Raw genomic sequence first — 72,089 nt, forward strand, 5'->3', positions numbered from 1 at the left:
TCAACAACACTCCTGCTTGGGGAACAACCCCACCAACAACTCGGCTTGCAATTATGCTGGCAGATCACTTGGGGAGAAATACGGGATACGGGGATATCAACCCACTAACCACAAATTTTCTGAACACCTGAGCAATCAAGCCGGAGAGAGACTACTGCTGGAGAACAGACTGAGTCTTCAATACACCACTCTGCTTCGGGGAGTCAAAATCCACAGAAGCTCTGCTTAAGGAACAACCCCAACAACCAAATCTCTGCTTGGGGGACAACCCCAACAATCAAATCTGGAGAAGAAGGATACAAACCAAACCAGGAGTATGAACAAATGTCTTTCCTGTTGGAAACCATGCCACCTTTGGGAGAGCACTGAGAAATTCTTTGAGTATCCTTTTATCATTGTGAATGTTCACTTTGTTTAAAACAATAATCTTTGAAAAATTCTGTTTTTTAAAACAATGATATTTTTATCAATTAAAACACGCAAAACATTTGTTGAATTGAAACAAATAAGAGCGCAAATAATTGGATAAAAGTTCAAATTTATTTGATGGAATGGTAGTCTGCAAATGGCAAGACTCCATAGATCTGTACAAATTTGAAATCAGTGATATATATTGGAAGAGGGCTACATTGAACATAATGATCCTTTCTCTACCAATTTGAATCTCGATGTATTCGAAGCTTCAGTTGACGACGAATCGAGAATCCCCTGACGAAAATGACAGCTGGTGAAACAGAAAGTCTTGTCAGGATGCAGTTACTTGCCAAATCCCTAATTTTTGCTTGGATTGCCCCAGGGTGAGGTACTCAATCTAGCGGGATGCAAATATACCTTTTTTTTCAAGTCTCTAACTTTTTTTCTGGATTTCCCTTGCGGGTTTTCCATTGAGACACTCATTTTTGCCTAAGCCGCCCTTTCGGGTTTTCAACTTAGCGAGCAATTCTTGTTTTTTCATTTGCATATACTTTTTTTTCTTAGGCAAAGTATTTCTTGACTACATCTGAATTCACAGGACGAGTGAAATCCTCCCCATCCATTGTTGTAAGCATCAAAGCTCCGCCTGAAAAGGCTCTCTTAACAACATATGGACCCTCGTAGTTTGGAGTCCACTTGCCCCTGGAATCGGGCACGAAAGACAAGACTTTCTTGAGTACGAGGTCACCTTCTCGGAACACGCGAGGCTTGACCTTCTTATCGAATGCTTTCTTCATTCTCTGCTGATATAACTGACCACGACACATGGCAGTTAATCTCTTCTCTTCAATCAAATTCAATTGGTCGTAACGACTCTGAATCCATTCAGCATCAGTCAACTTGGCTTCCATCAAGACTCTCATTGACGGGATCTCCACCTCTACTGGGAGAACAGCCTCCATACCATAAACAAGAGAGAAAGGGGTTGCCCCTGTTGAAGTGCGTACGGACGTACGATATCCATGCAAAGCAAATGGCAGCATCTCATGCCAATCTTTGTACGTGACAGTCATCTTCTGGATAATCTTCTTGATATTCTTATTAGCAGCTTCAACAGCCCCATTCATCTTAGGTCTGTAGGGAGAGGAATTATGGTGTGCAATCTTGAATTCAGCGCACAATTCATCCATCATCTTGTTATTCAGATTAGATCCATTATCAGTAATGATCCTCTCTGGCACACCATAACGGCAAATCAGCTGATTCTTGAGAAACTTCACAACCACCTGTCTGGTCACATTCGCGTACGAAGCGGCTTCAACCCATTTGGTGAAGTAATCAATTGCTAGTCCGTTGGACGCTTTCGGCTCAATCTTGCCAATCATGTCGATTCCCCACATGGAGAAAGGCCATGGTGATGAAATCACATTCAGAAGTGTCGGAGGAATATGAATCTTATCCGCATAAATTTGACACTTGTGGCATTTCTTCACATATTTGCAGCAGTCAGACTCCATTGTCAGCCAATAGTAGCCTGCTCTTAACATCTTCTTAGCCATGGCGTGTCCATTGGAATGAGTACCAAACGAACCCTCATGGACCTCAGTCATCAATAGGTTTGCTTCGTGTCTATCCACGCATCTGAGCAAAACCATATCGAAATTTCTTTTATACAGCACTTCACCACTGAGGTAGAAACTGCCTGACAACCTTCTCAGGGTTTTCCTATCTTTCACAGATGCCCCAGGCGGGTATACCTGGTTCTGGAGGAAATTCTTGATATCAAAATACCAAGGCTTGTCATCATTGACTTCTTCAATTGCAAATATGTGGGCTGGTCTATCCAAGCGCATCACAGTAATATTGGGGACATCATTCCACCATCTGACCACAATCATGGAAGCGAGCGTTGCAAGAGCATCTGCCATCCGATTATCCTCTCGAGGAATATGGTGAAAGTCAACTTCGGTAAAGAAAGTTGAAATCCTTCTTGCATAATCTCTGTATGGTATGAGACTTGGCTGATTCGTCTCCCATTCACCCTTGATCTGATTAACAACTAGGGCCGAATCACCATACACATCAAGATGTTTGATTCTCAAATCAATACATTCTTCAAGTCCCATAATACAGGCTTCATACTCTGCCATATTATTCGTGCATTTGAAAGTTAGCCTTGCTGTAAACGGAATATGGGTGCCTTGAGGATTAACAATTACAGCCCCGATACCATTTCCATACTGATTAACAGCGCCATCGAACACCATCGTCCATCTGGAACCAGGTTCTGGACCTTCATCAAGTGTAGGCTCATCGCAATCTTTCATCTTCAAATACAGAATTTCCTCATCAGGGAAATCATACTGAACTGACTGATGATCTTCAATCGGCTGGTGCGCTAAATGGTCAGCCAAGATACTACCTTTGATAGCCTTCTGAGCTCGATACTCAATATCATACTCAGACAACAACATCTGCCAACGGGCAATCCTCCCAGTTAAAGTAGGTTTCTCGAAGATATACTTAATTGGATCCATTCTGGATATCAACCAAGTTGTATGATTTATCATGTACTGGCGCAAACGCTTAGCAGCCCAAGCCAAAGCATAGCACGTCTTCTCAAGCATAGAGTACCGAGACTCGTAATCCGTAAACTTCTTACTGAGGTAGTAGATAGCAAATTCCTTCTTCCCTGATTCATCTTGTTGACCGAGTACACAACCCATTGAGTCTTCAAGAACTGTTAAGTACATAATCAGAGGTCTTCCTTCCACAGGCGGAGACAAAATCGGAGGTTCAGACAGATATTCTTTGATACTGTCGAAAGCTTTCTGGCAATCCTCGGTCCAATCATGAGACTGATCTTTCCGGAGGAGCTTGAATATAGGCGCACATGTGGCAGTCATGTGGGATATAAATCTGGAAATGTAATTCAAGCGGCCAAGAAAACCTCGGACTTGCTTTTCAGTTTTGGGTGCAGGCATCTCTTGTATTGCTTTGACCTTTGCAGGATCAACCTCAATACCTCTTTCACTTACTACAAAACCCAACAACTTTCCGGAACGGACTCCAAATGTACATTTGTTCGGATTCAGGCGAAGTCTGAACTTCCTCAGACGCTGAAAAAGCTTCAACAAATGCTCAACGTGCTCAACTTCCGTTCGGGACTTAGCAATCATATCATCAACATAGACTTCTATCTCCTTGTGCATCATATCATGAAACAAGGTAGTCATAGCTCGTTGATACGTGGCTCCGGCGTTTTTCAAACCGAAGGGCATCACTCGATAACAGAATGTTCCCCAAGGTGTGATGAATGTTGTCTTCTCCATATCCTCTGGTGCCATTTTGATTTGATTATATCCGGAAAATCCGTCCATAAAGGAAAAGACTTTGAATTTAGCTGTATTATCTACCAACATATCAATGTGTGGTAGAGGAAAATCATCTTTCGGACTAGCTTTATTCAAATCTCTATAATCAACGCACATACGGACTTTTCCGTCTTTCTTAGGAACAGGCACAATATTGGCCACCCATTGAGGATATACAGAAGTCACCAGAAACCCCGCATCAATTTGCTTCTGAACTTCCTCTTTGATCTTCACTGCCATATCTGGATGAGTTCTTCTGAGCTTCTGCTTCACAGGCACGCACTCAGGCTTCAAGGGCAGGAAATGTTGCACAATATCTGTATCTAAACCCGGCATGTCTTCATACGACCAAGCGAAGACATCTGAATATTCTCGTAGCAAGCTGATCAAATCTTTCTTGACAGACTCTTCAAGAAGTGCCCCAATCTTCACCATGCGAACACAATCCTCAGACCCCAAGTTGACTGTTTCCAGATCTTCGAGATGCGGCTGAATGATCTTCTTCTCGTGCTCAAGGAGACGGGTAATCTCATCAGGAATTCCTTCAACATCATCTTCCTCTGCCTCAAATACAGGGAATTCAAAGTTGGGAGATGGCATTGGATCATTATGTTTAATGGGTTTTAAGATCAACCTGCATAATGATTTTGGTTAATGAAAAGCTTTAGCATTTAAACAAGCAAACCATTATGCAGATGAAAAAATGTTTGCTTTTATTCTTGTTTTTTATGGGTTTTTTGTGATCACTGATTTCATGCAAAAGCGAAAAGTGAAAACAAAGGAAAAACAAATGTCTAACAATGCATTAATTGAATGAAAACATCATTGTATATATGAGCCAAACAATGTCATCACTTCTCCTTTTGGCATGGGAGAAGGGTTTTAAACAAAGTGAGCACATTTACTCTGATCTACGGATAACTGTAGGAACATCCACAGCGACCCAATTGTGGCAGACACCACCAGGAATAACAAAATTGCTCATATCCTCTGCATCTTCTTCAATGATAGCAGCAGCTTCCTCTTCTACGGACTGATCATCATGGATGAATCCTCCACTTGTGAACAGACCGTGCTCATTATATGCCCCAGAACAAAAGCCAATGCCAGCCCGGGATTTGTTGTCTTCCAGCTCAATCACTTTCCCTAAACCAGCAACTGCACCACACTCAATGGCCAGTTTTGCATCTCGGTAGGAAGCAAACGAATGAGACTTCTTCTCGATAGGTTCATCAATAGATAAAGCTTGGAACGGAGTTCCAACTTCATCCTCTGCGTCGATATATGAGAAAGAAGACAGATGGCTAACCAGGAGAGCCTTTTCTCCCCCTACCACAACCAGTTTCTTGTTTTTCACAAACTTCAGCTTCTGGTGTAGGGTGGATGTCACGGCGCCAGCCTCGTGAATCCATGGTCTGCCAAGGAGACAGCTATATGATGGGTGGATGTCCATTACCTGGAAGGTAACTTGGAAATCACTTGGGCCTATCCTTATGGGGAGATCAACTTCCCCAATGACGGTCTTGCGCGACTCATCGAAAGCTTTCACAACAACCCCACTCTGTCTCATAGGAGGACCTTGATATGACAATCTGGAGAGTGTGGATTTAGGCAACACATTAAGAGATGATCCAGTGTCCACCAACACGTTGGACATAGCATCAGATTTACAGTTCAGAGATATGTGTAGAGCCATGTTGTGGTCTCTTCCCTCCTCAGGGGGATCAGCGTCACTGAAACTCAAAGTGTTGCAAGCAGTGATGTTTGCAACGATACTGTCAAATTGTTCGATAGTGACGTCGTGATCAACGTACGCCAAATCTAGGACTTTCTGCAGAGCCTCCCTATGGGGTTCTGAATGCAACAGCAAGGATAGTATGGAGATTTTGGAAGGCGTTTGTAGAAGCTGGTCTACAACGTTATACTCGCTTTTCTTGATGAGCCTCAGCATCTCATCAGATTCTTCAATCGAAATGCCACTCGGGCCAGCTGAAGAAGTAGGAGTTTTTTGTATGGAGGAGGGTCTGGCGACATCAAGTGTCGGATTCTGACTATTGACGGCAGTCCCAACTGGACGCTTAGAAGATTCTGAAGCAACAGGAGCCTTAGCAGGCGCAGAGAATACTCGACCACTCCGGGTCAGGCCGCTCACATCGGCAATATTTGTCACAGCAGTTGAAGGCAAAGGCACTTCTACCCCATCTTGCACGGCAACTGGGTTGTACCTGAACGACACAGCTTTATCGGATGAATACGGCACAGGGCCTGCAGGTTTAATCACAAGGGAAGAAGAAGTCTTCGGCTTGCTGCTATCGTAGAGAATAACAACAGGCTCTGGTAACTTGAACACTGGAGATATAACATTAACCTCAGGTTCGTCCTCATCGACATTGCGATTCTGGAGAATCTCAATGGTCCCTTCGTCTAACAATTCTTGCAATTCTCTTCGTACCTGATTGCACCCCAGACGGTTTACTGAGCAGATACGGCACTTATCATGGTCGTGCTCCATATGGCTGTACTGACACAACAGGCGATGTAGCTCCACCAACGAACGTCGAATATGACTCACATATTTGACTTTGTATTTCCCAGGGCATCCCTGGACCATATTTACAGACTTCCCATGCGAAGGCAATGGGTTCTTGGTAACATTTGGGCCCGAATCTTCGAAGCTCAAAATTCCACATCTCATCAGGTCTTGAACCTTCGTCTTGAGTGGATAACAATTCTCTATATTATGGCCCGGAGCTCCGGAATGATATACACAATGCTGATCCGGTTTGTACCACCACTGTGGATTAGCAGGAATAGCAGGAGGATCTCTGGGAGTTATCAATTTTCTCTCCAACAAGGAGGGATAAAGCTCTGCGTATGACATGGGGATAGGATCGAAGCTGATCTTTTTCCGGTCATAACTCAAATTGGCTTGATTTGTTGTGCTTCCACGAGGCTGGTAGGCCTGTTGCTGTTGATGATACTGTGGTTGCTGATACTGTTGCTGAGGTTGATATTGCTGATGCTGGGCATTGTCTTTGAAGACAGGCGCAATATGGGCCACCTGATGCTGATGACCTGCACGGCGCGTAGTTTTCCTCTGAACGGGAGGTTTCCTGGATTTATGGGACTGCACAGCATGTGCTTCCCCATCTTTCTTCTTAGCAAATGAGCCATACCTCTTGCTAGAAGAGCCCTCATCTTTAGCCAAACGTCCTTCACGGACACCCTCTTCAAGTCTCATCCCCATATTCACCATCTCGGTGAAGTCTGAGGGAGCACTAGCCACCATTCGCTCATAATAAAATGAGCTAAGAGTTTTAAGGAAAATCTTAGTCATTTCTTTCTCCTCGAGTGGTGGAGTGATCTGCGCTGCAAGCTCTCGCCACCTCTGGGCGTACTCTTTAAAAGTCTCCTTATCCTTTTGCGACATAGACCTGAGTTGATCTCTGTCAGGCGCCATATCGACGTTATATTTGTACTGCTTGACGAAAGCCTCGCCAAGGTCATTGAATGATCTGATGTTGGCACTGTCCAGACTCATGTACCAACGAAGCGCAGCACCAGACAAGCTGTCTTGGAAGTAGTGGATCAAGAGTTGATCATTGTCAGTCTGAGTGGACATCTTCCTGGCGTACATAACCAGGTGAGCAAGCGGACAGGTGTTCCCTTTATATTTCTCAAAGTCAGGAACTTTGAATTTGATAGGTATTTTCACACCTGGGACCAGGCAGAGCTCGGCAGCAGACTTGCCAAATAGGTCTTTCCCTCTGAGGGTCTTCAATTCCTTCCTCAGCTCGAGGAATTGGTCGTTCATAGCATCCATTTTCTCATTAACGTCCGGGCCCTCAGATGGCTCGGAATGATAAATGGGTTCTTCTACTCTCGGCATGGCATGCACAATAGGAGGAACAGCAGTAAGGACCGGGCTAGATGCCGGCATGTGAGCAAACGTCGGAGCTGGGATATCAGGCATGAAACCTGGAGGCATGCCCCACGGGAACCCGGCTGGCATGGCGTTGGGCACAAACTGAACACTGGCAGCAGGCACGACAGAAGTAGCAACCTCTGAGACAACGGTCCTCTGGACGGGAGTTGCAGGCGGTTGAGCAGGTTGATTCTGAGCAGCAAGAAGTTGCTCCATCAGGGCGCCAAGTCTGGCGACTTCATCTCTCAGTTCACGGTTCTCTTGCTCTAGCTGATCCATTACTCTGGCAGAATTTGCTCTGGTGTAATACCGGTGAGTCAGCTTGTCTTCAAAATAAATGAAGAACACAGAGTTAGGACAGGGAGACCAGAAACAAGGGTACCTGCTTATGCAACATGATGCATGAAATGCTTGTGCGGATGCTCCGTTTTATTTTCAAGGAACCCTTAGGGTATTATTTGCAATATTTTGAGTATTTAAGCATTTGGAATTTCACATGAAAAATATCTCATTCAATATATTGGACAAAGAAGTACATCAATTTGATTCAATTACAAGGAGAAAAGGAAAATAACATCCTATGGATCCCTATTAGCTCGGGATGCTGGAAGACGAGAAGTGCACAGCTTCTTGATCTCTCTCTCATAAGCAGCCCCCATATCTGCTTTTGCCTTAGCAAGCTGATCGTACTTCCTCTTCCAAAACTTGGAAGACTGAGGAAGCAAAGAAGTCCAGGTGTCGTTCGGGTCATCGATCACCTGGTGCTCAAGAAACTCAATCAGAGCATCCTTCTCCTTAATCTGTTGCAGCAATTCTTCTCTTTCACGGATCCAAGCACGTGAAAGGTCTTCTTCTCTCAACTCCTCTACACGTTGGATAGGGAGGGTTGAAGGCCCAGCCACATCCAAAGGTGTAGGTCTCGGATAGTCGTATGGCATCAGGTAGGTTGCAGCTCTCTGTCTGACCCAAGAAGTATATGGCTCCAAAGCAATGCAATTCTTCGGACCCAATTCATTCCTACCCTTCTTGCAGATCTTGCGCCAAGCGCGGACAAATCTGGCTTTCAAGCCTTGGGGATCTTTACCCTCCTGGAAGAATACACCTTCTAACAGAATGTTATGAGGTTTATCCTTTAGGGGGAACCCAAGCTGGCGACGTGCAAGTATAGGATTGTAGCTGATCCCACCACATGTACCAAGAAGAGGCACATTCGGGAATTCACCACAATAGTCAATGATCTGAACAGTATCATACACGCGATCGTACCAAGAGATATCATCATTAGTGAGAGACATGAGCCTCTGGGACCACCGTAGACATCCCTTGTTCTCCTTGAAGGCAAGTGTCTGCGGCAAGTGCGAAATAAACCACTTGTACAGCAAAGGTAGACAGCAGACAATAACTCCACTACCCTTCATATTCCTCAGGTGCAGAGAGAAATAGGCATCGCCCAACAAAGTCGGAACTGGATTAAGAACTGAGAAGATCCTAATAGCATTCATGTCCACGAACTTGTCGAAGTTGGGAAACAGCACTAATCCATAGATGAGCAACACAAACAGAGCCTCAAAGGCATCCTCACTCCTGGCTTCACCATAGAAGGTAGCTTGAGCGACAAGGAACTCGGAAGGAAAACCCTGAATTCCCCCTTTGGTAATCAGATTAGCTTTGATCAAAGCTTCATCTATATGCAACAGACTAGCAATCTCTCTGGCAGATGGAATACTCTCTAGGCCACTGAACGGCACCTGATCCAGAATCGGGATCCCAATAATGTGAGAGTACTCTTCCAAGGTAGGCAATAGCTGGAAGTCCGGAAAGGAGAAGCAGTGATACAGCGGATCATAGAACTGAGCAAGAGTGCTCATCAGACCCTCATCAACCTGAGTAGTCAGCAAAGGCAGAAGCTTCCCATACCGAGCTTTGAAACCCAAGGGATCTAGTACATAAGATGTCAGATTCCTTAACTCCTTTACATCTGGCTGTCGGAAACTGTACTTCTTTGTATGCCTTTTTGGTCTTTCCATGTCTGAAAATTTTGCAAATAAACCCTTTTAAGTTCCTTGAAAATTTTCTCTTTTTCTGATGACATGAAATGCAGATGAATGCATGAATGTATGAATGCAACAATCACACTCAAGGATCAAGCAAAGCACACCAAACAAAGGTCATGGGAAAGCTCATTGTATCCCTAATATCAATCATCCATTTTGGTGGATTTAGGTTTTCACCTTATCGACACCCAAGTTCCATTGATATTAACGGTACATGAACCGGCTCGAACACCCTTAATATCAACCAGCCGCTTTGGTGGATTTTAGGTTTTACACCTGATCCGGGATCCATTGATATTAACGGTGTCTGAACGACTCAACCATGAATCACGGGTTTGCTGAGAGTCACGAGCATGGAGTCTTGGTTAAGAACCACCCAAAGGGAGTGTACTAGGGTTTAAACCTGCCCGACATGTTCTACCAGAGGTTCCCATAATCATCGTCCCATCTTTCGAATGTTATCGGAGGAACGAATACTCGTATTCCAAAAATATTCTCAAGGGAGACTCTTATGAGTGTAGTATCGCGTAACAATCGCATCAGAACTGACATCTGAACGACCTCCGCACTACGTCCTAAAAATAGGCCAAGATGGGTTTGGTAAACTAAGGTCCTTGGCTTCTAAGGCACATGATTGAAAGAATAATGCCTAACCACAAATAACTTGTGTGACATTATCAATCCAACATGACCTCCACCAAGTGAATGGACTCGCAAGTCAACTGGCTAAGGAATACTCCACACCAATCGACAAGACTATGCCATTCTCCTATCCTAGAGTGCACTCGAGTTCGGGTATAGAACTCATCTCACAGATCACCAAAGCAAGTAGCAATTGTATATCAAGCAATTCAAACATTACAATCAATACATTTATCCCAAATTGTACAAAAATATGTCAAATAACACATAATAATATCACACAACAATGGTGAAAAGTAGGCAATACCACCAAGGATTTTACTTCCCCAGCAGAGTCGCCACTTTTCTGTAGCGGTGTATTCGTCGCTATATGATCTATTGGTTAAATCATAAGCAAAGTATACAATAAACATAGAGTCGCCACCGCACTTTTATTTATCCTAAGGACTGGCTAAAAAGCGAACAAAAGCCTAAGAAGTTTTACTCGTAGAAAACCAATGAAAAGATCAGAGATCGGGGTAAGGGGTAAATTACGCAAAGGGAAGGTGTTAGGCACCCAATGCGTCCTAGGTACTCCTAGGGAGCCCTTTTCACACTTTGTTGTTTGAAAATTATTATTTGTCATGACATAAGTATTGTGCAAACATGATTGGGATGATGAGGAAAGAATGTACAAATTAATTATTTTTGTGTTTGAACGGATGAACCCGTTGCCTACGTACCTTCCATCAAAGGTAAGGATCAAAACGCCGTAGTTCGGCTAAAAACTTCCAAAAGTTAGTGGATTCAATTTTAAAACACAAGCTCAAAGGTCTTACGTTACCCACGGGAGAAAACTCAACCTTAAGAAACAACGAGTCCACCATGTGAGAAAAGCTTCAACTTGCTAGAGAGGGGTTAACCCTATAATAAGCAAGGAAGACTTACAATTCAATCAACTAAGGACAAATAGGTGAGATTAATATCAACCAACTAGGGTAAATCAAACCTATAGCTAATGTATGAAAACTTAACAAACATGGACAAAGCCACAAAATCATTTGAATGGGTGAAGTTATTTGGATTATTTACAAAAAGGTCAAAGTATGATTAAAGTCAATTCAAAATGAAGTATTTACAAAAATGAAGTTTAGAAAATCATGGACTTAAGGTCCAAGTTTCTAATTTGGAAAGAGGTGAGAATGTTTGCACAACACTTATTTCAAGTTTTTAAAAGTATGTGTGAAAAGGTAGGACACAATGGGATGAATGGATAATGGTGGAATGTAAAACTTCTTAGGAGGGTCCACCTCTTGAAATCATATAGAAGATGATTCAAGTGGGTCCTTAGGAATAGGCTACAAATGAGCAATAATCTGAACATGGTAACAGATGAAAGTAAATAAAAGCGGATACTGGATGCCACTCAATGGTCTTATACCTGTCTCCTAAAACAAGTAAGGATATCAGAGGCCACTCTATGGACTTACACTAATCTCCATCAGAATAAAACAAAAAAACAAAACAGGGAAGTCAACTGCCAATCCATCTGGACTTATGTTAACCTCCACAGTATGATCCTAGGAATACAAATGCCACATCACAGGGACTTACAATGAATCCTCACATACAACAACAATGCTCAAACAAAGAGCAAAGAAGATATGAGTGACCAATGAGGCCTTACACTCTATCTCTTCCATGTCATAGGAACAAAAGCCAATCAATATGGACTTACAATTGTCCTCAATGGGAAAACATCAATGTCACAAGGACAAAAGAAATGATCATGCACTAATGGCAAACAAAGATGATAAATGCACAATGGCAATCAATGATAGTAAATGCACAATGGCAAATCAAGTAATCATGTATAAATGAATCAAGTAATCAATCACATAAATTCAAGTAGCACACACTATAACCATTCAATGAGGCTCAAGCAAAAGGGTAAGGCATTAAAGCCAACTGTAATAGGGTTCAAGTTGCTCTTAACCTTGCCATTGAGAGGCTAAGGTGAAGCAGATGAAAGGATATGAGGGGTGTGCCTCATCACTCTTATCTCTGGTCAGAGAGAGTATTGAATATCAGAAGGTGTGGGAGTTCAGAAAGATGGAACTCTCTCCACATTTTAGACTCGATAGATCTTAGGTTTGGATCTCAATGCTACAACCATGTAATGGGAGCAAGGAGAAGACTCACAGAATAGTGGGAGATAGGCTACATATCTCTTATATCCACCAATTGCCTCGAATGAGGACTTTTCCTGCTTGGGACAAACATAAACAATCACAAACATTGCCTCTTAAGGAGGACTTCAGACAGTTTGCCCGGCCAAATAACAGGCCGGGTCTCCAGACTACATGAAGAAGAAGGTGCTATACCTCAATGCAAATTGCTATTTAAGCAAAGCAATGCAAGTTCTTAAGAGAACTGAGCAACTAAGGGTACCTGAAATCAGTCAAATATAATCAGCATCCCAACATAAACAAAACAACAACAATAAGAATCAATCAACAATCAAACAATGATGTGCATAGCACCAAGTCCATGTGAACCAAGCACCCTACAACACAAATAGGTTAGTCAACAATAGTCAAATGAATTCAACTCAAATATGCATCAACCTCCTTAAGGCATTAGCTTTTTAACCTGAAAAGTCAAAGTCAAGCTCAAACATAAGTAACAAGACCACTAGGCCAAGCCTAGGGTCCAAAAGAGGGAAAAATCTTAAAACAGCAAGTAAATCATAATCCATGTCAAGATAATTCAAATAAGAAGAGATCCCAAGTGGTCTCACATCCAAACTATGCACTAATTTTATTTCATGCACGAATTAAGGCAAAGTAAGCAATGTTGAATCGCATATGAACAACCAGAATGATTTCAATCTAAAAAATATCAAAACAGCACAGTAAATCCCACAAAAATTATATCCTAAACAGGGGACATTCAACAAGCTACATATCAATTTTCATGCCATTTGGACTAGTGGAGTTATGTCAATTAAATCAACATGTTAAAGCATGCAAAAACACAACCAAATGAGGTCACAAAATGTACACCAACTTCAATCAAATGGTAAACAGTGACATTAAATGGGAAATGAGCAGGACCAAAGCCAAATTAAAGCTATACATGTTAGGAAATACTCCACCAATTTTCATGTTTATAGGATAAGGGATGGGCATTTAATGACACATGTGAAGTTTGTTACACAAGAAACAACCCAAAAGTGCTAAACAGCAATCAAAAATCCTAATCAGATAGAAAATGGATCAATTAAATCCACAAAAATTCATGTTGAAAGTTAACATGTCAAAGGTATCTCATGCAAAAAATCAGGGCCATAGGCCTAGGGGGAGCATGGAAAAATAATTCATGAAGTCAGCATAGCATAGTGTGACACAAATTGTCACACTCAAATTAAATAAATTATATCTAATAAACCAGAGGTCAAAAAATCACAAATGATGTACCAAAAATTCCAGGAATGTGTCAAGAATCATCACATGAAATTTCATTTATTTGGGACAATGCATGGTTATTTGGTGATAAAAATGGTAAAACATGCAATTATGTCATACATGTCAAAAATCAATTTATCATTTAAAAATCCTACCAGGCACAACTTACACTACTATGCCTAAAAAAAACTAGATGAAATTTGGAGAATGTCAAAAAAAACCTCACTCAATTTGGATTAGGGATGATTAATCTATGAATTTTTGAAGTTTGTAAGATTTATTGAAATAATTTTTTAAGTGTTAAATGGATTAAATGGATTTTAATTACATCGAATGGCATTTTTGTAAATAATTGAAACACGGCCAAAACGACGTCACTTTGTTTTAATGTGTTGGCACCTCCTGATTCGTCCAGGCGCGCGGGAAACATGATTTTGAAAAGGCCAGGCCAGCGTATGGATCAACGAAGAGAATTTTCCAGAAATCGTCTTCACCTTCGTCGTGTATTATCCAGAATTCGCATGAACACAAGAACAACAAAACTCCACGAAAATCTACAAACTCACATGCGTTGGAAAGGTCTCAACGCGTAGATCTCAAATATGTTCATGATTTCAACTAATTCTCCCTAAATCTCATGGATCGACCAAATTAGGGTTTTCATTCAACTCTTAAAACCACGATTTCTCAACCTATAGTTCATCACATCAAAAGCTAGCTATATCATGATTATCTACGTGGAGAGCTCTACAGAACGCATATGGACTTTCAAAGAATCATGAGATTCGAAATCTCACCTTAATTTGATGGCAGTGTTGAACCTTGAGGTGTTTGCGCGTGATGATCCAAAACAGATGGAGTATGGCGCTAGGGAAGATGCTTGGAACACTCGCTTCAGCTCAAAGTTGCTTGAGGGGATGAAATCTTGCAGCTGCCATGGAAGATCAAGGCTTGGACAGTTGGAGTTCTTGCTCGATTTTCCTCTCAATCTCTGCAAACAGCAATTACACAAGACCTGTAGATGATGAATTAACCATGAACTCGCACAAAGATTAGTGAAAATTGATGAATTGATGCAAAAAGTTCTTGGTGAAAAATGAAAAAAAATGAGAGAATTGGTGAGATTTTGCTTTTGGATCTGAAAATTGTGATTAGTGTCGTGAGTTTCTGTTACAATTAGGCTTATATATGATGCTCTTAATCCAACTCATAATCAAGATTAGCAAAAAAATGGTGATTAGCAAAATGAGCTTATGTGTGTATTTTGGCATTTTTGCCCTTGGATGGCTATGACCAATGTAACAGTGATTTCTCAACTTGAACAAGTCACAAATCTCATTTAGAAGCTACTAGAATTGGTCCCATGTCAAAATTCCTTATACTTTGAAAGTTGGACCATTTTGCCCTTGCATTTTAATTGGTTCACTTCAAAAATGACCTTTTTATGTGGAGGTTTTTGGAAAAAAGTGATGATGGATTATGAAAGTACATATCAAATGTGGTTTGCTCAAAAAATAACCATCCAATTTGGCCATTCCATGTGCAAGTTATGCCACTTTGAATTCGGGCATTTTCTGAAATTGATTTGACCATAACTTGCCAACCATACATGAGAATTTCAAGTTCTTGGACTTTTTGGAATGGTGAGGACAAGATCTTCAACTTTCATGTTGGACAAATTTTGATTTGAAGCTTGTATGATGAAGTAAATTTGAGGAGCAAAACTTTCCATTTTTGGCAAGTGAGAATTACAGGTCATTTCCATTTTTGGAAACTTTTTGTCTGACTTCAAATCCTTCAACCTTGATCTTTGAAATGCCAAATGAAGCTTATATGGACATGAATGAGACCTTTCCAACCATCTCACACCTCCCAAATCCTGATTAAACGCACAGTTGACCACAGTTGACTTTTCTTGACTGGGCCATGTTCTGATGAATTCCAAGCCTCTTTCACATGGGATCTTGGTTCCAAATGATATCACAAGTTATATGAACTCTTTATGAATGATCATGGTGTCCAAATTCTTCAAGAATGACCACCATCTATAACTCAATGCCTGATTTGACTGATTGACTGATGATTGCTTCATCTGCAAGCAACATGGTTAGATGACAATATTTTTGTACATTTGGTTAGTAAACATATGAAAAGCAATGATATACAAATGCAATACATGCTTGGTGATCAAGAACCACACTCACAAGGTAACCCACCCACTAGGAGGGAAGCTAGGGTATGCAATGATCCTTGAGGCCATGATATGATATGATATGGGCCATGAGGGATCTTAGGGCCAAAATTGGGGTCTTACAGATGGCCGCCACCGTCTTCTCCGGCCAAGGTTGGCCATGAGATGGAGACGGAAGGTGAAGTTGCAGAGCAACTTGAAGTAGAGAGAGAGAGAGAGCGAAGAGAGAGAGTGGAGTGAGGGAATGACTTTTCTTCCTCTATTTTTTTCGTTTTTTATATATTATTATTATTTGTTTGGGGCGCCACATGGCCCCTTCTGGTGGCGCCATTTGGTTGGTCGACCAGGGGATCCTGTGAGGATCCCCCCACCACGTAGTGGTGTACCCTTATGCACCTCTCCTTGATCTGTTGACCAAGTCAGAGTAATCTCATCGTGTGGCCCAGATTTTCCTAGAAAGTCTTTGGTTGACCAAGCCATTTAGGGTTTTTGGCATTTTCGTTTGGGCCAACTCTGGTTGGGCCCAAAGCCCTTTTCCCCATTCAAACCCCCTATTCTATTTCCATCAGCACCTTGAGTTGGGCTTTTCCCTCACTTGGCCCATCTGCTTTCTTTTTTAATTTATTTCACTTATTTTGTTTTATTTTTATACATATAAAAAAATATAATAGACTTTTGTGGCTATTAAATAAAAATAAGACAATGCTTTATGTCGCACCTCGAAAAATGGGGATACGACTTTAAGCGAAGCGCGATCGCGCGCTCGCAATGATGGACTGAACAGAGTCGCCACCGAACTTTATTTATTCCTAAAAAGGAAAGGGGAAATATCGATAAAACCCAAGAAAGAACGACAATGATTATGGTCGTCGCAACCAATATCAGGGTTCGGGAGTCGATTACGCAAGGGGAAGGTATTAGCACCCCTCACGTTCGTTGTATTCAACGGGAACCGTTTAGTTAGTTTCGTTTTGAATGTTAGCTTATGTTAGTCTTCTCAAGTTATAATGAGGGAGAGAAAGAATAGAAGAGGGAAGAAATGTTTTTGGATTTTTGACGAAGGACTAAACCTAAGTTTTTTATTAGTGGGCCTGACAAGATTTACAAATCCTGCTCCTACGTATCTCAATAGAGAAGTCAAGGCTTATGTAGTTTTGGGTAGAAAAATGTTTGTTTGTTGGTCGATTTTAGCGAAAGCTATATTGTATTAATCGATGAAAAACATTATTTTACCCAAAACAGATGAGTAGTGGACGCATACCACACATTGAATGGATTTATAAATCTACATTCGGAAAAGCGTCACTTATCTCGACTCAACAATCGTGGCCGAAACATTGTTTTGCATCACCTTAAGACAATATGTCTTTCGTTTATGAAAAAGGTTTTTTTAGTCGCACGGCGGCGAGAAAGAGTTTGATTGGTTGGATTTATTTTGAGTAATGGCGAGAACTTGGATGAGCGAGATATCCATCTCGAATCCTAGTCTCAGGAGTGCACGGTATACACCATGTTCCATTTCCATCTTTATTGAAAAAAGTGTTTAATAAAGATTAAGTATTTTTAGGTTTGATTGAAAAAGGGTTTGAAGAAACCGCATTGACAATTTTAGACGATGGCGAGAGCTAAGATAAGCAAGGCATCCACCTTGAATCTTAATCTCAGGAGTGCACGGTATACACCATGTTCCATTTCCATCTTATTGAAAAAAGTGTTAAAGTAGGAATTAAGTATTATATTGAGTTTTGAAAACGAATATTTGATGAGAACGAGACATGAGCCTCGGATCAAAAATTCAGGGTTTCACTGGAATGCTAGATTCCAATGGCCCTTTTTTCATTCGAATTATTTAAGAAAAATATTTAATGGATAGTGAACGTTTGATGATAATCAATTGTTCAAAGGGTTATGCCAGAATGCTTGATCCCAACGGCCTTTATTTTGTCCACGTTAATTAAAGTGTTTTAAGAATGAAAGAAAAGAATGAACGGTTAATCCAAAACGCGTGGTTCAGGACTGATTATTCGAGGATTCCCACCGGAATGCAAGATTCGAATGGTCTTCTTCTTTCGTGTTTTAAAAAGGAATTTAATCGGGTTGTAAAGATAGTTTAAAAATAAAATTATATTATAGGGATAAAATTAATTTTACAATTTTATATGTATATCGAATTAATTTTATATATTATCGAGTTCCCACCAGAATGCTAGATTCTAATGGGAGGAAATGAGATTAAATGTTAAGACTATGGAAAGTTAGTGAAATTTAAATCGAAAATTTAGTGAACTTGAATGTGATTATTTACATGTGTAAAAGTATGAACATGGGTACTAATAACCTAACTAAATTAATTAACACACAAAAATCGACTAATCGAATAAAAAAACAATATCGGAAATTCAACCATTAATTAAATCTAAAAGGTAAACATTTAAAAATACAAACAACTAAATAACGATTAAATTAATATAAAAGTAAAATAAATAGTAGAAGTTATAAATTTTTTTACATGAAATAGTAAGCATAAAAAATAAAAATAGGGAGATATATGCTACTCCCAAGTATCAAACACACCCCACTAAGGGAAGTGAAACTACTATCTCTCCACTAGGCCACTTATAATTATTTATTACCTTAATGATAACTTGAATATATGGACAGGGATAACTGAAGATAGTTTAGAATAAAAATTAATTAAAATGAGATGGATTACTAATTAAAATGATGGAGGAATACAAAACGTAACCCTAGCCGCCTGGTTGTTGGGTTTAACCAAGAGATTGATGAATTGGGAACACAAAACAACATTAACAAACACTAATTAATAAAATGTGCAAGGAAAGACTAAATATGTTAAGTTTTTAAAGTGGCTTAAATACTTGTTTTTAAAAATAAATAAAAAGAGTACTGGGAACGTGAGAGAAATACATAGTGAAATCCAGAAACTCATCCATTTACCTCACGAAGAGCCTCCCGCTCCCTCACTCTCACTCGTCACCTCTCCATCTCTCTCACTCTAAAACTTTCGCACCTCTCTCAATCGCTCGTGCTTCCCTCTCTCACTCTGAACATGCAAAAATCCATGGCATCAAAAGAGAATCAAGTAAGAAGCTCACCTTCGGCGGTGACGACGGCGACGGCGAGGCTTGAATCTTCCTTCTTCGCCTCTTCAATCTAGGTTTTTTCGCCGTTTTTCAATTAGGGTTTTTCTTCTGTTTTCGAATTAGGGTTTCGTGGTGGTCGCCTCCTCCTTATAGTACCCGTTTCGCTCCTATTTATCCCCACAACTTAGGGTTTCAGATTAGTATACGGAGACCAAAAAGGGGTTTCTGTGAAATCCCTTTAGGGTTGTCAGATTTTGGTATTTGATGCTTGGATTCGGAGAAGGTAACATAAAACTAACTTTCTTCTTTGAATTTTGTCTCAACTATCTTTTGGGATATTTTTTGAAATCTTACCGCTGCCAATTACTTTGTTTACTGCAGTGAAAACTTAGTGAAAGCATGAGTAACTTCGGTTTGTACACGGCCTTGGTAGAATTGGTATTTTCTAGCCTATTAGTTTTGTTGCAACATGTGTGTAGCGGGGTATTCGTTACCATTAGAGATATTGACTAAATCCAAGGTAAATCATACAAGTCGAGTCGCCACCGCACTTCTATTTATCCAAAGGAATGGTTAGAAAGCGAACAAAAACCTAATAATTTTAACAAAAACTAATAAAAGAAACAGAGATCTGGGTAAGGGGGTTGGTTATGCAATGGGAAGGTGTTAGGCACCCAAAACATCCTAGGTACTCCTAGGGAGCCCTTTTCATACTTGTTGCAAAGGTTGTTGTTTTGTGAAAATTTGTTTGTGCAAACATGATTGATGAGATGAGAGGAGAATATACAAGTTTATTTACATTTCTGTGTTTGGATGGATAAACCTATTGCCTACGTACCATCTTAAAAAAGATTAGGATCAAAACCTCGTAGTTCGGGGTAAAAATCTCAAAACAAGTTGGTGAATTGATTGGTCCAAAAGCCTTAAGGTCTTTTGTTATCAAAGGGAGAAAACTCAACCAAACCACAAATCCACCATGTGAGGATAGCTTCAACATGCTAGTGAGGGGTTAACCCTATAATAAGCATGGGACTCATTGTCTATCACTAAGGATATAGGTGAGTATTACATCTACCACAAAGATAACTCAAACCTAATAGCTAAAGGTTATGGAAAATTTGATTAAGAGGGTGGCCATTGGAACCACAAAAAGACATTTAGATGGGTTATATTTACCAATTAAAAGTATGTACAAAAATGGTCAAAGTTGACTTAAAGACTCAATTCAAAATGAGTATTGTGAAAAGAAAGTTTGAAAATCAAAAGCATAAGGCTTAGGTTTCTAATGTTTGAAAGCAATAGTTAAATGTTTGTGCAAAAGGTTTTGGCTTGGGTTAGAATGGAGAGAGGAAGAAGAAGGGCTAAATCCTAAGTAAAACAAAAAGAGAAGGGATAAAGAATCAAAACCACAATGGAGTCCCTCTCTTGAGATCATATTGATGATCCAAGTAGCTCCCATCCTTTGGAATAAGCAACCATAAAGCATAAGCAATCAAACAAGTCTCTTAAAAGATCCTCAATGTATCTTGTATCCTCCACTTGGATGAACATGGCAATGGTCCTCCAATTAAGCTCAAATGGAAACTCCTAACACAAAAGCACACACATCAAAAGTTCTATGAAATAAAACAAGAATGGACAAGAGAGAGTTTAGAGATTTAGTCCTTCTAATCCACCTTCATCATTAAGGTCCATTTACTCCAATTTTTGCATAAGGAAGGTCCTAGAATCTAAGTCCAATTCTCCATTTCTTTGCATTGGGAAAGTCCTAGAAACTAAGTTAACATGTCCTTTGATGATTATTGCGCTGCTGAAGACGCAATGGCAAATGGCAAGGCCGGTGGAGGTACTTCTGCAGAGTGCCCAAGTTAACATGTCTAGTTTTATATCTTTTCATTGTAGTTTTAGCTTGGAGGATATGTATACTCCACGTTGCATCCTTGTACTCGTTTCCTCTAATAGATTTTCCTCTCATTAGTTTTGAATTTTATTGCAAGTTTGGTTTGTAGTTTTGTAACTTTGGAATTGGAAATTGTATATTGGTTTATGGTTAAATTTGTAACTTTGAATGAAGATGTATGTATTTGTATGGTTTATATATGAAACAGAAGGTTTGGAAATTGGTTCAAACAATGGTTTCTCGGTTCAATTTTATGTTGTGGATTGGAAGGCTTGGAATGCAATCTTGTAACTTAAGATATTTTTGTAATGTTTATGTTGACACATATGTGGTTGTGGTTTATAATTGGATGTAATTAGAATAGAAATGGGAGTGTATTATGGTTTATGGAATTGAAATGCTCACAATTATGCTCATAATTGTTGGATATATTTGTTTATGAAATTGAAAATGAATGTATGTATGGTTTAATTGGAAATTTGATGGTCATGGTTGTTAAAAGGGTTAATAGATAAATGGATATTTGATTATAAAAATGGATATGGATTTTAGAAATAATCCAAGACTAATCTAAATGTCAAATTAAAATCAAAAACCAATTAAAATCAAATTAATCTACAATTTGTTAAAATTAATTTGATATCAATTCTAATATTTATTTGAAAATTAAAATCAATTAGAGTTTGAATCATTAGTAAAAACAATTAAGATTAAATTGAAATTTGGACTTAATTTGAAATTCAAATCAAACTAAAAATTAAAAAGTCAAATAACTTAAATTAGAATTCATTTTGTAATTAAAAGCACCATGATCGAAAAAAAGCCTAGATAATGACCAATGTTTATCAAAATTAAGACAATATGGATTTGGGAATGGACGGTTGACTTTGGTCATGAATGTATGCAAATGAACTTTAGGCCAAGTGCCAAATGAAAAATGAAAAATGAAAAAAATTCAGGACCAAAATCGGGGTATGACACTTTAGTTTACTTACTTTATTTCAAAAGTATAATTGTATTATTATTATTATTATTATTATTATTATTATTATTATTATTATTATTATTATTATTATTATTATTATTATTATTATTATTAATTTTTAATAGTAAATGTGTAATTATATTATTATTATTATTATTCTTATTATTAATAATAATTTTTAATAGTAAATATGCAATTATATTGTTATTATTATTAATAATATTTAATAAATATGCAATTATTTGGTTATATTCATTTTTTTTAATTACTTATTATTTAATTAAAATAATCTATTAAATATTTAATTAACTAATTATATTATTACTAATGTCATTTATAATTTAGATAATTGTTTATTTTGTGGAGTGTATGTGCATGATTGTTATTTATTTATTTATTTATACCGAACCATGGCTGCATATAAAATAACATGTTATAATTGTGACAAAATTATGTCGCTTTCACCGATTTAAAACTATTCAAGCCAATTTCAAAAATGAATCACATACTTCTCCATTCAAAGTCGAGCCCAGTTTCAAAACACCTTCGTAAGCCGATTACTTGTAAAAGTATCGCCATTAACCTCACATGGCTTACTCTTGGGCTTCCTTACAATGAGACCTATTCGGTTTTAATTAATCGATTAGATGAACTATTCACTAAATAAGTTCAATCCATTCACAAAATACAAATTTAAAACATTAATCCAACATCGAGTATTCTTTATTAAGAATTAAAATACCTGGTCACAATTAATGTTATTTCACTTAGCAATAAAAGAGGAAATGGTTTTGAGTTTTCAACTCCTCTCCTCGATTATTTAAACATGAACTCCTGCACTCGATTAATCAAACAATCGTCATTTCTAATCCACCTAAGCACAAATAAATCAAATTCTTTTACAATAAGAAATAAAAAGGGAGATGACTTTGAGCCTTCAACTTCTCTCCTCAGTTGTTCGAATACGAGTTCTCTTACTCGGTTAGTCGAACAACTATCATTTTTCCACAAACATATAACTTAATCAAAATATTTTCACAGTACACTAAATGAAAAGGGAGTTGACTTTGAGTTTTCAACTTCACTCCTCAATTGTTTGAATACGAGTTCTCTTACTCGGTCAGTCGAACAATTGTCATTTTTCCGCAAACAGACAACTTAATCAAATCATTTTCTTAACAAACTATACGAAAAGGGAGATGATTTTGAGATTTCAATTCCTCTTCTCAATTGCTTGGATATGAGTTGTCTTACTCAGCCATTCAAGTACTTGTCGTTCATTCTAAAATACGTCAACCATATACAACCTTATTTTCATAAATATTCAGATGAAACAGAAAGCGGTCTAGAGTCTTTTATTCCTTGTCCCGATTATTAGGATACAAGTTGTATAACTCGATTATCCGAGTATTCGTCATCCGTTCATAATACCTTAACTATTATCAAATCCTTTCTATAATTAAGGATGAAAAAGAAAGTGGTCTAGAGTCTTCTACTCCCTTTCCCAACTGTTAGGATACGAGTTGTCTTACTCGACTATCTGAGTGATCGTCATCTAACCAAAAAACATCTCAACCAATCATCCAACATATTAATCCAACTTGTCACCTCCGTGTGACCTAAACTCTTTTCAAAAAGAAAACTATTTAATCCTTTCTAATGCGCATAACAAACCAATGCTTAAGCCTCCGCCGAGAGTAGACAAGTCAACGTTTAGCCTTTAGAACACGATCTAAACAGTTGTTCACTAAAAGACATCAACCAACTGTAGTTCCCCGAACTAAGAATGCTCTGATTTCCTTATGATACCGTGAGGATACGTAGGCAGTAGATTGATGTATCTTCGCGAGCACACTAATAAAAGACCTTCCCTTTCTCTTTTCCGAGGTTCCCACCTATTTCTATTTTTAATGTATTTATAACCCAAAGATAACAAACAATATAAATTAACACTCGAAACACACATTAGAACTAAAAGGTTCCTGTTGAGTACAACGGACGTAAGGGGTGCTAATACCTTCCCCTTACGTAATCCACTCCCGAACCCAAATATGGTTGCGACGACCATTATTCCATTTCCAAAAGGTTTTATCGATATTTTCCTATTCCTTCATTGGGATAAATAAAGTTCGGTGGCGACTCTGTTCGGATATAATATTTTCCGCGACCATCGCGAGGAATCGTATTTTTTGAGATACGACAGATGGCGACTCTGCTGGGGACTAGCTCCAAGCAAAAGAGAGTGAAGCCTAATTTAGTTCAGTTTCTGTATTGTGTGTTAATCTTGTTTGTTTATCTGTTATTTTTTATTCTGCTATTATTATTCTGTCAGAATTATTATATTGTGATTTATTAACATTGTCGTATTTGGGGTTCTTTGGTTGGTGATACTTTGTGAGATATGCTCTCCACCCGAGTCTGAGAAAAACGATAAGATTAAGTTGGTGGTTGCATAGTGGGCGCCCACAAGGAGTCTTCCTTGTTGGGAAGAAACGAAGACCCCGCCTAGAGGAGATTCTTTTGAGATATTATTGCCCGACGAGTTTTCGTCACGACGATAGTATTCTCAAGTTGGATCAATGACTCTAGGGACCTTTTAACCCATTATACCCGGTGGTTATGTAGTATTTACCTGAAAAGTCCCAGACTTATTGGGTTAATACGAAAGCCCCAATCAGATGAGATCCCTTGGGCGTATTACTACCTTACAGTAGTACTCCCAACCTCGATCTATGACTCTGAGAACCTTACTAGAACCTTGGACTCGAGAGTTGTGTAGTATGGGCCCACTAGGACTTTTCCTATTTGGGACCATACGAAGGCCTCGCCCAAACGAGACTCTGTTTGGGGATGTTATTTGCAGGTGAGTTTTCATCATGACAATAACTTTCCTAAAATAATTGATTAATGACTTTGGGAACCTTTTAAATTTAGCATCCTCCCAAAAGGGTTTTGTTTAGTAACTAAGAATACCCGCTCTCACGACCTGTATATTAACCTACATGTGGTACGCATAACATAATTCATAGCATAACATTCATATTATTTTATTTCCAAGGAATCTGAGTATCATGAGTTGCAGGAATTCAAGAAACATGGAATCAAGCAAAAGAAACATTTACTCTTTCAAGTTCAAGGATCCCGATCTAAAGAGCTTACGTGACTTGGTTTCTCAGATGCACCAGGTATACAGAATCAACTTTGGGAAGAATTATGGCAATCTGCTTAACATCCTCAATCAACGAGTAGACTATACAACTTTAATCACTTTGGCCCAATTTTATGTCCTACCTTTAAGATGCTTCACATTCCAAGACTTCCAGCTAGCACCAACGTTGGAAGAATTCGAGCGTCTTGTTAGGATTCCTATGAAGAACAAGCCACTATTTGAAGGGATAGATGACTCTTTTCCCCTTGAGGTCATTGCTAGTGCGCTTCACATGGGTGAAAAGGAAGCAGAAGCTAACCTAAAGACCAAAGGGAATACCAAAGGATTTCCACTAAGTTTTCTCTCGGAAAGAGCTCATACCCTATGGAAAGTAGAAAGTTGGGATGCTTTTTACTCTGCTATTGCATTGGCCATCTATGGCGTCGTCCTATTCCCAAATATGGATGGTTTCGTAGACATGGCTACCATTTGTGTTTTCCTTACTAGAAATCCAATACCTACTTTGTTAGCCGATGTCTACTATTACATAAGTCATAGGTATACTAAGAAGAAGAGATTGATTGCTTGTTGTGCTCCTTTATTGTATCAGTGGTTTCTAGAACATCTTCCGAAGACAGGTGCTTGGTTTGAACAGACAAATATTAGTTGGCCTCAGAGATTGGGATCAATCCGATCTGAAGATATCTCTTGGTACTCCAAAGAATACATCAACATGGATATCATATTCAGTTGTGGAGATTTCCCAAATCTACCGCTTATTGGAACTCAAGGAGGTGTGAATGCTAATCTAGTTCTATCACTCAGACAACTTGGTTACCCAATGGAAGGCCCTCCAGTGGCAAATTCTTTGGAAGCTTTCTTACTACTTGACTTTAGGGTTGAGAATCCTAGCTTATTCCAACGAATCAAAGAAGCTTAGAAGAATGTCAATCGTAAAGGGAAAGTTGATTTAGGGAGAGCAAATGGGATTACAAAAGAACCATATTTTCAGTGGGTAAAGGAAAGGGTGTAGATGATTAAAATGCCATTTGTCATTCGGACACCTATACCTCTTCCTGAACCTAAGCTCACCCATGTCCATATTGAAGAAATGGAGGAACTCAAGACCACCATGGCAAAGCTAGAAAAAGAGAATAAAGAGATGCAGATAAAACTCCAACAAACCATCAATGAGAAAACAATATGAAGTGGGAGCTCGAGAGAAAAGAGGCACAACTTCAAGCCCATGTGGAAAAGTTCAACAAGGAGGAGCATAAGAGAAAAAAGATCAAGGTGGGATTAGAACAAGCTGATCATTGTTTGGATACTCTTAAGGGTCAACTACGACAAGCTCAGAAAGAATGTCAAGACAATGAGCGTTGGTGGCATCTAGCCACGAAGGAAAACAAGACGATAAAGGATACACTTGGGGCTCAGATAAAAGAGCTCACTAATTTTGTTCGTCATGCAAAGGCTGAAGTAGATCAGAAGCGCTGACTCAAGAACATAGACACTGAAGCTTCTACGGTGTCACCCATGATATGGAAGGAGAAGTGTCGAGAAGTAAGAGATGCAAGGGAGTCTGTCAGCTATTGGAAGAACCGGCTAGAGTCATTACGCCAAGACAGCTCCATATGGTTGAAAGAGCGAGACTATGTGATTGAAGATTATGAATCCTTTAAGAAGACCATATACTTCTTACAAGGAGATAGGGATAAGTTTCGTGCGAAACTCGATGGGCTAGTAGGATTCTGTAATTGGGCGGCTAAAGAATTGCCATGGAAGTTGAGAGACGCAGTCGAAGAGTTGAAAGAAGATAACACTCCTCCAACCATAATCAGTTTCATTCTGCTCTATAAAGGGTTGCTGAAGAGATTCAATGAGGAACTAGAAGAGCTTCAGGCCAGAAAGCCAGCTGTTTAATTTGCTTATGTCTTGTATTTTGTTCCGTTAACAAATGTACTTTTGAACTATGACCTTCTTTGGGCCCCTATGTTATGAACTTGAATGAATGATGTTTATTACTCCATTATTGCTATTCCAAGTATTTCTTGTTTCTTCGAATTACTAACAACTAATGAAACTCGAATGATTCCCTGAAAATAAAATATGCATAACATTTGCATCTTCATTATGCATCACGCTTCATAAAAATTCAAAAAACTTACCCAACCTTTTTACCCTTTATCCAGCCACACTGACTAATCAACACCGATACGAGACACGGAGCAAATATAAGATGACATTAGAGCAAGTTGAGGCGAATCAGGTTACCATGAGGACAGACATCAATACGATCCAGGAGAAGATGGATCAACTGTTGGAGACAATGCTCGCGGTCGCTCAGAGAGAGAGGAGTGAGGAGGAAGAAGCTAGGGCAAAAAGGAATGATAACACGCCAGGTCTGAATCCCCAAGACGAGGGTTACGTCCCCACCAAGAAGAGACTGGTTCAAATACCGGTAGGAGGCAAAGGAGATGGAGATTGTGCAGAACCTTCTGACACGTCTACTCATCATGGATCCGAAATTGAAGATGACCAGTATGATGCATTCTATATGCCTGATCAACCGAAAACCTAAGATACTTCCAGATCCTGCTGCAGATAGGCTTTGTGCCCTGGAAAAGAAGATCCATAGAAGGAAACAATATCTTTGGTGCGTCTGCCATGAACATGCGTTTGGTATCGAATTTAGTCATCCCGGATAAATTTAAAACTCCTGATTTCGAGAAATACAAAGGACAGACTTGTCCAAGAAGCCACCTGGTAATGTACTTCAGGAAAATGGTTGCTCATACCGAAAATGGCAAACTACTTGTACACTATTTCCAAGACAGTCTGAGTGGGGCATCTCTGAGATGGTACATGAGCTTAGAGCAAGGGCGGATTCAAAGCTGGGAGGATTTGGCTGACGCATTTCTCCGTCAGTACAAATATAACTTAGATATGGCACCCGACCGAATGCAATTGCAAGGGATGGATATGAAGGAGAATGAGTCATTTAAAGAATACGCCTAGCGGTGGAGAGAGTTGGCTGCTCAGGTAGAACCACCATTGTCTGAAAAGGAAATGACCAGGATATTTGTGGACACCTTGAAGGACCCATTCTTTGATTGATTAGTGAGCAGTGCAGCATCTGACTTCGCACATCTAGTCACAATTGGAGACCGCATTGAGAAGGGGTTAAGGGATGGAAAGATTCCAGGAGCGGTGACAGCACCTAGCGCACCGAAGAAGTATTCTGGAGGCTTCCCGAAGAAAAGAGAAGGTGAAACAAACGCCATATCCAGAAACTATAAAGGGAAGCAACAAGCTGCATATGGTCAAGTCGCCGTCGTGGTGCCTATACCCTATCAACAGCCAATGCAACAACAACAAATGTATCAGCCATAACATCAACAACATCATTATCAGCAAAATACCACACCACCAAGACAATTCAAGCCAAGACCTCCAAGAAGGCAGCTTGATCCCCTACCAGTACCTTATAGTTAGATATTCCCATATCTGCAAAAGGAGGGCCTTCTAACATTGAGGGAGTTAAAACCAGTTGTTTTTCCATATCCACTAGGATACGACGCTAATGCCCATTGTGAGTTTCACATGGGAGCACCTGGTCATACCTTGGAGAATTGTTTCGCATTTCAAAATCGGGTACAAGACTTGATCGAAGCCAAGGCTGTCTCATTCACTCCGAGACGCCCGAACGTGAACACCAATCCTATGCCAACACATAAGGATGCTTCCGTCAGTGCCATTGAGAAGAGTGATCAAGGAAAATTGATCTGTAAGGTTGAAGAAATTCAAACCCCTATCACCATGATAGGAGCACAATTTCTAAAGAGTGGTCTGATCCAGGAGGAGTTGCTTGATAAAGAGAATATTGAAAAGTTGAGGAATTTTATACAACAAATGCTGGCTCGAGGCGAGTTACAGATAAATTTTCGTGTCAAGAACAAGCGCCAGGAAGAGATAGCCGTGGTGGACATCCCTATGATGAGGTTAAAGTATAAATACCTATAAGCCCATTAGTGATAGAGTTCCCAGCACCATTTGAATATAAAGATGAGAAGGCAGTCCCGTGGATATATCAGCCCAGAGCTTTTAAGCAGGGGCGAAAAGATCAACCTTTGATGATCAACGAACCAAATGTCACTTCAATTGTGGGGCCAGCAGGAATGACGCGTAGTGACCGAGTGTTCGCTGAGAACTGCTGATATTTCTGCAAAGACTAAAGGGAAGGAAGCTGTTGTCCAGATCCTCATCCCTAATCAAGAAATGCGAGACATGCACCTATCTCTTAAAGCTGATGTCACTCGTGAGGAGGCTGAGGAGTTTTTGAGAATAATCAAAAAGAGCGATTATAAGGTGGTGGACCAGCTAAACCAAACACCTTCCAAAATTTCCATGTTATCTCTACTGCTCAACTCAGAAGCACACAAGAATTCGCTGTTGAAGGTATTGAGCGCCGCTCATATCACGGAGGATATAACAATAGAACAGTTTGATGATGTGATAGCTTGTGTGACCACTGGGAATTTCTTGGGTTTTTGTAGGTGTTTAATTGGCTGCATTGTATGGTAAAACACTAATGTCTTGACTGATGTCATGACATGTATATGTAACTACATTGTAGTTACTGCAGGACTAGCTAACACAGGATTATTGAATGCTGTGACATTCATACCTGTCAACAGATACTAAGGAACAGAAGCTCTGTTAGAACTTAGTATTCACTTGCAGTCTGGTTATCAAGGAAGAACCAGACCTGGCATAAGGCCTACTGATTGAATGTCAAACTGGATGTTGTGACATTCATCATTGACAGCAGCTACTGAAGATTGGGCAGAGTGGTGTTCTGCTATACTTCAGCATATTAGTTAGTTTGTTCTTCAAGAGAATTACAGAACTAACCTAAGGCCAACTGTGTAAATGTTAAGTTGGACACTTTGACATTTACTAATGTAATCTGGTACTGTAGTATGGTCATATTGATCATGTACAGGTCAGCAGATTTGTACAGTCTGTTTTCTGGGAAAACAGACTCAGCATATGGACCTTGATGTCAAGCTGAATGTCGTGACATTCATGCCTGACAGCATATGCTAAATTGTAGGTTGTTCAGTTTTCTGTTACAGCTTTCTCAGGCTATTCTTTAGGAAGTCAACAGCTTAGAGAAAATTCAGGAAATCAACAACCAAGCTACATTCAATGAACCTAACAAATAGCCTATTTGTTAGCAACCTAAATATTGAATTTGAGGGAACGTATGTGACCTAAAATTCAGGAAAATACAGGTGCAAAAGCCCAGGTGCTGCAATATAAAAAGGAAGGCATTCCTCCATTCAGTTCCAGGGATTTTGAGGCGTGAAGATTTAGTGTGTCCATCTTACTTCACTGCTGTATTTTTGTGAGTCTAGAATTAGACGTATCTTGTAAGCCAAGTCATTATCAAATAGATGATTGCTTTGGCATAGGGTGTTCATTGAGTTGTAAGTGTTGTGTCACTCAAAGCTTTTAAGCGTGAGTGCTGTGTATCTTGGTTTAAGCTGTGAAGCATAACCAAGAGTTGTTTTTGAAGTGTGACTTCAAAGTGTTTTTAATATCACTGAGGTGATTGAGGGGGAGTGAGTAGGAACTCTGATCTTAGATTAAGATTGAAATTGCATTGGGTAGGGATTAAGTGATAAGTTGTAAACGGGTGAGTTTAGCTTTGAATTGATACTACTAATAGTGGATTTCCTCCCTGGCTTGGTAGCCCCCAGATGTAGGTCATGTTGGATTGAACTGGGTGAACAATTACTTGTGTTATTTACTGCACTTATAATTAAGTTCTGCATAATCCCTGTCTGTGCAGAATTGGATGTTATAACAACCAGTGTGACATCCAAAGTCTGATAACTAGAATTTCAATTGGCATCAGAGCAGGCACCCTGCCTGTGAAGTTCTGGGTGAGATCTAGGGAAGTTACTTTCTAGTACCATGGACAAGGACTTAGGACACTCAAATAGACCACCCATGTTGGATGGCTCTAATTATGATGACTGGAAGCCTCGTATGATAGCCTTCTTAAGGTCTCTAGACAGCAAAGTCTGGAGAGCTGTCAACAAAGGATGGGAACATCCAATGAGGACAGGTGAAGATGGAGTCAGTGTGCAGATTCCTGAAGAAGAGTGGGACAAGGAGCAAGAGGCACTAGCTCTTGGAAATTCCAAGGCCTTGAATGCATTGTTCAATGGAATCAGCAAGAACATCTTCAGACTAGTGCACCATTGTGAACTAGCTAAGGAAGTTTGGGATACCCTCAAGGTAACTCATGAAGGTACTTCCAAGGTGAAGATGTCAAAACTTCAGATGCTGACAACCAAGTTTGAAAATCTGAGGATGAAAGAGGATGAGACTATTCATGACTTCCACATGAATATTCTTGAAATTGCAAACACCTCTGGTGGACTAGGTGAGAAAATGACCGAAGAGAAACTTGTAAGAAAGATTCTCAGGTCCTTGCCTAAGAGGTTTGCTATGAAGGTCACTGCCATAGAGGAGGCTCAGGACATCAGCAATATGAAGGTAGATGAGCTCATTGGTTCTCTCCAAACCTTTGAAATGGGCTTAGGTGAGTATGCTGAGAAGAAGAAAAGCATAGCCTTTGTATCTAATGCTGAAGAGGAGGCAGAAGAAGGATATACTGGAGGTGATGAAAGTATATCAGAAGCCTTAGCCATGCTTGGAAGGCAATTCAACAAGTTCATGAAGAAGATTGATCAAAGAGGTAGACCCAATGTCAAGAACATCCCGTCTGACATTAAGAAAAGATCAACTTCTGAAGAAAAGTTCAACCATGGGAAGGGAATCCAGTGTCATGGTTGTGAAGGGTATGGACACGTCAGAGCTGAATGTCCTACTTACCTCAAATTGCAAAATAAGGGGCTAGCTATCACATGGTCTGAAGGAGATTCTGAAAGTGAATCTGAAGGAGAATCTGCCAAACATGTCACTGCACTAACTAGTGTGTGTGTCTCTGAAGATGACACAAGTGCAGATGAGCTGACCTTTGATGAACTTGCTGCAGCATATAAGAAGCTGTGTACCACCAGTGCAGAAGTACGTGCACAAGGTGAAAAGCACAAGAAACTCATCAAGGAACTGGAAGATGAGAGACAGAAACAACTGTCTGCCATAGAAGGGCTGAATGATGAGATAGCCCTGCTGACCTCCAAGCTGAACCAGATGACCAAATCCATCAGAATGATGAATAAGGGAACTGACACCTTGGAAGAAATCCTAAAGGTGGGACAGCAGTCTGGAACCAAATCTGGGCTAGGATTTAGAAAAAGAGCTGAACACAAACGCCCAAAGGCTAAAGTTCAGAAGTTCAAGCAGATGTCAAAACCGATGTCTCAACATCGAGGAGCTAGGATGAATGATCATCAGAAGAGAATATTCCAGAATTTGCGGTGTCACCACTGTGGCAGGCTTGGACATATAAAAGCCTTCTGCTACTGGATTCATGGCTTCCCTAACAGAGCCTCACCTGTCAGACCTAAGCATAACACACGCAAGCGATGTGTTCCCATTAAGAAGCAACAATGGTATGCTAGGATAGCACACACTGCCCTAAGGGCTTCTTCCAGAGAAGACTGGTACTTTGACAGTGGATGCTCAAGACATATGACTGGTATGGAAAATCTACTGGTAGACATTCAACCTCACACCACCAGCTATGTGACTTTTGGTGATGGTGCCAAAGGAAAAATCAGAGGTGTGGGCAAACTGGACTGTTCTGGAGTGCCAAAACTGAACAATGTGCTGTTAGTAAGAGGACTCACTGCAAACCTCATCAGTATAAGTCAGCTGTGTGATCAAGGTTTTCATGTTCAGTTTACGAAGGAGCAGTGCATCGTGACAAATGGTGACAATCAGGAAGTTATGAGAGGAACCAGGTCCAAAGACAACTGCTATCTGTGGGAACCTGACCTCTCTAACTTTTCCACAACGTGCTCCTTAGCCAAGGAAGAACAGGAGGTGAAGCTGTGGCATAGAAGACTTGGCCATCTCCACTTACGTGGAATGAAGAAGATCATATCCAAGGAAGCAGTCAGAGGAATGCCAAAGCTTCTGATTGATGAAGGTAGAGTTTGTGGAGAATGCCAAGTGGGCAAGCAAACCAAGATGTCACACCCAAAGCTGGGACATTCCACAACCTCCAGAGTTCTGGAACTGCTGCACATGGACCTAATGGGACCTATGCAGGTGGAAAGTCTTGGAGGGAAGAAGTATGCCTACGTGGGGGTTGATGACCATTCCAGATACACGTGGATAAACTTCATCAGAGAGAAGTCAGATACATTTGATGTCTTCAAGGATCTGTGCATAAGACTTCAAAGAGAAAAGGACAGCTGTGTGGTCCGGATTAGAAGTGATCATGGCACTGAGTTCAAGAATTCCAAGTTTGATGAGTTCTGCTCATCTGAAGGAATAAGCCATGAGTTCTCCTCCCCTATAACTCCTCAGCAGAATGGAATAGTTGAAAGAAAAAATAGAACTATTCAAGAATCTGCCAGAGCAATGATTCATGCAAAGAAGCTCCCTATGCACTTTTGGGCTGAAGCAATGAATACGGCGTGCTATGTTCACAACAGAGTCACCTTGAGAAAAGGAACCTCCTCCACTCTGTATGAAATATGGAAGGGTAGAAAACCCACTGTGAAGTACTTTCATATTTTTGGAAGTAAATGCTACATTCTCACAGATCGTGAACAGAGAAGGAAGCTAGATCCCAAAAGTGATGAAGGCGTATTTCTGGGATACTCCACGAACAGCAGAGCCTATAGAGTGTTCAACTACAGGACCAATGTCCTGATGGAATCCATAAATGTCATTGTGGATGATAAAGAGGAAGGAACCGATGTCATGGAGGATGTTGAAACATTCCTTGATAGTCCAACTGACAGTCCAGTCAAGCCTGAAGAAGTACAGGAACCTCCTCCTGAATGTGAAGTAGAAGCACCTGCCAAAGTGCCATCTATCAGAATTCAGAAAGACCACCCTAAGGATCTTATCATAGGGGATCCCACCAGTGGTGTAACTACCAGGTCAAGGGGAATAAACTCAAATTCCTGCTTTGTTTCCAAGGTTGAACCAAAGAATGTGAAAGAAGCCCTGACTGATGAATACTGGATCATTGCCATGCAAGAGGAACTCGAGCAGTTCACAAGGCATGAAGTATGGGAGCTGGTTCCAAGACCTGAAGGGTCCAACATCATTGGTACCAAGTGGATCTACAAAAACAAATCTGATGAGAAAGGAGTAATTACTAGAAATAAAGCAAGACTAGTAGCTCAAGGATACACTCAAGTTGAAGGAGTAGACTTTGATGAGACATTTGCTCCTGTGGCTAAACTTGAGTCCATCAGATTGCTGTTGGGGGTAGCATGCATCCTGAAGTTTAAGCTATTTCAAATGGATGTGAAGAGTGCATTCTTGAATGGCTACCTGAATGAAGAAGTCTATGTGGAACAACCCAAAGGGTTTAGTGATCCTAACCAACCTGAACATGTATACAAGCTGAAGAAAGCCTTGTATGGGTTGAAGCAAGCACCCAGAGCTTGGTATGAAAGGTTAACCGAATTTCTGACCACAAATGGATACAGAAAGGGTGGCATAGATAAAACCTTGTTTGTGAAGGATGAGGAAGGCAAAATCATGATAGCTCAAATCTATGTGGATGATATAGTCTTTGGTGGAATGTCAGAACAAATGGTTAAAAAATTTGTTCACCAGATGCAATCTGAGTTTGAAATGAGTCTAGTGGGAGAACTGACCTATTTCCTTGGAATGCAAGTAAACCAAATGGAGGACTCCATGTTTCTCTCCCAAAGCAAGTATGCCAAGAACATAGTTAAGAAGTTTGGTATGGATCATGCCAGGCACAAGAGGATTCCAGCTCCTACTCATCTGAAGTTAACCAAGGATGATGGAGGACCCAGTGTTGATCAATGCCTGTACAGAAGCATGATAGGTAGTCTGCTGTATCTAACTGCAAGTAGACCTGACATTTCCTATGCAGTTGGAGTGTGTGCCAGATATCAAGCAGAGCCCAAGGTGAGTCACTTGAATCAAGTCAAAAGGATCCTCAAGTACATCAATGGGACATGTGACTATGGGATGCTGTACTCACATGGGTCTGAGCCTGTCCTATCTGGGTACTGTGATGCTGATTGGGCTGGAAGTGCTGATGACAGAAAAAACACATCAGGTGGATGTTTCTTCTTAGGAGAAAACCTCATATCGTGGTTCAGCAAGAAGCAGAACTGTGTCTCTCTGTCCACTGCAGAGGCTGAATACATAGCGGCTGGAAGCAGTTGCTCCCAACTGGTTTGGATGAAACAAATGCTCACTGAGTACAATGTCACTCAAAATGTCATGACATTGTTCTGTGATAATCTCAGTGCCATCAACATCTCCAAGAATCCCATCCAACACAGCAGGACCAAACATATTGACATTAGGCACCACTTCATCAGAGATCTGGTGGAAGACAAGGTGATCACTTTGGAACATGTAGCCACGGATCTTCAACTGGCTGACATATTTACAAAGGCTCTGGATGCTACTCAGTTTGAAAACTTAAGGAGCAAACTGGGAATATGTCTTTCTGAGACATTATAGCAACCACTGATGTTTGGGATAAATTGTTTAATAGCTCTGCCTATTAAACGATTTGTACAAGACTATGATTGGTCAACATATCATAGCCATGCTGCGCGCAACAAGGGTGAATACAAGAGGGTAAGGGGACACCCTACAGAGAGAAGGCCTCTGTACCTGCAGGAGTTCAAGGATGCTGTTCATGCAGGAGTAGTTCTGGATGTCAGAAACAACATCATGGCATCTGATATGGTGGTACCTACTGTAAAGCAAAAGTGGGTGATCACTTGATCGAAGCTGTGAAGCAAGATCAAGTGGATGTGAACTTGGTTGAAACTGTGAAGTAAAACCAAGTCTAGAACTCTGTCATTGTGCTCTGACTATGTTGTTGGCTTTGGCAACATTTGTGACAAAAAGGGGGAGTAATAACCACCAATACCCCTGACAAACAGAGTGGGTCTCTACAACAGACTCTCATGACAGATCTGAAGATTCCCCCCTTGCAGCTGATGTTGAAGTTTAGGTGCAACTTCGAATATGTGTGTGCTGCTATGTGAAGTTTTTATTTAACTTCCATGTGTGTGAGTGTGCTGCCACTCTGAGTGTTTTAGCTAGTATTATTTCCTGCTAGGTGAGTGTTCCCGCTGCCATGAACTCTGTTATGGGGATCAAAGTGTTTTAGCCAAAAATTTGCCAAAGGGGGAGTTTGTAGGTGTTTAATTGGCTGCATTGTATGGTAAAACACTAATGTCTTGACTGATGTCATGACATGTATATGTAACTACATTGTAGTTACTGCAGGACTAGCTAACACAGGATTATTGAATGCTGTGACATTCATACCTGTCAACAGATACTAAGGAACAGAAGCTCTGTTAGAACTTAGTATTCACTTGCAGTCTGGTTATCAAGGAAGAACCAGACCTGGCATAAGGCCTACTGATTGAATGTCAAACTGGATGTTGTGACATTCATCATTGACAGCAGCTACTGAAGATTGGGCAGAGTGGTGTTCTGCTATACTTCAGCATATTAGTTAGTTTGTTCTTCAAGAGAATTACAGAACTAACCTAAGGCCAACTGTGTAAATGTTAAGTTGGACACTTTGACATTTACTAATGTAATCTGGTACTGTAGTATGGTCATATTGATCATGTACAGGTCAGCAGATTTGTACAGTCTGTTTTCTGGGAAAACAGACTCAGCATATGGACCTTGATGTCAAGCTGAATGTCGTGACATTCATGCCTGACAGCATATGCTAAATTGTAGGTTGTTCAGTTTTCTGTTACAGCTTTCTCAGGCTATTCTTTAGGAAGTCAACAGCTTAGAGAAAATTCAGGAAATCAACAACCAAGCTACATTCAATGAACCTAACAAATAGCCTATTTGTTAGCAACCTAAATATTGAATTTGAGGGAACGTATGTGACCTAAAATTCAGGAAAATACAGGTGCAAAAGCCCAGGTGCTGCAATATAAAAAGGAAGGCATTCCTCCATTCAGTTCCAGGGATTTTGAGGCGTGAAGATTTAGTGTGTCCATCTTACTTCACTGCTGTATTTTTGTGAGTCTAGAATTAGACGTATCTTGTAAGCCAAGTCATTATCAAATAGATGATTGCTTTGGCATAGGGTGTTCATTGAGTTGTAAGTGTTGTGTCACTCAAAGCTTTTAAGCGTGAGTGCTGTGTATCTTGGTTTAAGCTGTGAAGCATAACCAAGAGTTATTTTTGAAGTGTGACTTCAAAGTGTTTTTAATATCACTGAGGTGATTGAGGGGGAGTGAGTAGGAACTCTGATCTTAGATTAAGATTGAAATTGCATTGGGTAGGGATTAAGTGATAAGTTGTAAACGGGTGAGTTTAGCTTTGAATTGATACTACTAATAGTGGATTTCCTCCCTGGCTTGGTAGCCCCCAGATGTAGGTCATGTTGGACTGAACTGGGTGAACAATTACTTGTGTTATTTACTGCACTTATAATTAAGTTCTGCATAATCCCTGTCTGTGCAGAATTGGATGTTATAACAACCAGTGTGACATCCAAAGTCTGATAACTAGAATTTCAGTTTTAATGATGATGAACTACCAATCGAGGGAAAGAACCATAACAAGGCCCTCATATCTCCTTGAAATACATAGATACTATACTGGCAAGAGTGTTAGTAGACACAGGTTCCTCACTGAATGTCATGCCAAAGACAACTTTGATAAAGATGCCAATGGAAGGGATAAGTATGAAACCTAGTACCTTAATCGTAAAAGCATTTGATGGCTCAAGGCGAGCAGTGATAGGAGAAGCTGACTTACCAACCAAGATAGGTCCAACTATTTTCAATATCACATTCCAGGTCATGGACATACATCCTAGTTACAGTTGCCTACTTGGGAGACCCTGGCTTCACTCCGCAGGTGTTGTCACCTCTACTCTGCATCAAAACCTGAAATTCATTATAAATGACAAGATGATTGCGATTGGAGGAGAGGAAGACATCTTGGTTAGTCCCTTGACATCTTTCCGATATATCGAGGTAGATGGTGATATCACTGAAACACCATTCCAATCCTTGGAAGTGGTAAACATGATGGCCGTCCAACATACATTGGAGGTCCCGAAATCAGGACCATCCATGGCCTCATGGCAAAGAGCTAAAGTTGTTATGAAAAATGAAGATGCTCAAGACTGGGGCAAAGTGGTGGAAGTGAAAGAGAAATGAGTCAAGTTTGGCCTGGGGTATGACCCATCATCACACAAAGCCGGTAACCAACATGACAAAGAACAGATTCCTTCTCTGGAGAAAACGTCCACCAGCGTTGGCCACATCTTTGGCAAGAAGGTGGAAATGATCAACGAAGAAGATCGCGAAGAAGGGGTGTCTAGCTGGATGCGTCAAGCCGCACCAAATGAAGAACTGACAAACTTGAAGGCTGTGGAAGTTCACCAAATATTTCAAAAGTAATTTTATCATTTTAGACAAAACCCTGTGCTCTGCCCAAGGCACAATGGCATGTTGTAGGGCCTCATTTATCTTTTTCAAGAGTTTTTATCATTAATGAAATGACGTTTTGCATTCAAATTTTCGTTCTCTTTCTTTTGTTTTGATCTATTTACAAAAATGGCAATCAATTTTTATGCACACACTTTCTAAATAAACTGCATAAATCATAACATGCAGAAACACCACCGAGATCATTGATAACAACACTGCTACGGTCCAATATAACTTTGATTGTCCAATCTACCAAGCTGAAGACGAAGTGGGGGAAGATTGCGAGCTCCCTGAAGAGTTGGCCAGATTACTCAGACAAGAAGAGAAGGTCATTCAACCACACCAAGAAGACGTTGAAGTTATCAATATGGGAACAGAAGAAGATAAGAGAGAAGTAAGGGTAGGCACCGCACTTCAAGATACAGTGAAGACAAGACCGATAGAGCTCCTCCACGAATATGACGACGTGTTTGCTTGGTCATACCAAGACATGCCCGGATTAGACACTGATATCGTGACCCACAAGCTTACCCTTAAAGAAGAATGCCCTGCTGTCAAACAAAAGCTAAGAAGAACTCGACCTGATATGGCTCTCAAGATCAGAGAAGAGGTGAGAAAACAGTTTGACGCTGGTTTCCTGGAAGTCGCTAAGTACCCACAATGGGTTGCTAACATTGTACCAGTACCGAAGAAAGATGGAAAAGTTCGCATGTGTGTAGACTACCGAGACTTAAACAGAGCCAGTCCCAAAGACGATTTCCCATTACCTCACATTGATGTATTGGTGGATAACACAGCTCAGTTCTCCGTGTTTTCCTTTATGGATGGTTTCTCTGGATACAACCAAATTAAAATGGATCCCGAGGACATGGAGAAGACCACGTTCATTACTCCTTTGGGCACCTTTTGTTACAAAGTAATGCCGTTTGGATTAAAAAACGCTGGGGAAACATATCAACGTGCCATGGTGACTCTCTTTCACGACATGATTCATGAAGAGATTGAGGTGTATGTCGATGACATGATTGCCAAGTCTCAGACAAAAGAACAACACATCACCAACCTAGGGAAACTATTCGCTCGTTTGAGGAAGTTTAGGTTGAGACTTAATCCTAATAAATGCACATTTGGGGTTCGATTTGGGAAGCTTTTAGGCTTTATTGTAAGCCAAAAGGGAATTGAAGTAGATCCTGACAAGGTTCGAGCCATTCAGAACATGCCTGCACCAAAGACTGAAAAGGAGGTTCGTGGTTTCTTGGGGAGACTAAATTACATCGCCAGGTTTATCTCTCACCTTACTTCAACATGTAAACCAATATTCAAGCTTCTAAGAAAGAATCAAGGCGTGGAGTGGAACGATGAGTGCCAAATAGCTTTCGACAAAATCAAAGAATACTTGCAAGAGCCACCAATTCTGATGCCCCCTGCAGAAGGGAGACCTCTCATCATGTATCTAACCGTGCTCGACGAGTCCATGGGTTGTGTATTGGGACAACAAGATGAGACTGGTAAAAAGGAGTATTCCATCTATTATCTGAGCAAGAAATTTAATGACTGCGAGTCCAGATATTCATTACTCGAGAAGACTTGTTGTGCACTCGCATGGGCCGCTAAGCGTCTCAGGCAGTACATGCTAACTCACACAACTTGGTTGGTATCTAAAATGGATCCCATCAAGTACATATTCGAGAAACCAGCTCTCACTGGTAGAATTTCCCGATGGCAGATGTTGTTGTCAGAATACGATATCCAATATGTTGCGCAAAAAGCGATCAAAGGAAGCATATTAGCAGACCATCTTGCTCACCAACCACTGGAGGATTACCAATCTTTGAAGTTTGACTTCCCAGATGAGAAAATCATGGTTGTTAAGGATGTTGAAGACTCCGAACTAGAGGAAAGTCTTGAGCCAAGAGCAGGCTGGACGCTCATGTTTTATGGGGCCTCAAATGCAATAGGCCATGGAATTGGGGCAGTGCTGATGTCTCCCAAGAATTTCCATCTACCGTTCACCGCAAAGCTCTGTTTTACCTGCACAAACAACATGGCCGAGTATGAAGCTTGCATACTAGGGTTGGAAGAAGCTATTGAGTTGAAGATCAAGATACTAGAAGTATTCGGGGACTCCGCTCTAGTCATACATCAGATCAGAGGCGATTGGGAAACAAGACATGCTAACCTAATTCCATATCGGGATTATGTACTGAAGCTACTCCTAAAGTTCGACGAAATCACTTTCTCTCATATTCCTCGAGAAGAGAATCAGATGGCAGATGCCTTAGCAACTCTGGCTTCCATGTACAAATTGATATGGCCCAACCATCAGCCTCATATTGAAATTAGGCGTTTTGATGAACCTGCTCACTGCCTGACGACAGCAGAAGAGCCAGATGGCAAACCCTGGTTCTTTGATATCAAACAGTATCTGAAGAAGCAGGAATATCCGGAAGAGGCTTCCAGCCTTGACAAGAGAACCCTCTGGAGGTTGGAATCAAAATTCCTCTTGAATGGAGAAGTATTATACAAGCAAAACTATGACATGGTTTTGTTGAGGTGTGTGGACAAACACGAAGCGAATCAGCTTATGAGGGACATACACGAAGGGTCTTTCGGTATGCATGCCAATGGGCATGCCATGGCAAAGAAAATTCTAAGGGCAGGTTACTAATGGTTGATGATGGAAACCGACTGTTATCATTACACCAGGACATGCCACAAATGCCAAATCTATGCTGACAAAATACATGTACCGCCTACCCCACTGAATGTCATAGCATCACCTTGGCCTTTCTCTATGTGGGGCATCGACATGATTGGAATGATAGATCCCAAAACATCAAATAGACACCGGTTTATCTTGGTGGCCATAGATTATTTTACCAAATGGGTGGAAGTCGCGTCTTATGTGAATGTCACAAAGCACGTAGCCGCCCGTTTCTTAAAAAATAACATCATATGTCGATATGGGATTCCCAATAAGATCATCACTGATAATGGGTCTAATCTCAACAACAAGACCATGGACGAGTTATGCGCAACATTCAAGATCGAGCACCACAACTCATCACCCTATTGACCAAAGATGAATGGGGTTGTTGAAGCTGCAAATAAAAATATCAAGAAAATCATCCAAAAGATGGTTGTTACGTACAAGGATTGGCATGAGATGTTGCCTTTTGCATTACATGGTTATCGCACGTCGGTACGAACATCAACAGGGGCAACCCCTTATTCCTTGGTATACGGTATGGAAGAAGTTCTCCCTATAGAGGTGGAAATCCCCTCGATGAGAGTCTTGATGGAGGCTAAGCTAGACGAGGCAGAATGGGTTCAGTCAAGGTACGACGAGCTCAACCTTATTGAGGAGAAGCGCTTGAAAGCGTTAGGTCATGGTCAACTCTATCAGAGGCATCTTAAAAAGGCATTCGACAAGAAAGTTCGTCCCAGGGTGTTTTAAGAGGTAGATTTTGTGCTGAAGAAAATCTTGCTTATTCACAAAGACTCCAGAGGGAAATGGACACCAAATTATGAAGGTCCATTTGTGGTGGTTAGAGCCTTTTCCGGAGGCGCTCTGATTCTAGCTACTATGAATGGTGATTAGTTTTCGCTTCCCACAAATACTGATGCTGTTAAAAAGTACTTCGCCTAAAAAAGTGGAATAATAAAAGCCGCTAAATCGAAAACCCGAAAGGGAGATTTAGGCAAAAAAATGGCTATCCCGGTGGATTGAAAACCCGACAGGGCGATCCAGGCAAAAATTAGGGATAAAAGTAAAAGAATTGACCCGCTGAATTGAAAACCCGAAAGGGCGATTCAGGCAAAAATGGGTATCCCGGTAGATCAAAAACCCGAAAGGGCGGTCCAGGCAAAAGTTAGGGATTAATTCCAAGGCAAAGAGTTGTACTTACATACATCTTACATACCCTCGAAGACAAAGAATCAATCTACCTCACTTTTCAAAAGCAAAGTGCTTGGACTATCAAAGACATAAAGATCATAGCAGTGTGGAAACTTAATAAGAACTCAATTTTCATTGCCATTTTGTTTCTATGCACAACAATCACCTCATTAAGGAATTGCCTCTTTATGTACAATCACCCATTTAAGGGGAAAATCAATAAAAGAGAAAATATTCTCAACAAAAGTTGTGCCCAAATCATTTTTATATTTTATCTGTTTTGTTTGCAAAGCACCTTTTTATTTTTGATAAACATCACTTTTAAAAATTATTGGAGAAAATAAAACACAGGTTTAAATAAAGTGGTAAAATTGCTTTTGAAACAGTAAGCAGACAAACCTTTTAGTCCCCAAGATTCATTCTTGTTTTTCATAAAGGTGTAGGACTGATTGCAGACGGTTACGTTCCTTTCAACTACTGATTCATACCTCTCATAAAGGGATTCATGGTATAGCCAGACCGGGGCAAGGTTCCATCACATTTCCCACAGAAACATTGATAAATCATGGATGAAGCATCGTGTGTTGAGAAGTCTGGGGCAACCCAAATATATTCCCAAAACCACCCAAATATACCGGTTAAGACATTTTGCTTTGAGGCATTGAAAAGACTCCTTTTGAGGGAGATTTACTAGAAATGCTCTGCAGGGGAAAAAGCTAATAAGATACTTTTTAGGGTAACTCTGCTTGGGGAGCAATGACTGTAAAGAAAAACGCTGGGAATATCATTATTAATCATAAAGTTTGAAAAAAATGATTTGCTGAGAAATAATCCCACGAGCATATGTAGGGTAATAACTTCATTTGGAAATGAGGAATGTCCAAGATATATATGAATGAACTTGGATCCTGATATTTTACTTTTGATTTCTGTATGATGTCCCACTTTAGGTGGGAATTCTATGCATGGGATGATGCATGAGATGCATGCATGTATGCAATTGCTGGGGATATTTGGCTGTGCATGTAGGAATGCTAATGATTTTTATTTGTTGAACTTCCAACTTTATGGGAGGGCTATGCATGAGTATGCTGATGATTGATATGACCGTGTTTCTTTAATTTTTCTGTTTGATAGAGAAAAACCAATTATGAATGATTTATATGACGCATGTTAGAATGCAAATGGATAATCAGACATGCCCCGGTTAAGACATTTTGCTTTGAGGTATGATGCCAATAGGTATGGTTCCCTCAAAAGGAGTATTTTCAAAAATTTCCCCCAACAGACGAATATTCGAGATACTGCTTCATTTATCTGAAGAATCTCGTTTGTCTGTCCGAGATACTGTTTCATTTATCTGAAGAATCTCGTTTATCTTTTAGAGATACCGCTCTAATATCCTCAGAGAGTCTTAGATTCGATTAAGGTATTTTTCCCTTGCTGAAATATCTTGATTCTATCATATAAGATGTTGTTTCGACCCGATACAGAGAATTTCACTTTTACTGTTTGAGATGCTGCTTCATTAATATGAAGAGTCTCATTTCAGATTTTTTAAGAGATACTGCTCTAATATCCTCGGAGAGTCTTAGATTCGATTAAGGTATTTTTTCCCTTTGCCGAAATATCTTGATTCTATCATATAAGATGCTGTTTCGACTCGATACAGAGAATCTCATTTTTACTGTTTGAGATGCTGCTTCATCAATATGAAGAGTCTCATTTCAGATTTTTTAAGAGATACTGCTCTAATATCCTTAGAGAGTCTTAGATTCGATTAAGGTATTTTTTTCCCTTTGCCAGAATATCTTGATTCTATCATATAAGATGCTGTTTCGACTCGATACAGAGAATCTCATTGTTACTGTTTGAGATACTGCTTCATCAATATGAAGAGTCTCATTTCAGATTCTTTTAGAGATACTACTCTAATATCTTCGAAGAGTCTTAGATTCAATTAAGGTAATTTTCCTTGCTGGAATATCTTAATTCTATCATATAAGATGCTGTTTCGACTCGATATAGAGAATCTCACTTTTGCTGTTTGAGATGCTGCTTCATCAATATGAAGAGTCTCATTTCAGATTCTTTTAGAGATACTGCTCTAATATCCTTGGAGAGTCTTAGATTCAATTAAGGTATTTTTGCCTTGCTGGAATATCCTAATTCTATCATATAAGATGTTGTTTCGACTCGATACAGAGAATCTCACTTTTGCAATTCGAGATGCTGCTTCATCAAAATGAAGAGTCTCATGCCAAGTTTTCTTTATATTATTCTAGCATCCTGGAAAGTCTTGAGATTTAGCTAGGGATGCCATTCCACATATCTCGACTGAGATGTCCAAGATACTGTTTTGACGACTCACAGAAAGTCTTGATTGTTCCATTTTACTGTGGGATAATGTCTTTTGCCATTTCTCACCGTATTTTCTTTCTATAATTTCTTCCTTGCATTTCCTATGACAAAATTTGGGTCTTCTTTTATTTAATCATCTCCCACCGCGAATGCACGAAGACTACTGTCATTCTTACTTTCCAGTTTGAGGAAATTAAATAGGGGCAACTGTCATACCCCAATTTTGTCCGGTCCTTGGTGACATCAAGTCTTTAATGACACTTTCATCTGTTAAGATCCTTAAGAAAATATATGATGCAATTGTCTTCTACTGAAGCATGGGATGGTATGCGCATTTTTGGCTAACAAAGCCCATCTTGGTTTACCATGAGATCTCTTTGTTTCAAAGGCCCATTTACATAAACGTGTCCATAATTAAAAGTGTGGTTTGAATCTTGTTATATTACTAATCCAAAATCCATTTGATTATTAGTAACGTATTAAGAGTCATGGATATTTTTTTTTATGATCACTCATCATTAAACCTATTTGTACATCTCAAATACATATGCCAAATCTCTAAACCATTCATAAAAGATCCTTAAACAAAACTTGCATCTTTTCTAAGTGAGTATGTTGGTTTAAGATTAAGATATTGTAGCGGGGTATTCGTTACCATTAGAGATATTGACTAAATCCAAGGTAAATCATACAAGTCGAGTCGCCACCGCACTTCTATTTATCCAAAGGAATGGTTAGAAAGCGAACAAGAACCTAAAAGTTTTATCGAATCAAAAACTAGTAAAAGAGAGTCAGAGATCTGGGTAAGGGGGTTGGTTATGCAATGGGAAGGTGTTAGGCACCCAAAACATCCTAGGTACTCCTAGGGAGCCCTTTTCACATTTGTCGTAAGGTTGTCTTTTTTGTGAAAAAAAAATTGTGCAAACATGATTGAAGAGATGAGAAGAGAATGTACAAGTTATTTACATTTTATGTTTGGATGGATAAACCTATTGCCTACGTACCATCTTAAAAAGGTAGGATCAAAACCTCGTAGTTCGGGGTAAAAATCTCAAAATGAGTTGGTGAATTGATTGGTCCAAAAGCCTTAAGGTCTTTTGTTATCCAAGGGAGAAAACTCAACCTAAAACCACAAATCCACCATGTGAGGATAGCTTCAACATGCTAGTGAGGGGTTAACCCTATAATAAGCATGGAAGACTCATTGTCCATCACTAAGGATATAGGTGAGTATTATATCTACCTCAAGGATAACTCAAACCTAATAGTTAAAGGTTATGAAAAAGTTTTGATTAAGAGAGTGGCCATTGAAACCACAAAAGATTTGAATGGGTTATATTTACCAATGAAAAGTATGTACAAAATATGGTCAAAATTGACTTAGAGATTCAATTCAAAATAAGTGTTATGAAAAGAAAGTTTGAAAATCAAAAGCATAAGGCTTAGGTTTCTAATGTTTGAAAACAATTGTTAAATGTTTGCACAAAAAGTTTTGGCTTGTGTTAGAGGGGAGAGAAGAAGAAGAATGGCTAAGATCCTAAGCAATGCAAAAGGTGAGGGATAAGAAACAAAACCACAAAAGGAGTTCCTCTCTTGAGATCATATGGATGATCCAAGTAGCTCCCATCCTTTGGAATAAGCAATCACATAAGCATAAACTCAAGCAATCAACAATCAAATGAACTCTTGGAAGGTTCCTCAATGTATCTTGAATCTCTCTCTCTTAGGAGCTCATGGTAATGGTTCCTCAATTTGGCTCAAGTGGAAATCCCTAGCACAAAGAAACACACACATCAAAAGGTTCTACTTACAATCAAAGAATGGACAAGAGGGAGTTTAGAATATGGTCCTTTCAATGTTCATCTTCAAGCTTTAAGCATTCTAAAGGCATGAGGCCTAGTTGCTCTTTGACATTTATAGCACTCTAAAGGCATGAGGCCTAATTTCTCTTGAAACTCCATTAGCTTGGGTAAAGTCCTAAGATCTAAGTCCATTTTGTCCAAATCTTTGCATTTGGTTCACAACAAACAGACAAACACAAGCACAAAAGATATATATACACAATTATATGCTCAAGTGAGCAAAAGGTAAATGGCATTAGTATAAACATGTGCTCAAGTGAGCAAAGGAAAAAACAAATGGATAATATGTGCAAGAATAGTAAATTGCATAAAAGTAAAGAGCAAAAGTAAATGTTAATGGTTAATAGTTAGTGTTAGTAGTTAGTGTGCCATAAGGCAAATTTAGCGTTATGTTAAGCAATCGTAATTGGACTTATGTAGAAGTCACAACTATCTGAGGTCGGTCAATAATAATGTAGGCAACAACACAAGTTAGAAGTCTCGATTAGTGAACCAAGTTCCAACAACTTGCCATGCCAAAAAGAAGAAGAGAATTGATCTTGTATTGGTTTAAGTTTTTTGCATGATTTAGGAAACAACCTATCCTTAATGCAAAGCCATTCACTTGATCAATTGATCAAGATGAATTAGATTTGAATCAAGGAAGATTAAGTCTCCCTAATCAATGCTAACTTATCAACCTTCAACTCATTGATCAAAAAGAAAAAGAAAAAGAAGAAGAAAGAGATGAATAATGGACAAGGAAATGGAAAGAATAAAGTGCATAAGGTGAAATAAAATGTACCAATCCATGTGTGTTGACCAAATGACATTTGAAGTCAAAGTCAAACCATGAGAAACCAGAAATGGGATGAAGATTGGAGGTCAAATAATAAGAAAAATATTTTTGGCATTTTTAATATCAAAATAAACTTGAATTAAAAATAAAAGAAAGGTCAAACTTCAAAATCACTTCAAATCAACCTTGAAAGGTCCAAGTGATTTATCCCAAGTTCAACAAGGTCAAACAAGGTTTGACAAAAAATTTCAGCATTTTTAAAAGTCAGAAACTATTTTTAATCAATTAAAAATGAATAAAAATAACCTAATTGAACTAAAATCTCAAATAAATTTCAAATCAATTAAAAAATTGATGAGAATATTTTTCATAGATCCATCATCATTCAAATAGGTTAGGAAAATATTTTTGTATTTTTTGAATATCAAAAACTATTTAAAATGAATTAAAAATAACCAGAAAAAAGAAAATTCACAAAAAATATCAAATGAAAAAATAAAAAATATTAAAAATCAAAATTAGAAACTAGAAATTATTTAGAGAAGAATGCAATTGGTCCCATATTTTTTGGAATTAAAATGAAGAAGATATGAATTTTTGAAAATAATGGAAATAAAAGAAATTAAAACAGAAATTAATAAAAAAAACAAGAGCGTCTGATCAAGCCTCATTAATTGACGTGGCTGATCAGACGCTCCACATGCGCGCTTCCATGGTAGGCTTTAGTCAATGTGAAACATGTGGCATTATTGAAAGTAAACAAAATGCATGGCTGAGATTAAAACGTGGGAGATGCATCCAACGATCCAGATTGAATCTGGCATGATGGATGGTGGCCAGCGCCACCGTCTTCTCCGGCGAGCACTCAAGCTCCGGCCAGAGTTGCAGGTCCTCCAAACTCAACCAAAATCCACGATCTAGGTACCAAATTAAAGCTGGGGTGATGTACATCACCCCTGTACCATCCATTTCTACTCTAGATCTCCATAGTGAGAGAAATCAGAGGTTGAAACTTGATGGTGTTCATCATGAACTTGTTAGATTTTGAAAATTGAATGCACAGTAATGATGCCTCTATGGAGAGGACTTCAGACAACACAATAGCCAAGCAAATAGATCAAAGAATAGTGAGTTTCGAAGAAAAAACCAGTTGAAGAGAACCTTTGAATTGTGGTGATCTGAGCTTGCTTCCTTTGGCCAAACAGAGCTTCAATGGATTATGAGAGAGAGGTCTAGGAACTTTAGATCTAGAAATTCAACCAGATTTAGTTGAATTTCAGATCTGAGAAATTTGAGTGAAAATGAAATAGTTCCTTTGGTGAGAGGTTTGGTTTTCAGTTCAGCAGCATTTCAGGTTGATTCATGGATCATTTCAAGTGAAGCAAGCAAGTGTATTTATAGTAGAAGCTGATGCAAGGAGGTGGAAAATCCGTGTGCATGGCAAGAGGATCTTCATTGCATGGGCTTGCATGATCATGTAGAAGGCCCAAATCCAATGCCAAATGCAGTCTGAAGTATAATTGAGCTGAAATGGACGTGTAGTTGGCAATGCATAGGCTTGTGTAATGAGTTTCAACATGTTATGCACAATTATGCCTAAAACTTCTCCTCTTCGAAAATGCCATTTGCCAAATCCAAACATGAGCATGTGAGTAATGGTTGGAAAGGTCTTGATGTAAGGAACAAATGTTATGTTGGGAAAAAATCCATTTGAAGTGTGGATATTAGCGAATTTTGAATTTAAAGTGTAAGGTGCAAAACATGCAAAGGTGAGGTTTCCAAATTTGGCCAATGTTCAAGCCCCTCTGTTTTGATGATGCAAGCCTCAAATGAACAAACCTCCAACATCAAAGTTGTAGATCTTTTCAAGACAATCAAAATGGAATTCAATTTTCCATCATTTGGATTTTTGATTAAAGAGTTATGGGCACTTGAAGTTGGACTTTTTTACTTTTCAATGCATTTGGTCCAAAGTGACCTATAATGTTTTGCATTATCACATGTATTTCCTTTGAGATTTTGAAATTTTGTTCAACATAACATTTGAAGTAGACATCTTAATATTTCCAAATCATTTGATCCCACCTCAAAATCATAAAAAATGAATGAGTTATGTACTTGGGAAGTTGACCCAAAATTAGGGTTTCAGTCAAAATGACCTATAATGTCTTGGAATGGATGATGACCTTCCAAGCTTCAAATAAATTTTTGATGAACATGAAAGTTGTTCATATTTCTCTTAAGAACATTTTTTCTTTTGGGATCATCTCCATTTGACCAACACATAAAGAGTTAGGTCTCAGTGTATTTCAAAATAATCAGATGAATTGACTGATCAACTTCTCAAGTCCACCACTCATATCTTGATGAATTGATGATTGAGGGCACTCAAATAAGTTCAAATATGCATGAAATGATGAGTTAAATAACTTCCCTTGATTGTATTTGATCATGGGCTGAGGTTGCTTCAAGAGCAAGGCATTGTGGTACACAGATGAATTAGGGTTTCCTTGGGAAACAAACCTCAAACTCTTTGACTTGCTTTGATCAAAAATGATGAATTGAGATGCTAGGGAGGCATATTTGATGGATGAGAGCTTTGGGAACCATTTCCATGTTTGCCTTCATCTTCTTTTGGCCATATCTCTGCACAAAGGATCTCCTTGAAGCTCTTGACCTTGTGATTGCTCAAGCTACAAACAAGAAATGTTAGTGACATATTTTTGTGCTTTTGGTTAGTAAAAAAAATAAGAAAATCAATGATATATAATTCAAACATGCTTGGTGATCTCAAACCACTCACAAGAGGTCCCACCCAAAGGTAAGGGGAACCAAGATGCTTATGATCCTTGAGGCAATGTAAATGCAATGTTATGATGCCATGAGGGATCTTAGGGACAAAATTGGGGTCTTACAGATGCCCCTATTTAAGGTCATTCTAGCCAGAGAAGTGAAGGTTAAAATCTTCGTCTCGACGGGGTAGAATGGGCTTAAATAATAACAAAGAGATGAATTTTGGTCCCTAAGAGACCTCATGATGTGAATGTATATATGCAAACGGTAATACTCTGTGGGAAGATGAGTCCACAAAGGAAAAGATCAGGAGGAATCTGATAATCCCTATGAGTAATTCACTTTATAGGGCAGAGACTCTACCGGGGAGTAAAGGGATAAAAATGCGTGAGCAGGTCATGACTTGAAACTTGCTGAGAGGCACGAAGGAAATCTAGTGAAATACATCAATGGAAAGACTCGAGCTGACTCAAAGATGCACGTATTGGGGAATATGCCAATACAGCGAAAATTATCCATAACGGATACTTCGGATAAAAATCCGGACTCAGGTAGGGAAATAACAAATGAGGTATTACCGGTTACTGGGTAATAAGCTCAAAGAGACATGTGATCTGAACACCGGTATAAAGGTGAGAGAACAGCAAGCTCCGGGAGAATGAATATCTAAGACCGGTATAAGGGTGAGAGATATCAAACATCCGAGATCATCTGAGGAAGACCTAAAAAAGGGGACACTTCAGCTCAGGAAAATCTGACTCCGCAAAGGGACAAAAGGTCATAATAGGGAGCAGAAGGAAGGAACACCAAGGATACCGGTTACTGGGCATATAATAGGTGGCCAACCAAAACGTGAGTTGGGGAATATTCCCAAGACACTCATCATCCAAAAGAGGGCTAAAAGCAAACTCGATTAGGGGATGGACATTCGATTCCAAAAAGGGATACAAATCTTACTCAACTAGGGAAGAACGAAAGGCTTCGACCAAAGAGTGCATGAGATATATTATCTATTACCGTCAGAACGTAGATAATATGCTCGCATGGAAGATTATCCACAGCCAGTTACTGGGTTAATGAAGGATAGGTCAACCGACAAAGAAAGGCATCGGGATACCGAAACTAGGTATATAATGATGACCATTTAAAGGGAGCAACAACCATTACCGATAATCGGTATATGAAAGATGACTTGCTGGGGATAAACTGCCTGATCAGGGCAATCATCCAAGAGATATATCACTGGGGGTGAAGGACTTATCAATACCGAATATTGGATAATGATAACCGTCAAGGAGGGGATTACATCTACCGGATACTGGGTAGAAAACCACATAAAGGTAACCGTCATCGATTAGGATGAAAAAGAGGTTAACTCTGCAAGGGGATGAAATAGGGTTTACAACTACCGGTATAAGGGTAGAAAACCACAGACTCCGCCGGGGAAAGGATGAATGATTACTGATTACTGAGCAATTATTCATTTACCACAGGGAAGCATAGGAAACAGTCACAAGAGGCCAATCTAGGATCAAACTAAAGAGGCAAGCTGAATCAAGACTCGTCCCAGCGAGGATATAACTCAATGGGGACTCTCCTCATAATATATGTGTTGGGTGGTGTAGCACCTCAAATTTGCACCCATCATTGTACATACATTTTCATACTAGGTCATAGCATATCATGGTCCATTGCATAGCATTGCATTGCCTCTGTTGCCTCAAGTGCAAGCCAATCAAGAAATTAGGTCAAACTGGTCAGGAGATCAGTCAACCAAGCAAGCAAGCACAATTCTCAAGGAGCCAAGGCCCTAGGGTTGGTCCAACATGTTCACATGACTTGGGGATCCATTTGAAGTGATTTGGTCAAGGATTGGATGTTCAGAAATCATCAGTCAATGCACAATCAGTCAGAAACCCTAAAAGTCAATTGTTGGTCAACTGTCCATTTAATCAGTGATTTGATGATGGAAATTGGTTTGAGAGGTTTCATTCATGTCCAAATAGTCCTCATATATCATGTCAAACACCATCATGGAAGAATTTGAAGCCAGATCAGAAATTTCCAAAAATGGAAACTGGACCTGTAACTGAAACTTACCAAAAATGGAAAGTCTTGATCCTCAAACTTACATCATGATATGAGCTTCAAATGAATTTTTTCCCAACATGAAAGTTGAAGATCTTGTTCTCCCATTTCCAAAAAGTCCAAGAACACTCAATTCCCATGTATGGTTGGCAAGTTATGATCGAATCGATTTCAGAAATCTTGAACTTCAAAAGGCCATATCTCCCAAACCATTTGGCCAATTTGGGTGGGGTTTTTTCCTACAAGTCACATTTGATCCCCTCTTTCCAAAAATATAAATTTCATACACCAAAACCTTGCCAATCAAAATGGCATTTTTTGACTTATCTCATTTAAATTCAAGTTTGACCAAGGGTTGACTTTTTGATATAATCATTTTCTCACCATTTGGCCAATTGAAATAGCTCAGAAATTTGGTTTTGGTCATGTTACAAAGTCAAAATTATGCAGTACATACAGCCCATGCTAGTTTGCTTGAACATTGGAAGAAAAGTACACTTTCACCATATCTATCCATACTTTCATGAACCATACTTGGTACCTTCAAACAGAATTTCAGGAGATGATTTTCTGTCACTTAGTAACCCTAGTTGCTGCCAAAAAACAACAGGATGGACATTCTCCAAAAACTTCACTTTGGCACTTTTGCAAAAATCTGTCAAAGAGCTTCTAAAAGAAAAAAACCTTGCCATGCTTGGTACTTCTCATAGCAGACATACACCATCATTTTCTGTCAAAGGAGAACACTAATGGCAGCCACATTTGACAGCAAGAAGCATTACTTCACTCATTCTCAAAAAATCACATTCTTGGCATTTTCAAAAACCAGTCAGGAACTCAAAGAGAACTAAGCCTTGCATTGTTATTTTCACCATCCTTTCATCATTTTGAAACCACTAGCAGCCACACAAACCACTTGGTCTGAACAGAAATCTCACTCTCTCTCAAACTCATTTTTTGGCCATTCTCCAAAATCTTCAAAAACTTCAAAAGAACTGGACTTGGAGATTGTTGGTACATCATCCAAACACCTTTCTAAACTCATTGCAATCACCTTTTCACACCTGTAAGCACCTTTTCTAGCACTGTTTTAAAGAGGCATCAGCCATGGCAGAGTTTGTATGAGGCCAAACCAAGCATCCACAAGCCAAAGGACCTTCACCAATCATCATTTGGAGGGCCTTGCTTCATCTGTTTCACTTCAAATCCACCAAATACCAACTGTATCGCCATTGCCTTGCTGATTTGGTAAATTTTCGAGTTCCATTATTCTTAAAATTATCACATGTTTTGGATAGGTCTCTTGATGCTGATTTCATGGATGTTTGTGTTTTTAAAAATGGTTAAGTAATGGTTGAGTTATGTTGAGTTAAAGTTTCACATCCAAACTTGTTTTTGATTATTTCTCTTTGTTTAACTTGATTTGATGAAATTGGAGTTTGGAATGTTGATGTGTGTTGCTCAATGATCATGTCTGTGTATTCAATTGAATTTTCTGAAAAAAATTGTTGAGCACGAATTGGGAAGAGATGAACATGGTTCCTGTAGCAAAAACCCTAATTTATCCAAACCCTGCCCAAATTTTCTGTGTCCCTTTCACACGTCGCATGGCCTTGGTCTACTGACCAATCAAATTATTTCATTTTCTGGCCCTAAACGACCGCGTCTGATTAAGTGGGAGGAGGAATTACAAAAATGCCACCCCCGGGCCCCATGTCACATTGAACCATGTTATTTTTTCCATTTTTATTTCATTTGTGATCTTCATCTTACAAAAATCATAACTTGTTCAATTTTGATCCAAATTTAATGGGATTTTTTGTGTTGTGTTCATCATGATCTCTACCTTTTTATCACATTTTTTCCAGAATTTTGTGATCAATGGATTTTAATTGGTGTTAGGGTTTGTGACATGTGACCAATTTTTGTACACTTTGCCAAAACATTTGTGAAATGGTGATACTTTATCCAATGGCTCCCAAATTTTTTGTGCTTAAACTAGACACACTCATGGTGATTTTGGTGTAGAGTTTGTGAATTTATCATTGCTGGTTTGTGAGATATGAATTTTTGAATTAGGGTGTGACAATTTGTGTCACACCATTGATGTCCAACTTCATGATTTTCATTACCATGCTTCTTGACCTCCAATTGATCTGATTTTTTGCATGAACCTACTCTTGTATGTCTAGTTTACATGGGAATTTTCTTGGATTTATTTGTGGCATTTCCTAATTGTTTGGGATTTTCTCCCTTGTCTAGTCATATGTTGACTTTTTGTGACACTTGTTCCCATTTCATTTGTGAAATTCTCATACTTTATTGGATGGACATGAAATTTTACATGAGATAACTAGACATCCTCATCTTTGCCATGGTTTTAGTCCCATTCATTTATCATACACCATCCCTGATTTATGATTTTTCTAAGTTGATGCATGTTTGGTTGACTTCTTTGAGCATGTTCAAAATTGCTTTGACTTTCTGATTTTCATTGACTGCCTTCCACTTGTCCAAATGGGATGAAATTTGACATGCTTACCATGCTGTGGGTTGTGATTGATCATGATTTATTTGGTGATTTTTGGAAATGTTTGAGATTGCTTTTGAGTTAAGTCTTGCTGTTGACTTCTATGAGCTTCTGTTTGCCATGCTTTGATTTCTTTTGCTTATAAAATGATGATGATGCATGATATGAACATGAAACCAATTGGGTTTGTTCCTTAAATGTTTAAACTTGACTTTGATTGGGCATTGCTTGCTGTTTTGACTTTTTCATTCCTTTTTGACCCTAGGCTTGTCCTAGTGGTCCTGTTACTCACTTTTGAGCTTGTGTTTTCAGGTTGACCAACAAATGACCAATGAGACCAATTCTTTTTGATTGAGCTTGTTTAGATATCATTGTCTAACTTGTTTGTTTTGTAGGTGGCTTGTCTCCCATGCCTTAAGCCTTGTGCCTGGCACATTCACTTGCTTGTGTTGACTGGTTGACATCTGTTTCACTTTGATTTAACTTTGATTTGTATACTGATCTGTTTGACCATTTCAGGTACCTTTAGTTGCTTAGTTCTTTGAACTTGCTTGGATTTGCTTGTATAAGCAATTTGCATTGAGGTACGCTTCTAACTTCATGTAGTCTGGAAGACCTGGCCTGTTACTTGGCCAGGCAACTGTCTGAAGTCCTCCTTAAGAGGCAATGTTTGTGATTGTTTAATTTTGTCCTTGCATAGAGTCAAAGACCTCCTAAGTGAAGAGGCAATTGGCAGAACCCAAGGGATATGCAACCTATCCCCTGCTATTCAGTGTGTCATCTGTTTTGCTCACACCACTGTGTTGATGCATTGCAGATACAAACCCAAGATCTTGTGCAATTGCACAATTGAGTCAGTTTTAAATGTGTAGAAGGGTTCCCACTTTCTGAACCCACACATTCTTGTCTTAAGCTCTCCCAGGCCAGGGATAAGAGCTGTGAAGTCTTATCTTCACTCACCTTTCATCTGCTTCACCTTAGCCCCTCAATGGCAAGGTTAAGAGCACATTCACCCAGTTCCAGAGGTTTGTTTGTTGAGGTTGATATGACCCCTCGACTAAAACCTAACCCTTGTTTGAGCCACTTGCTTGTGTATAGTGTGTGCTATCTGTGCTTGTAGGATTGTTTGACTTGCTTCCTGTGCAAGTTAGTGTTTGTTTGACTTGCTTCCTGTGCAAGTTAGGTTTAGTTTAGACTTGCTTCCTGTGCAAGTAGGTTTTGCTTGGCTTGCTTCCTGTGCAAGTTAAGTGTGTGTGTGGCTTGCTTCCTGTGCAAGTCTTGACTAGGATAGGCTGGCTCCCTGTGCCAGTTAGCTAGAAACCTTAACTTAGGGATGATTTTGCATGATAACATCTAGGCTCGAGTCGTAGTCTCCCTAGTTGTGTCTCCCTCTGTTATCTGGTTAGGCTAGTCCTTTATCCCTCCGTAGGGGAACTACATCGCCCTGATCTTCATACCAGATGAAGTATGTAGGCAGGAGATTGAGCTGATCTCTCCGGGCGCCCTTTTTTCTTCTTGTGTGTGTCGTTTGACAGTTGCTAGGCTCGAGTGCCTGACTCCTTAGCAATTTGTTGTCTGTTTGTTTGTGTGTGTGCTTGACAGTTATAGGCTCGAGTCCCTGACTCCCTATTAATTTGTTGTGTTGTTGTGTGCTTGGAAGCTGATGTAAGTCCATCGAGTGGCATTTGGGTTCCAGTGTGGGTGTGTTTTGGTTCGGATGCTGATGTAAATCCAGCGATTGGCATTCAGGCTCCATGTTTGCCTTTGCCTGTGTTTGTTTGTGTGCGTGTCAGCCGAGCTACGAATGCTCTGATTCTCCTTCGTCCAAAGGAGATACGTATGCATAGGATGCGACATCCTAGCGAGCATGTGTCGTTTCCCCAGTCCGAACTACTTTGACTCTGATGTCTATGCCTGATAGACTAAGTAGGCCCAGGATACGATGTCCTGCCGAGTCAGTTTCAGTCAGTTTTCTTTTGTCTCTTTTCAGCCAGTGTGTGTGTGTGTGAGCAGCGTTTTAGCAACCATTTTCCTTCCTTTTGTGCGTGGATCCCGTCGAGTACGACGGATGCGTAGGGGTGCTAATACCTTCCCTTCGCATAACCGACTCCCGATCCCATTCTCTTTGGTCGCGAGACCATGTCTTTTCCTAGGTTTACTTCGAGCGTTTCCTTTCCCTCTTTTGGGATAAATAACGCACGGTGGCGGCTCTGTTGTGTCTTGTTTCCCGCCGGTTTTTCGCGTAATGCGACAGCTGGCGACTCTGCTGGGGATTTAGAGAAGTTGACCTGTGCTGGTCCATCTTCCCTAAGCGAGTCTCTCCTAGCGCTCTCTAGGTTGGGGTTTTGGTTGCTTTGTGTTGTGTTTGTTTATTGCATTCATTATTTACTGTTTGCATTCATTGTCTATTGTTTGCATTTATGTTTGTAATTATGTTTGCATTCATATTCATCTGTTCACCTGGCTGGTTGTCTGTTTCTCTCTGTTGGGGTGGGAGTTACAAGAGGTAAAAGGCCCAATACCCAGGCTATGAGTGAAATCTAGGATACTTAGGAATAGAGTGATTCATGGGAAGCGGGTGGTATTGCGCCACTTAGCGGAACATTGATATCACGAGCAGTTCAGACCCTGGTGGGACATTATCGTTACATACTTCGGGTGTGTATATGATGATGTTCTGCGAAAGGTTATTTATGCTGCGTTTCTCTCGACCTTACCCTGGCCTAGATGACACCCGTGAGTGGGGAGGGAATGATCATTATTACAGGTACAGTTGGTAACTTGTTGGTGACTTGTTGGTGACTTGTGATCCTGTTGGTGACTACTGGTTCAGAATTTTGGGGTCTCAGATGACTTTGGGTTTCAGATGAATTTGTGGTTCCGAGTTCAAGCCGAAGCTTTGATCCTGTGTTCTGAGAGACACAGCCAACCAGTCGTGTCTGCATCATTTGCATCATAGCATATTTATTTTTCAAAAGAAACGCAATAAAAAAATACAAAAAAAAAAAGAGAAAAGAAAAGAAAAAGAAAAAAAACTAATCCCTGCATGCATATCATTTCTCAGGTACATTCCAGAGCTTGTTCACTGATAGAGATGGCAACAGTCCCAGAGTTGAAGCGGAAGACTTGTTCCTACAGCTTTCACCGTGAACCTTTGACGTCTCTGATTGAGTTGAGTAACCTTATGACCAGTGGTAACCAGAAGGGGTTTGTTGACCAGTATGGAGATATTCTGACACTGTTGAAGATGGTAGTCGATCCGGTGCCGTTGCAGACTCTTCTACAGTTCTATGACCCAGAGCTTCATTGTTTCACCTTTCAAGATTACCAGTTAGCGCCTACTCTTGAGGAGTACTCCATTCTGCTGAGTGTCCCGGTCCGGTATCAGGTTCCTTTCTTGGATGTGCCCAAGGAGGTTGATTTCAGAGTTGTTGCCAGAGCTCTCCATTTGGGTATCAAGGAAGTCAGTGATAGTTGGAAGTCCAGTGGGGATGTTGTAGGTTTACCTTTGAAGTTTCTGTTGAGGGTAGCTAGAGAAGAAGCAGAGAAGGGAAGTTGGGAAGCCTTTCATGCTCAGTTGGCCGTCATGATCTATGGGATCGTCCTGTTTCCGAGTATGCCCAATTTTGTTGACTATGCTGCAGTCAGTATTTTCATTGGAGGAAATCCAGTTCCTACTCTGTTGGCTGACACTTATTATGCTATTCACAGTAGGCATGGTAAGGGTGGAGCTATCAGGTGTTGTCTCCCGCTTTTGCTCAGATGGTTCTTGTCTCTTCTGCCAGTCAGTGGACCTTTTGTGGATGCTCAGAGCACGCATAAGTGGACTCAGAGGGTTATGTATCTTACTTCCTATGATATCAGATGGCAATCTTACCGGATGGATGTGCGTAACGTCATTATGAGCTGTGGAGGATTCCGTAATGTGCCACTCGTAGGGACCAGGGGTTGCATCAATTACAACCCGGTTCTTTCTCTTCGCCAGTTGGGGTTTGTGATGAAGGGAAGACCACTTGAGGCTGAGGTAGCTGAAAGTGTGTATTTTGAGAAGTAGAGTGACCCGGCTAGATTGGAGCAGATAGGGAAAGCTTGGAAGTCTATCGGTGTGAAGGATGGATCTGTCTTAGGGAAGAAGTTTGCCGTTGCTATGCCCGATTACACTGATTGGGTCAAGGAGAGAGTAGAAACTTTGTTGTTACCCTACGATAGGATGGAGCCGTTGCAGGAGCAACCACCTTTGATCCTTGCTGAGAGTGTGCCTGCGGAGCACTACAAGCAAGCCCTGATGGAGAATCGCCGTTTGAGAGGGAAGGAGCAAGATACCCAGATGGAGTTGTACAAAGCCAAAGCTGATAGGTTGAACTTGGCTCATCAACTCAGAGGAGTGCGAGAAGAAGATGTTAGCAGACTGAGAAGCAAGAAGAGATCCTACGAGGAGGTGGAGAGCATGTTAGATGCAGAACACCGGGAGTGCTTGAGGTTGCAGAGAGTTGAGGCCAGCTATCAGAAGAAGATCAGAGACTTGGAGAAGCAACTCAGAGATAAAGGCATCCAGTTGAAGAAGGAAGTAGACTTGAGACAGGCATCAGAGAACCGTCTTGGAGGAGAAGTCTTAGAGCTTAGAAGACAGTTGAAGGAGAAGATTACCCCTCTACCAGAATGTTCAGAATGCACACTGTTGATAGACCAGTGCCATTACCTGAAGACCCTCATTCCAGAAGACCGTCTGTCTTAGTTTGTATCTTTGTTTGTGTTTTGTTGAGAATCACCTCCAGGCTTGTAGGATGGGATTCATCTGTTTATACTCCGTCTTTGGATCTTCATTGTTGAGAATCACCTCCAGGCTTGTTGGATGGGATTCATTTCTTTGTACTCTGTTTATGCGAATTTTCTGTTGACTCGGTGGTATTGACCTTTTTACCCTTATGTATAGATAAGGTTGTCAGTATTTCCCTGTTGTTCTCATTTTCCTTGTATTTGTTTGTTCTTTTGTTGCTGCAGGTTGCCATCTTTTCAGGATGGGTCAGGCTCTTTGAATGCCTGAGAAATGAGCATATCATGTGCATCATACGCATCATTAGCATCATACTCATATCATTTCGCATAATAGGTGTTCTTGGTCGTGGCTTCTCACTCTGGTTCCTGTTTTAGGCAGGATAGCTGATCAACGTCCGCACCGCTACTCAACAAGACTGAATCAACAGAGAGGTATGGATCAAGTTCAAGCAGAGTTGGCTGAGATGAAGGCTAACATGGCCCAGTTTATGAATATGATGCAAGGGGTTGCGCAAGGTCAAGAAGAACTTCGAGCCATGGTTCAGAGACAAGAGGCTGCAATTCCACCGGTCAACCATGCTCCGCCAGAGGGAGGCCCAATCAATGATAACAATGTTGCTGCTGCTGTACCCATCAACAACTATGCTACAGGTGATGAGTTGGGGGGAATTCGAATCAACGGTCAACCTATTGTTCCAGATGCCGCTAATGCCAGAGCAGTCCGTGCCCCGGCCCGTAATCCTGTTCCGATTGTTGACAGACAAGAGGATATGTTTACTCTGATCAGTGAAGACGAAGATGTTCTGGGAAGAGTTGACGAGAGGGATCGTAAGGTTGATGCCCTTGCTGAGAAGATCCGTGCTATGGAATGTCAGAATTCTCTTGGTTTTGATGTTACCAATATGGGATTGGTGGAAGGTTTGAGAATCCCTCACAAGTTCAAAGCACCGTCCTTCGATAAATACAACGGTACTTCTTGCCCTCGCACCCATGTGCAGGCTTATTATCGAAAAATCTCTGCGTATACTGATGATGAAAAGATGTGGATGTATTTTTTCCAAGATAGTCTATCTGGGGCTTCTTTGGACTGGTACATGGAATTGAAGAGAGATTCTATCCGCTGTTGGAGAGATCTGGGTGAGGCCTTCTTGAGGCAATACAAACACAACATGGACATGGCACCGAGCCGGACTCAGCTGCAGAGTCTTTGTCAGAAATCCAATGAAAGCTTCAAGGAGTACGCCCAGAGGTGGCGTGAATTGGCTGCTAGAGTTCAACCCCCTATGCTGGAGAGGGAGTTGACAGATATGTTTATCGGTACTCTTCAAGGTGTGTTTATGGACCGGATGGGGAGCTGCCCATTCGGTAGTTTTTCTGATGTTGTCATTTGTGGAGAGAGGACTGAGAGCTTGATTAAAACTAGGAAGATCCAAGATGCTGGTTCCTCTTCTTCTAAGAAGCCGTTTGCTGGGGCACCTCGTCGAAGAGAGGGTGAAACTAATGCTGTTCAACACCGCAGAGATCAGAACAGAATTGAATACCGTCAAGCTGCTGCAGTAACCATTCCGGCACCTCAACCTCGTCAACAACAACAACAAAGAGTTCAACAACCGCAACAACAACAACAACAGCAACGTCCGTATCAGCCCAGACAAAAGATGCCTGATCGACGTTTTGATTCGCTACCCATGTCGTACGCCGAACTACTCAGGTTGGGGATGGTTGAGTTGCGTACAATGGCTCCGCCTACAGTATTGCCTCCTGGGTACGACGCCAACGTCCGTTGTGACTTTCATTCTGGGGCACCAGGGCATCATACTGAGAAGTGTCGGGCTCTCCAGCACAAGGTCCAAGATTTGATCGATGCCAAAGCAATCAACTTCGCTCCAGTGCCTAACGTCGTAAACAACCCTATGCCTCAGCATGGTGGGCATAGAGTGAACAATATTGAGGGGAAAGAAGCTGAAGATCTGGTTGTTAATGTTGATGATGTTCAGACTTCTCTGCTAGTTGTGAAGGGCCGTCTGCTGAATGGAGGTGTCTACTCGGGTTGTGATGAGGATTGTTTGGGCTGTGCAGAATCTGAGAATGGTTGCGACCAGTTAAAGGCCGGTATCCAGGGTATGATGGACGAGGGTTGTTTGCAATTTGGTAGGGCTGTAAAAGATCGTGGAACAGTGTCAACTATCACCATTTACTTTAAACCGTCTGAAGAACGTGGACAAAGGGTCGTTAGTGCACCTGCAGCGAATGGTACCCCAGTTACCATTTCCGTGCCTGTAACCATCAGTGCTCCAACTACTATCGTTGCGTCTGGAAGAAGGGCTGTTGAGAATAGTAGAGCCGTGCCGTGGAAGTATGATAATGCTCACCGCAGTTACAGAAGGGCAGAAAGTCAGACGAGGCCAGTGAATCAAACTCCAGTGACAATTGGTTTACCGAATAGAGTTCCTGCAACTGTTGGTCCGGCTGTGGATAATGTGGGGGGTCCAGGAGGTTTTACCAGAAGCGGTCGTCTGTTCGCACCGCAGCCTTTGAGGGACAATAATGCTGAGGCTCTCGCCAGAGCAAAGGGTAAGCAAGCTGTGGTTGAGGAAGAGCCTGTCCAGAAGGAAGCGCCCGAGGGGTCATTTGAGAAGGACGTGGAGGAGTTTATGAAGATAATCAAGAAGAGCGACTACAAGATTGTAGATCAGTTGAATCAAACTCCGTCCAAGATTTCTATACTTTCACTGTTGATGTGCTCTGAGGCACACCGTAATGCCTTGCTGAAGATGTTGAATCTGGCTTACGTGCCTCAGGAGATTTCTGTCAATCAACTGGAGGGTGTGATGGCCAATGTGAGCACCAGGCATGGTGTAGGATTCACCAACCTGGACTTACCGCCTGAAGGGCGGAACCATAACAAAGCCTTGCACATCACCATGGAGTGCAAGGGGGCAGTGTTGTCTCACGTATTGGTAGACACCGGGTCGTCGCTGAATGTGTTGCCTAAGCAGATTCTGAGGAAGATTGATGTGGAAGGGTTTGTGCTTAATCCCAGTGACCTGATCGTTCGTGCTTTCGACGGATCCAAACGTTCTGTGTGTGGGGAAGTTACCTTGCCTGTGAAGATAGGTCCTGAGGTATTTGATATCATCTTCTATGTTATGGACATCCAGCCCGCCTATAGTTGTTTATTGGGGCGTCCATGGATTCATGCAGCAGGGGCACTCTCGTCGACTCTCCATCAAAAGCTCAAGTATGTCTGGAACGGTCAGATTGTGACTGTGTGCGGTGAAGAAGAGATTCTGGTGAGTCATCTATCCTCGTTCAAGTATGTTGAGGTGGATGGCGAGATCCACGAAACCTTATGTCAGGCGTTTGAGACTGTGGCTCTTGAGAAAGTGGCGTACGCTGAACAGAGGAAGCCAGGTGCTTCAATTACTTCTTACAAGCAGGCTAAGGAGGTTGTTGATTCTGGCAAAGCTGAAGGCTGGGGCAAGATGGTGGACTTGCCTGTTAAAGAAGACAAATTTGGCGTTGGTTATGAGCCTCTCCAAGCAGAGCAGAATGGTCAAGCGGGTCCGAGTACCTTTACCAGCGTTGGGCTGATGAATCATGGCGACGTCTCTGCAACCGGTAGTGAAGACTGTGACAGTGATTGTGATTTGGACAACTGGGTTCGCCCGTGTGCACCAGGGGGGTCTATCAACAATTGGACGGCTGAAGAAGTGGTTCAAGTTACTCTTCTGACAGAGTAATTTTCTGTTGTTTTGTCATTTTTGCATGAAAATCCTACGTTCTGCCCAAGGCGTAGTGGTTCATTGTAGGGCCTCATCATGTTTTAATAATTATCATTAATGAAGGACATTTTTTGAAATCAAACTTTGTGATCCCTGTCTTTCAATTTTTTTGTTTTCATCTTTTTCAAAAACAATAAAAATGGCAATGTTTTTGTTTTTTGTGACTTTATTGAACTCTTTTTCTAAAACAAAGCATTAAACATGCAGAAGCGATCTTATGGCATTCACTATGAACAGTTCTGTTATGGCTCAGTATGATTTCGACAATCCCATCTACCAAGCTGAAGAGGAGAGTGAGGAAGACTGTGAACTCCCTGCAGAATTGGTCAGATTACTGAAGCAGGAGGAAAGGGTCATCCAACCTCATCAGGAGGAGTTGGAGGTTGTTAATTTGGGTACTGAGGACGCCAAAAGAGAAATCAAGATTGGGGCTGCTTTAGAGGACTCTGTCAAGAGGAGGCTGATTGAGATGCTGAGAGAATATGTGGAGATATTCGCCTGGTCATATCAAGATATGCCTGGTTTGGATACAGACATTGTGGTGCATCGATTACCTCTTAGGGAAGGATGTCCTTCGGTCAAGCAGAAGCTTCGTAGAACGAGTCCTGACATGGCAACTAAGATCAAGGAAGAGGTTCAGAAGCAGTGGGATGCAGGTTTTTTGGCTGTTACAAGTTATCCCCCGTGGGTGGCCAACATCGTTCCTGTGCCGAAGAAGGATGGTAAAGTCAGAATGTGTGTCGATTACCGGGATTTGAATAGAGCGAGTCCGAAAGATGATTTCCCATTACCTCACATTGATGTATTGGTTGATAATACGGCTCAATCCTCGGTATTCTCTTTCATGGATGGTTTCTCTGGATATAATCAGATCAAGATGGCGCCAGAGGACATGGAAAAGACGACATTCATTACACCTTGGGGCACGTTCTGCTATAAGGTGATGCCATTTGGGCTAAAGAATGCTGGTGCTACCTATCAGAGGGCAATGACGACTCTTTTTCATGACATGATGCACAAAGAAATTGAAGTGTACGTAGATGATATGATTGCGAAGTCGCAGACAGAAGAGGAGCACCTGGTTAATTTGCAGAAGCTGTTTGATCGGTTGAGAAAGTTCAAGCTGAGGTTGAATCCGAACAAGTGTACGTTTGGGGTGAGATCAGGAAAGCTTTTAGGCTTCATTGTCAGTGAGAAAGGGATTGAGGTTGATCCAGCGAAAGTCAAAGCTATTCAAGAGATGCCTGAACCGAAAACGGAGAAGCAAGTCCGTGGGTTTTTAGGGAGGTTGAACTACATTGCAAGGTTCATATCACATCTAACAGCCACGTGCGAACCAATTTTCAAACTGCTCAGAAAGAATCAGGCGATCAAGTGGAATGATGATTGTCAGAAAGCTTTTGACAAGATAAAAGAGTATTTACAGAAACCTCCAATCCTTATACCTCCAGTTCCAGGGAGACCTTTGATAATGTACCTGTCAGTGACTGAGAACTCGATGGGGTGTGTATTGGGACAACATGACGAGTCTGGTCGAAAAGAGCATGCCATATACTACCTTAGCAAAAAGTTTACCGACTGTGAAACAAGATATTCACTGCTCGAGAAAACTTGTTGTGCTTTGGCCTGGGCTGCTCGCCGACTGAGGCAGTATATGTTGAACCATACTACTCTGTTGATTTCTAAGATGGATCCAGTAAAGTACATCTTTGAGAAACCAGCTCTCACCGGACGCGTTGCTCGTTGGCAGATGATTCTAACAGAATATGATATTCAGTACACGTCACAAAAGGCCATCAAAGGTAGTATTCTGTCAGACTACCTCGCCGAGCAACCGATTGAAGATTATCAGCCGATGATGTTTGAATTCCCTGATGAAGACATCATGTATCTTAAGATGAAAGATTGCGAAGAGCCTCTTGTCGAGGAAGGACCGGATCCAGATGACAAATGGACACTGATGTTTGATGGGGCTGTGAATATGAACGGTAATGGTGTTGGGGCAGTATTGATCAATCCTAAAGGTGCTCATATACCTTTTTCTGCCAGATTGACGTTTGACGTCACCAACAACGAAGCTGAGTATGAGGCTTGTATCATGGGGATAGAAGAAGCCATTGATCTAAGGATCAAAACTCTTGACATATTTGGAGATTCCGCTCTAGTGATCAATCAAGTCAACGGAGATTGGAATACGAACCAGCCGCATTTAATTCCGTATAGAGATTACACCAGAAGAATACTGACGTTCTTCAAGAAGGTGAAGTTGTATCATGTCCCCCGGGATGAGAATCAAATGGCTGATGCTTTGGCAACTTTGTCGTCTATGATCAAAGTTCATTGGTGGAATCATGTGCCACATGTTGCGGTGAATCGACTCGAGAGGCCTGCGTATGTGTTTGCAGCCGAGTCTGTTGTGATTGATGAGAAGCCGTGGTATTATGACATCAAGAACTTCCTCAAGACTCAGGAGTATCCTGAAGGTGCGTCGAAGAATGACAAGAAAACCCTGAGGAGGCTAGCTGGAAGCTTCTATTTGAATCAGGATGATGTGCTGTATAAGAGAAACTTTGACATGGTCTTGCTCAGATGCGTGGACAGACCCGAGGCGGACATGTTAATGCAGGAAGTTCATGAAGGTTCCTTCGGTACTCATGCCGGCGGACATGCAATGGCTAAGAAGTTGTTGAGAGCGGGTTATTACTGGATGACTATGGAATCCGATTGTTTCAAGTATGCTCGGAAGTGCCATAAGTGTCAAATTTATGCTGATAAGGTGCATGTACCACCAAGCCCTCTGAATGTCATGAATTCGCCTTGGCCGTTTGCCATGTGGGGCATTGATATGATTGGAAAGATTGAGCCTACTGCTTCGAATGGACATCGCTTCATCCTGGTTGCGATTGACTATTTCACCAAATGGGTGGAAGCAGCTTCCTATGCTAACGTTACCAAACAAGTGGTTACCCGGTTCATCAAGAAAGAAATCATATGTCGTTATGGAGTTCCTGAGAGAATCATCACTGACAATGGTTCGAATCTCAACAACAAGATGATGAAAGAGCTTTGTAAAGATTTCAAGATTGAGCATCACAATTCTTCTCCTTACAGACCGAAGATGAATGGTGCTGTAGAAGCGGCAAACAAGAATATCAAGAAGATTGTGCAGAAGATGGTCGTCACGTACAAGGATTGGCATGAGATGCTGCCTTTCGCTTTGCATGGGTACCGTACCTCAGTACGTACGTCGACCGGGGCAACCCCTTACTCCCTTGTGTATGGTATGGAAGCTGTCTTACCTATTGGAGTGGAGATTCCTTCCCTGAGAGTTTTATTGGATGTCAAGCTGGACGAAGCCGAGTGGATTCGTACAAGGTTTAATGAGTTAAGCCTTATCGAGGAGAGACGGCTAGCAGCTGTGTGTCATGGGCAGTTGTATCAGCGAAGGATGAAGCGAGCCTTTGATCAGAAAGTGCGTCCTCGAAGCTATCAGATAGGTGATCTAGTCTTGAAGAGGATCCTCCCTCCCGGTGCAGATAACAGGGGCAAGTGGACTCCTAATTATGAAGGTCCATATGTTGTGAAGAAGGTCTTCTCCGGTGGAGCCTTGATGCTTACAACTATGGATGGTGAAGATTTCCCGTCTCCTGTTAACTCAGATGTAGTCAAAAAATACTTCGCATAAATTGACCCGCTGGACAAAAAGAAAAAAAAGAGTCCAGGCAAAAATGGGCATCCCGGCGAACCAAAAAAAAAAAACAGAAAGAAAAGGTTCGGGCAAAAATTAGGGATAAAATGAAAAGAATTTGTACACCCGGTAAGTCGAAAACCCGCAAGGGCGGCTTAGGCAAAAATGGGTATCCCGGTGGATTGAAAACCCGAAAGGGCGATCCAGGCAAAAGTTAGGGATTAAAGCGAAGACTACAGTCTGAGTTGTCTGTACTTCATCGAGCTTTGTCGTCTGCCATCTCGAAAGATGTGATCCGTCCAGTCATTCTTCTCAGAAAGCAAGGAGTTGGGAGGAAAACTGATGATCTGTGGGTTATAACAGAATTGGGAAATAGTGGATGCCGTGTTCACGTTGCCATTAGGATAGATTTTTCCTTTTACGCGCAATTACCTCTTTCTAGGAATTGCCTCCCAATGTATTTACCTTTTTAGGCACATTTTCAGTCAATAAAAGTCGTTATTCAGATAAATGGCTCTTTTGTTTTTATTTTTACTGTTTTGTTTGCAAAAATGTCCGAATTTTTGATAAGCATTGCATATAAGAACATGAAGGCTACACAATAATGTGCAGAAAGACAAAACATTTGAAAATCATTTTGAATGTTGAGGACACTTGAGCGTATCTTGTCCATGTATCCCCTGGGGGCATTTTGTTGTTTTTCAGGTTGGCATCTGTGAGGACGTTTTCTCAACAGATATTTTCCCCCAAGCAAGTTTGGAAGCTATCAGAGCTATGTTCCCCTGCGGAGACGTCTGTGGATAGTGCCTTCTATTCCCCAACGGATCTAAGGATTGCCTATCCCCAGCAGGCCTGTGTTTGCCGATTTCCTCCCCGAGTGAGGTAGGTTCATTGAAATTTATCTCCAGCATTTATCCTATCTGTGGACTGAAGGATATCCCCGGCGGAGTTTACCCTTCCCCCAGCAGCAGTGCTATTCTCCAACATGAGTGTGAAGTCGCTTCGCCATTCCCCAAGCAGAGTTCCCCGCAGAACATTTCCCCAAGAGGAGTCTCCCCACAGAGTTGGAGTATCCGATCGTTTTGGCTCCCTAGCCAGGGTTCATTCGCATTTTGCATGTAGTAATCATTGCATCCCCAAAATGCGTAGCATTTCCATTCATAAATGGAGCATTACGCCATAGAAAAAATTCAAACATATGCATTCATGTGTTCAAAACCCCATCAGACCGTATCCCCGACAGAGGCGGATCATTTTGCTCAACATCAGCACAGCACGTCTGCTACAGTTGCTTTGACAACAATTGGTGTTGATAATCCCCATAGAGGTTTATTTCCTCATCCGTTGGTGAAAAGAAAGCCTGCTTCTCCCCAGTGAGACCCCCTGCAAGTGTTCAGCCTTGCCCTGTCATCCTGTAAATGTCAGTATCCTGTCAGCACCCGCGTGTGTTGTTTCTTTGATGTCGGTAAACACCATCTTTCGGGGATTCCCAGTCATGCGTAAGTGTCTGGTTTTCTTTTGATGTCTGTAAACATCATCTTTCGATGTTCGTAACGTCGTCATCCCTTCCCTAGTGAAGATTTCTCCTCTCCGTTGGTGTCGATAAACGTCGAGTTTTTCCCGATCATCCGTTGATGATTCGTTTGTGTTCGCTCTTCCCAGAAGAGTTTCCTCCTCTTCGTTGGTGTCGATAAACGTCGAGTTTTTCCTAGTCATCCGGTGATGTCTAGTTGTACCCTCCCCATGTGGACTGACCTCTCCGTTGGTTTCGATAAACGACGAGTTTTTCCCATTCGTCCGTTGACGTCTGTTTGTGTTTCTCTTTTTCCCATTCATCTGTAAATGTTTGGTCGATATTTTTGGTGTCTGTAAACATCATCTTTCGATGTCTGTAAACGTCGAGTTTTCCCATTCATCAGTAAATGTCTGGTCGATCTTTTTGGTGTCCATAAACATCATCTTTCGATGTCTGTAAACGTCGAGTTTTCCCATTCATCTGTAAATGTCTGGTCGATCCTTTTGGTGTCTGTAAACATCATCTTCCGATGTCTGTAAACGTCGAGTTTTCTCCCATTCATCCGTCGATGTCTGGTCGAGTCCTCCCAGTCATTCATTAATGTCTGGTTACCTCTCCGTCGGTTTCGATAAACGTCGAATTTTTCCTGGTCGTCCCCAGTTGTTTACCTCTCCGTTGGTCTTGGTAAACGTTGAGTTTTTCCCATTTCGTCCGTTGACGTATGGATGTATCCCTTCCAGTCATTCATTAATGTCTGGTTACCTCTCCGTTGGTCTTGGTAAACGTCGAGTTTTTCCTAGTTGTCCGTTGGCATCTAGTTGTGATTTCTTCTCCCATTCATCGTCGTTGCGATGTCTGGATGTGGCCGTACCCTTTGAAAAATATACCCAGTAATAAATATCAAATCCCAGTGGACGTTTCCATTGGTGGATCCCTGTATTGTGCAAATTCTACGGTTCTTGGTATTCAATCCCTGTTTACCCTGAAAGTCTGACAGCCGTTGCTCTCATCCATTCGGGTTCCCAGCTGATTGAATAGGGGCAGCTGTAGCACCTCAAATTTGCACCCATCATTGTACATACATTTTCATACTAGGTCATAGCATATCATGGTCCATTGCATAGCATTGCATTGCCTCTGTTGCCTCAAGTGCAAGCCAATCAAGAAATTAGGTCAAACTGGTCAGGAGATCAGTCAACCAAGCAAGCAAGCACAATTCTCAAGGAGCCAAGGCCCTAGGGTTGGTCCAACATGTTCACATGACTTGGGGATCCATTTGAAGTGATTTGGTCAAGGATTGGATGTTCAGAAATCATCAGTCAATGCACAATCAGTCAGAAACCCTAAAAGTCAACTGTTGGTCAACTGTCCATTTAATCAGTGATTTGATGATGGAAATTGGTTTGAGAGGTTTCATTCATGTCCAAATAGTCCTCATATATCATGTCAAACACCATCATGGAAGAATTTGAAGCCAGATCAGAAATTTCCAAAAATGGAAACTGGACCTGTAACTGAAACTTACCAAAAATGGAAAGTCTTGATCCTCAAACTTACATCATGATATGAGCTTCAAATGAATTTTTTCCCAACATGAAAGTTGAAGATCTTGTTCTCCCATTTCCAAAAAGTCCAAGAACACTCAATTCCCATGTATGGTTGGCAAGTTATGATCGAATCGATTTCAGAAATCTTGAACTTCAAAAGGCCATATCTCCCAAACCATTTGGCCAATTTGGGTGGGGTTTTTTCCTACAAGTCACATTTGATCCCCTCTTTCCAAAAATATAAATTTCATACACCAAAACCTTGCCAATCAAAATGGCATTTTTTGACTTGTCTCATTTAAATTCAAGTTTGACCAAGGGTTGACTTTTTGATATAATCATTTTCTCACCATTTGGCCAATTGAAATAGCTTAGAAATTTGGTTTTGGTCATGTTACAAAGTCAAAATTATGCAGTACATACAGCCCATGCTAGTTTGCTTGAACATTGGAAGAAAAGTACACTTTCACCATATCTATCCATACTTTCATGAACCATACTTGGTACCTTCAAACAGAATTTCAGGAGATGATTTTCTGTCACTTAGTAACCCTAGTTGCTGCCAAAAAACAACAGGATGGACATTCTCCAAAAACTTCACTTTGGCACTTTTGCAAAAATCTGTCAAAGAGCTTCTAAAAGAAAAAAACCTTGCCATGCTTGGTACTTCTCATAGCAGACATACACCATCATTTTCTGTCAAAGGAGAACACTAATGGCAGCCACATTTGACAGCAAGAAGCATTACTTCACTCATTCTCAAAAAATCACATTCTTGGCATTTTCAAAAACCAGTCAGGAACTCAAAGAGAACTAAGCCTTGCATTGTTATTTTCACCATCCTTTCATCATTTTGAAACCACTAGCAGCCACACAAACCACTTGGTCTGAACAGAAATCTCACTCTCTCTCAAACTCATTTTTTGGCCATTCTCCAAAATCTTCAAAAACTTCAAAAGAACTGGACTTGGAGATTGTTGGTACATCATCCAAACACCTTTCTAAACTCATTGCAATCACTTTTTCACACCTGTAAGCACCTTTTCTAGCACTGTTTTAAAGAGGCATCAGCCATGGCAGAGTTTGTATGAGGCCAAACCAAGCATCCACAAGCCAAAGGACCTTCACCAATCATCATTTGGAGGGCCTTGCTTCATCTGTTTCACTTCAAATCCACCAAATACCAACTGTATCGCCATTGCCTTGCTGATTTGGTAAATTTTCGAGTTCCATTATTCTTAAAATTATCACATGTTTTGGATAGGTCTCTTGATGCTGATTTCATGGATGTTTGTGTTTTTAAAAATGGTTAAGTAATGGTTGAGTTATGTTGAGTTAAAGTTTCACATCCAAACTTGTTTTTGATTATTTCTCTTTGTTTAACTTGATTTGATGAAATTGGAGTTTGGAATGTTGATGTGTGTTGCTCAATGATCATGTCTGTGTATTCAATTGAATTTTCTGAAAAAAATTGTTGAGCACGAATTGGGAAGAGATGAACATGGTTCCTGTAGCAAAAACCCTAATTTATCCAAACCCTGCCCAGATTTTCTGTGTCCCTTTCACACGTCGCATGGCCTTGGTCTACTGACCAATCAAATTATTTCATTTTCTGGCCCTAAACGACCGCGTCTGATTAAGTGG

The 72,089-nt window shown here is 40.6% G+C and overlaps 1 protein-coding gene across 1 annotated transcript; it reads left to right on the forward strand.

The window, feature by feature from the left end:
• Nucleotides 1–25,130: 25,130 nt before the first annotated feature.
• On the forward strand, nt 25,131–26,123 carry LOC127102784 (uncharacterized). Its single transcript, XM_051040118.1, has one exon. The coding sequence runs from the start codon at nt 25,131–25,133 to the stop codon at nt 26,121–26,123; it is 993 nt and encodes a 330-aa protein (XP_050896075.1).
• The last annotated feature ends 45,966 nt before the right edge of the window (nt 26,124–72,089 follow it).

The sequence above is a fragment of the Lathyrus oleraceus genome, chromosome 7, assembly GCF_024323335.1.
Source record: "Lathyrus oleraceus cultivar Zhongwan6 chromosome 7, CAAS_Psat_ZW6_1.0, whole genome shotgun sequence".
Classification (NCBI taxonomy): Eukaryota; Viridiplantae; Streptophyta; class Magnoliopsida; order Fabales; family Fabaceae; genus Lathyrus; species Lathyrus oleraceus.

Bases quoted from the DNA above. Each gene is read 5' to 3' on its own strand.
- LOC127102784 (XM_051040118.1), top strand. From the start codon at position 25,131: ATGGAATCAAGCAAAAGAAACATTTACTCTTTCAAGTTCAAGGATCCC.